Source organism: Ambystoma mexicanum, chromosome 5p, assembly GCF_040938575.1.
Source record: "Ambystoma mexicanum isolate Mex_15411 chromosome 5p, UKY_AmexF1_1, whole genome shotgun sequence".
Taxonomy (NCBI): Eukaryota; Metazoa; Chordata; class Amphibia; order Caudata; family Ambystomatidae; genus Ambystoma; species Ambystoma mexicanum.
The window spans coordinates 327,023,417-327,095,505 of NC_090930.1; positions in this window are offsets into that span (position 1 = coordinate 327,023,417).

Sequence of the window (72,089 nt, forward strand, 5' to 3'; positions counted from 1 at the left end):
GCCTGCGGTAGCGGCCATGCCGTTATGGTCAAGTTGCTAAACCCACAGGAAGAGCACTTTTTGGGTGGCTTATAACTTTGCTCCCCTTGGATGAATACTCACGCAAAAAAGTATATGGCCCACTCTGAATTTGTTTGCAAAGTTTGGTGAAGTTTGGTCAAGAGGGGGCAAAGTTATAGGAGGGTCCCAAAATGTATTTTTTCCCTTAAACTGAATGGAGAAACATTTTTGCTCACGCCTACAGCCCAAACTGCTGGACAGATTTTCACCAAATTTGGGGCAGGAGCGGCATCTTGGTCCTGAAAGTGTGCTTTTGTAAATTTGGTGAAAATCCGTCCAGTAGTTTCTTCTAAAACTACCAAAAAGTGGGTCTCAAAAAATTTGTGATATCAATGTCCGCCCCGCGGACACACTTCCCTGTTCGCTCTGCGGACCGTACACCAATTGGCTTAGAAGACAACGTGGTGTCCACGGACATCGGATGTGCCCATTGATTGGATGGTGAAAAGCGTGAAGTTCCATCTTCACCTGCACACAAAGCTCTTGAGAAGATTGTGTTTGATAAAACTCAATCAAGAGATCTGAAGGGACTCACAGAATTCTGTCACACAGGAGATTTGGAGAAGTTCCACAATATGGCCCTCATTACAACACCGGCGGTAATCAATGGCGCTATTAGCACCATGGTTGCTGCTGGTATTGTAACGAGTCCGCCAATGGTAAATGGGGAAATACCGCCCCATTCCAAGGTTGGCGGGGCGGTAATTCCCCATTTACCATTGGCCCTTCCCCATTCCCATTTTTGCCCCATAGGGCTCAATGGGACTGGGGAAGGCGGTAATTACGGTACCGCAACTTGCGGTACCGTAATTAGCTCGGAAGTCCCATTGCGGGTCCCTACTTTAACGGCTGGTCCAGACCAGCCGTTAAGGTCGGGAGCCGCAAAGGGACCTTGTAATCAGGCGTTAAGGGTTCAACGGCGCCGACACCTTTTACGGCGCCATTAAACCCTTAACGCCTATGTGTCTAAAGTACCGGCCCAAGAGATTGCATTTCGGTATATAGGGTATGGAATCTCGCACACTACTTGCGTTATTAGCGCATAACGAGAACATAGGCAGACAACAATCTAGTGATGCTTCGATACGAAATGGCCTTTGGAAAAAGAACCAAAAAGTGGGTGTCAAGCTAATATACCAGGAAATGTAATTCGATTTCGTGAAAGATCTGATTTTGACTGTGTTGGACTTGCATACTCATGGAATCATTCATGGTTTGGTTCCTAGGACACATACATTGCCACAAAACATTGCAAACATGCCCTCTCCACTGAAAGCAGAACTAATGGAACAGTCTGCATCCCGATACAAATGATTTTCAGCTATTTGTATGTTCAACAATTTTGATCATTGTACATGACCAATGGAAAACATATGTAACTTGAATTTCAAAGCTATCAAAAGTATAAATTGTCCAAATAAAGTGTTCAAAAAATGTCTTTCCAGATTTACCTTGTTTGTCAATTTCTTTTGCATGAGGTGCGCGTTTGAGCACTCCAGATTAGGTGTATGGAAGATGGTTCTGAGCTGGTGCAGGGGTTGGGTCTGAAGGCACAAGATCCCCAAAATACAAAATGCTGACAGGTGGATTATGAATTCCGAGTGTTTTCATAAAATGCGTAAGTCTCTGGAAATTTCACGGCGGTATTGCTGTATGCAAGCAAATAATTTGTTTGTTTTTCCTAAATATTCCTAATGTTACAGTGGTGCAGCAGGAATCGATGCTGTGGGACTCAAGGTCAATGCCTTGAGCTACCTACTCCTTCACATCCTGCCGAGCTAATTTGTCACTTCCATTTACCAAAAGCAAGATAGGCATAAGCCCCTATTGTTTTTTGTCCTTGGAAATAAAGGAGGTTTCATAAGGAAAGGAAAGGAATGGGGTGAGGTATGTAAAAACGTCACACATAATAAGGGTCAGCATTAGAAAACTGGACAAAGTAACATTTCATTTCATTTTTTTGAAAAATTGTTGATCTGACCAGACACTCCGCATTATGCCAAGAGAATGGAAATGCTGAGTATTATGTAAGTTTTACTGTAGACGAATTTGTAGACAAAGGAGTCAAGGTTTCATTTTATGACCGGTATGGATGGCTGGCTAACATTGCAATGGCTTGTTGGTTTTGCCAATTGGTGAGGAGACCCAGAAACAACTGGTGTGTACTTGTATTTGTCCGATGGCACGTGGGCAGTCCAGCACTGAAATGCATGGAGTCCACATATGTGTTTGCACAGGTTCCACCAATGCCCAATTCTAGGCTAATGTTACGTTAAAATGCTGTCATAATTTCCAGATACCGATTGATGGCTTCTTCAACCGGCAGTTGATGATACACCCCAATGGTTGGATGAGCATGTCGCTGTTTTGGGATGATCACCTTGGGCCCATATGCCCTTTCGCAGTACCGGCAATAAGGAGTACCTTGACATCATTTACGGTGGTGTAGCAACAACCTGATGCCGAAGCCTTGCAAATCACAGTGCCTCCATTCAATGAATTTATACCCAAGGGAACACCGTGTGACTCACAATAAACATTTGTGTATCGAGAACAAAGAAAGAAACAAAAAATGTGGTTGAATATGGAAATTGGCAGATGTTCTCGGAGCGTTTATTGTGAAATAAAAGTACATTCTAAATTGCAGAGTATTGCGGTTTACTTTAAAGATAGTGTTTTGTATTCAGAATTGGGATGTGCTGTGCTGTGAAAGGATGTGTGTTGATATTCCGGGTTCTGCATCACTTGACGTCTGGACGTAGGTGATGATTGCCTGTGTTTGGCTACGCTGCACATTAGCGTCATGGATATAGGCAGAGAATATCGCTAGGAATGGTGATGTCAGCTTCAGGGGCGGGGACTATGCTTTAGTGCCGAAAGGGCACATGAGGTTGGGGTGATGCAGCAACGGATAAGATTAGCACAAAATGGCCACGCCCTGCTGCCTGATTTTGCATATGTAAAAGTGAGGAAAACCACGGTAAGGTGCATAGGAAAAGTTTATATGATCGATCAACGTATACTTAAACACACATGCCCGAACACTTATAATTTTGAGCAGAGTACTTCTTTAATGAAACTGCATGAAATTTTGCGATGTTATTCCCGACCGACTTCCGAATGAGTTTGTAAAGTTTGGTGGGATTCTGTGAAGAGGGAGCAAAATTAGAGGGGCCGGGGGTAGCAAAATAATGTAAAGGCTTATAAATGAGGTGCCATTTGAGGAATCTACAATTATTTGGCAAACTGATAACAGATCTATATATAAATGTTTTTGCGGGATTTTGTCATGGGTGGGCAAAATTAAGTTTGGTGGGATTTTACCAAGCGGGGGTAAAATTAGAGGGGGGTACTAAAATATTCTAAAGGCTTATAAATGTGGTGCCATTTGACAAATCTACACAAACGTTTGTAAAAAGACCATAGATCTAGATATACATGTTTTTGTAAAGTCAGAATGGATTTTGTCAAGTGGGGACTAGGTTACATGACTATTGTATGTGAATACATTTGACACTTTTGAAAAAATTAAACGTGGGTGGATTTCCAGCAAACTTGTGTAAGGAACATTGGCAAGGACCTGAAAGCATGGTTTTACAAATGTGCCGTGTTTTATTTTTTGACACAATGGGCCTCATTACGATTTTGGAGGTAGCCATGGTGCTATTAGCACCTTGGCTGCCTCCAAACTCGGGTCGGGTTCCTTGAATGAGGAATTACTGGTTCATTCCAACCTTAGAGGACCCGGTAATTCCTCATTAAAAAAAACCATCCCCATTCCCATTCGAGCCCCCATAGGGCTCAATTGGAATGGGGAAGGAGCTAATAACGGGCCCGTTAATTACAGGCCTGTTATTAGCTCCCTGATCCCTTAGTGGGACCTGCTAAGGGACCTCGGAATGCGGCGGTAAGGGGTTAACGGCACCGGCATCCTTACCAGTGGCATTAACCACTTACCGCCGCACTCATAATGACCCCCAATGTAGGTACAAAAAATAGTGATATACATTTGGTGAATGAGGTGTAGCATGTGGCCATGGGTAGTAGGCAGATTATTCGGGTCATGGAATAAGGTCATGAGCCAGACAAGCTGGCTACCAGCCATGACCACGAGGGACAACGTATGGGGTTAAAGTGGCCATGTCCACCTGGGACTGACTTTGTGGTAAAGTTATTAGCAATTGGGATAGGTCTGAAAGGGAAGAAAAATATGATTGTGGTAATATGATCATAGGATTCTCTTTTTGCCGTCTGCAGGCTGCCATGGAAAGGGAAGAGGGCCCCTGTATGGAACCCTGCATTCCCTTTCCATGGTGGCCATCTTGGAAAAGGATTTTCCTTCCTACAACGGGATGCTGCAGGCGTCCCGGTGTAGGATGGAAAATCTTTGTTTTAGCACCCCGGGTTTCCGCTTTGGGAACCTAGGGTGCTAATGGCCTTCATCCCCCATTGCAGGGGCTGGAATGGGAGGATAATGTTCCGGGGAACTCATTATCCACCCTCGCTTCGCTTGGGCTGATAACTTGGGCTGCCAGGCCGGTATCCCCCCTTCCAGTCCCTGGAACGGAGGATAAATGGCACAATATTACCATTAGCATAACACAAAATGCAAATAGAAATTTTGGAAAATCTTATTGAGTGTACTTTACTGAGAAATATAAAGTAGATAGGTAGATGGAGTCTATACGTTTTTTTTTAGCTCTATTGTTTAACTGTGAAAGGTGGTTCCTAAAGGAACATTTCTTTTATTGTTTTTGGATATATATACATTTCTTTTACCAGAGAGCTTAGAACAAAAGGTGGTGAGGGAAATGAGGGAAGAGACACGAAACACTAATATGGAGGGGCAGGTGGACATTGGGAAAATTATGCACGTGTGTTATTTCTAAGGTAGGGGGCAGTGTTTCTCATGCTCCTTGATTACAGCAGTGGTGGTGTCTGTTGGGGAGGTGGGATGGCATTAGCTGATTCCATTGTAACATAAATAGCAGTTTTGCTAAAAGTATGTACTGTGTACTAGATTGTTAATTGACGGGTAGTAATAGGTGTTGGAGCTGTGTAAGGGAGATTTTGAAGTTGAAAGTTCCTAGATCAGTAGCAAATGCAGTTCTGAACTGTCCGTGAAGTATGGATTTTATCGTGAAGTGCGGACGGGTTCTCGGACACGTCATCATGCGGCGCACCAGTGTATGGTCATTTGGCACTGTCCGGAGGTTTCACAATTAAGTCAGATGTTCGTAGATGTCTACGGATGCAAAACTAGCTGAAATTGTTCAAAAAGTGTATAGAAGTGTTAAAAATGATTCTAGAAGGTTAATGTTAAAGGACATTTGTACTGCGCACTATCACCACCGGAGTGGTCACATGGTGCTCTGGTGACTCTGAAAGAGGAAGGGGGAGCTGAGTTAGTGGGAGGAAGCTGGAAAAGTGCAAGAGAGCAGTGATATGCTGTTGGTAGCCTCAGCCGGTGGGTCTGTTGGCACGGCCTGGGGTGTTTGCGCCCTGTAGTCGTTGTGTACTGTTGTGCGTGTCTATGTTTGTTTTTTGTTTTGTTGTTGCGATGTAGTGAAGTTTGTGCGGTTTGTTGTGCTGTAGGTCTGTGGTTGCGTTTGGTTTGGAGTTTGAGAGGTGTATGCAGAAGAGGAAATTGTTAGTGGAATCGGTTAGTTGGCCTCTCTATCCTTAATTGAGGCACTGGGCTTGTGTAGTCTCCCCAGGTGATGTGTGGGGGCACCCCTGCGCCTCTGTCCTGATCTGGGCCAATTCGGTATTCAAGGTCCTTTTCACATCTGGCCCCAACCTCCACCAGCCTCCCTCACAACCCCATCTGTCCTCACTTCCCACTCATCCGGCCAGTGGACCTGCCCATGTCCAGAAGGTGGGAAATGGAAAAGTGTTAAGGTGGCAATATGTAAAATGGACAAAAAAATATTGCTATATTGGGTAAGTATGATATTAGTAAGTTGTCAGAAAATAGAATGCACTGGTAAAAACCCATGAAATTCAATGAAAAAACGTATGGTTAAGTTGCACTAATCCTCGGACCTCCTGAAGAAGGAACAGCAGAAGGCACACCTAAGAGGGTTCCCATCCCAGTAATATCAAAGGAAGAAAAACAATACTTAGACAGGAAAGCTCAATAGAAGAGGTCAACAAGGCAATTCAGGACCTCCCGAAAAATAAAGCTCCAGGACCGGACGGCTACACTGCACTATTTTATAAGACCTATAAAGATGTACTTGCCCCCATCCTCACACACCTGTTTAACAAATTTAAAGAGAAGGGGAATTTTACCCAATCAATGAATTAGGCAAAAGTCTTGGTATTTCATAAAAAGGGGAAGGATGGCATTAATCAACTTGGATGCAAAATTATACGCTAAGATACTAGCCACAAGGCTGGCACAACTCCTCCCAAAGTCGATCCATCAAGACCAATCCGGTATTGTCCCGAATAGACAAACACATGATAACATCAGAAGGGTACTACACTTAGTGGAAAAAATAGGGATTACACAATCCCCCGCAGGCATGATCGCCCTCGAAGCAGAGAAAGCGTTTGACCGAGTCGAGTGGTCGCTCCTCTTCCAAATACTGAGCAAAATGGGCATGGGCAAAGCATTCATAGATATGATCCGGGCCAATTACAACTCCCCGACGATAAGGATAGCAGTGAATGGGGACCGTCAGAAACAGTGCAAATAGAGAGAGGGACCAAACAAGGGTGCCCACTATCACCCCTGCTATATGCAATATATTTAGAAGCCCTACTGGCAAAAATTAGAGACACGCCGGAAATCAGAGGCATAGAGATGGTGGAACAGGCGCACAAAATAGTGGCATATGCGGATGACATGCTAGCGGCACTAGGAGACCCGGTAAGATCACTCCTGTTTCTTATGCACGAGATAGAAACATTTGGCTTGATTTCAGGGCTAAAAATTAACAGACAGAAATCACAAATCCTGGTACTGGCCGGGAGTAGAACAAACATCCAAGCAGTAGCAGCGGACCTACATTTGAAGGTAGCAAACACTGGGGTCAAATACCTGGGAATCACACTCACGGGAAGAATAGACGAGGTGTATGTCCATAATTATCCACAACTCCTGGAAAAAATCAAAAAGAACGTACTGAATTGGAACCCATTATCAACATCATGGTGAGGCCGGATAACGGCGGTGAAGATGACAATACTGCCAAAAATGATGTATCTATTTCAAGCCCTCCCGGTAAGAATTCCCCCCGCTTTCTTTAACTCACTCACGAAGGTGGTAACAGCATACATATGGCATAATAAAACCCCCAGGGTATCGAATGTGGTCATGACGGCACACAGAAAAGATGGGGGGTGTGCCCTCCCACTTTTTAGAAAATACTACGAAGCCGCACAGCTATGGGTATTGAAAGAATGGATACCAGAAAACGCTAAGAAAATATGGGTGTCACAGGATAGGGTGGTGACGACAACACAGAAAGAGACCTTAACAAGTGATCCAGCCCACTTTATGCCCTTATTTCAAAATCCAGAATTCCCGCCAGGAATGGAAAAGGGGGCGTTCTGGAAATTGGAAGAGGCAGGGTGTAAAATGGTTGGGGATATGTACCAAGATCAGCAGACAAAAACATTTGCGGAATTCTCGACACAGCTGAACCTGACGCCTGACGACAGATACAAATAAGAACAATTGCACCACTGGTTGAGTACACCGCACATAAAATGCACAGCGACAAGGGGTCTCACTCAGTTTGAAATATACATAATGATACACAAAGGAACACACAAGTTTGTCTCAAACACATACAAGCTCTTAAATGCACAAGTCAAAACCGTCAAGTGGCAATACATTAAAAGGTGGGAGAAAATGCTCAAATGTTCACTCCCCAGGGAAAGGTGGGAATATGTATGGGGTGCTATACCGAAGCTGACAAGAGCCATTCAAACTAGAGAAATGTAGATGTAAATGTTGATGCAAAGGCATTATAAGCCAGAAAGACTACATACAATGTATAGTAACTCCCCAGATAGGTGCTGGAGGGAATGTGGAGGAGGGGGGTGTGAACTGGCAACATATCTGATGGCACTGCCCTAAACTACATCAATTATGGAAAGATGTAAAAACCCAAATGCAGAAAATGTTCCTAGGGCCAGCGAGTCTAGGGGAAGAAGTATGGCTAGGGGGCCTATGGAACCCCCGGGACAAACAGCTCAATGTGACACAGAAAAGGAACTTTATGGGCCTATTGATAGGGGCATGGATGAAAATAACTCATAAATGGAAACAGAAAAGCCCACCAATCGCAGTGGATTGGACAAGAAGAGTATGGACATACTTAGCCATGGAGTTTATAACTAACAATATTCAAGGGGAACATCAAAAATTTAGAATGGACTGGGGTATGGCTCTGGAGTATCTGCAAACAGACTATAAAGAGCAATGGCGCACACATAAATAAGAATACTGGACCTTTTCAGTTGAAGTAGAAATAAAGACTTCCCAAAGAGTTTGACTATAGATGAAGATCTTTCTGTGGGGGGAGGGGGGTGGAGGGCTAAGTTTAATGTTGTTAACGAAGTAATAATTGTGATATTGAAAATCAATAAAAACATGATTAAAAAAAGTTGCACTAATCAAGACCTATGAAATTCAATGAAAAAAGGTTAAGGGGATGTTATGGCTAAGTTGCAGCAATGAAAACCTATGAAAATCAATGAAAAAATGTTGTTAAAGGGACGTTATGGTTAAGTTGCGCTATTAAAAACCTATGAAATTCAACAAAAAAACTTATGGTTAAGTTGCACTAATGAAAACCTATGAAATTCAATAAATGAACATTGTTAAGGGGACGTTATGGTTAAGTTACACTAATAAAAACCTATGAAATTCCATGAAAAAACTTTGTTAAGGGGACCTTATGGTTAAGTTGCAGTAATAAAAACCTATGGAATTCAATGAAAACATTTTGTGTAGGGGACATTATGGTTAAGTTGCACTAATAAAAACCTATGAAATTCAATGATAGAACATTGTTAAGGGACATTATGGTTAAGTTGCAGTAATAAAAACCTATGAAATTCAATGAAAAAACTTTGTTAGGGGGATGTTATGGTTAAGTTGCACTAATAAACACCTATGAAATTCCATGAAAAAACTTTGTTAAGGGGACGTTATGGTTAAGGTGCACTAATCAAAACCTATGAAATTCAATGAAAAAACGTTGTTAAGGGGACATTAAGGTTAAGTTGCAGTAATAAAAACCTATGAAATTCAATGAAAAAACTTGGTTAAAGGGACATTATGGTTAAGTTGCGCTACAAAAAACCTATGAAATTCAGTGAAGAAACTTTGCTAAAGGGACATTATGGTTAGAAGTAAAAGTGAAAAACTCCTGAAATTCGTCAGTTATGGTAGGCTAAGCAACCATAACCACGCCACCACCCTGCACTGCTAAGAACAACACCCACGACTTCAAAGATGACATCACAAATATGATTGATGACATCACTGATGACATCACATGTCTAGCCTCTTCTTTTTTGTTCACTGACATATCTAGGCCAGGTAAGTTTATTCACTGACAGTAAAAAACGTAAAATTCAAAAAGTATTACATTTGTAGACGTTGCTATTCTCACATGTTCTTAAAATACTTTTCTTAGAATTCAATCGCATCTTATGATGCACGTACATAGGGGAAGAAGAAGGCCTGAAACACAGCAATCATTTCCATGCGTAAAGATACTCATGTTGGTTATACACAGTCGCTCATGATACTGCCTCTTGTTTACTTACTTTACTCTCCCTGTATAAGCCCCATATTTGTATACATTGTGGTAGTACAAGCATGTAGTAAGTGATGCATTATTACCTACTTAATATATGTTTCACAGCATGCAAAAGTGCGATACAGAAGCATTCACCGTTTTACTATCACACATTGGAAAATTAGAAATATTTACATTTCTATGGTGTATGCTGCAGCCAATGCCTATGTTTCTGTTTTAGTAGGTTCCTGTACTAGAAACAACACTGCAATGCAATGATCTTTGGAGCAATATATTGCATAATCAAGTATGTAGTTCATCACACATCTCCAGATGACCCTGACACTTTTTTTGTCAACATTACTTACACAACCCCTTCTAGGGTCTTCCTATCAAAATTAAATGCACATATGATGTCATCAGTGATGTCATCAATCATATTTGTGTTGTCATCTTTGAATTCCTGGGTGTTATTCTTAGCAGTGCACAGTGGTGGCGCGAGTTATGGTTGCTTAGCTTACCATAACTGGCGAATTTCAGGGGTTTTTCGGTTTTACTTGTAACCATAACGTCCCTTTAACAATATTTTTTCACTGAATTTTATAGGTTTTTAGTAGCGCAACTTAACCATAACGTCCCTTTTAACAACATTTTTTCATTGAATTACATGGACGCGGTAGCGTCCATGTAGTTATGGTTAAGTTGGTGTTTCCATAGGAAGAGCACTTTTTGGGTGGCTTATAACTTCGCTCCCTCTGGACGAATCCTCACCAAACTTTGTAAAAAAAAGTATATGGCCCACTCTGAATTTTTTTGCAAAGTTTGGAGAGGTTTGGTCCAGGGGGGGCAAAGTTATAGGGGGGGTCCCAAAACTTTTGTTTTTTCCTATAGACATAATGGGAAAAAAAATTGCGCACGGCTACAGCCCGAACCGCTGGACGGATTTACACCAAATTTGCGGCAGGAGCGGCGGCTTGGTCCAGAAAGCTTGCTTTTGCAAATTTGGTGTAAATCCGTCCAGTAGTTATTTTAAAAATGACCAAAATGTAAGGCAAAAAAATTAGTGATATCTGTGTTCGCTTCGCGGACGGACTTCCCTGTTCGCTCCGCGGACAGCACCCTGATTGGCCCATGGGCTTGCGTCATGTCCGCAGACATGCGACGTGTTCGCTGATTGGGCGGTGTGGTGCGTGATGCGCGTCAGATTTTCTGTCGCGCCCGCCATCTTGCATTTGCTGCCGACCTCGGACAGCGCGGTGAAACTTGAATTAAAAATTGTATTTAGTGGCGTGTGTTGGTGTGTAAGAGTGTTTGGGGAGGGTATGGGAGTATGAGATAGGTTCAATGTTGTATTTTTTTTATGTGCTAGACGCTTTTGTTGTGTTCGATTTGTCTGCGGACAACACGGCTGTTCTGGAATGTTCGTAAATAAACAGAATGGATTCGGTGTCAAGTTGAAAGTGTTCTAAGAACACTTGTGGGGTCTTGGAATGTTAGCAGGGGGTGTCCTGAAGACGTTGTGTGTATTGTTCGTTGGCAAGCTGAAAGTGTTCTAAGAACACTTGCGGTGTTTACGTACACAAAGAAAATGGGGGTGTCTTGAGGACGCTGTCCGTATTGTCCTCTGGCAAGTTGAATGTGTTCTAGGACCTTCCTTGTGTCCGCGGACATTAAAATGGTTGCAATGCTTGAATCTATGGGTGTGATATGCTGCGGTGGTTGTGGCCAGGGTATAGAATGTTGGGTGCATGGCCATTTGGCCATGTACCCAACACTCTATGGCCTGGCCACAACCACCGCTGCATATCACAGTCATATGCCATGCACCCAAGTGTCTATGCCCTGGCTAGAAGTATCGTAGCATATCACAGTCATATGTCATGCACCCAAGAGTCTATGCCCTGGCCACAAGTATAGCAGCATATCAGACTCATAGTGGCTAAGAACACTCGTGGGGTGTTGGAATGCTCACAGGGGGTGTCCTGGAGACGTTGTCTGTATTGTTCGTTGGCAAGCTGAAAGTGTTCTAAGAACAGTCGCAGTGTGCTGAAATGTTCATACACAAAGAAAATGGGGGTGTCCTGAGGACGCTGTCTGTATTGTCCTCTGGCAAGTTGAATGTGTTCTAGGACCTTCCATGTGTCCGCGGACATTAAAATGGTTGCAATGCTTGAATCTATGGGTGTGACATAGTCATATGCCATGCACCCAAGAGTCTATGCCCTGGCCAGAAGCTCTGCAGCATATCACAGTCATATGCCATGCACCTAAGAGTGTATGCCCTGGCCAGAAGCACCGCAGCATATCACACTCAGAGTGGCTTATAACTTTGGGTCAAAAACAAATTTATAAGGAACAATGTTATAAGCCAGTATGGGTGTGATATGCTGCAATGGTTGTATTTATGATGTTATACTTACTATTTGGTTTAGTAACGGGAGTCCATGTTTTTCTTGTTCATTTCTGTGATAAAAGAAAATAGCATGTTAGTATTAGTATTTTATAAAGAGTTATTACATTGTACAATCAACATTTTTCTTTTTTTTTTACCCTCATAGTTAGTCGATGACAAACGAGAGTACTGTGCAATTTGCTCAGTTTCTGTGTTTGTTGCTAAAATCATTGGGTCTGTGGGAGAAAAAAAAATCCATGTTGGATTAAAAAAAAACCTTTTTCTGTTGTGCTACAGTTTATTTGTTTGTTTGTTTTCAGTGTTTACTTGTTGTTTCTGGCTAATGCTTTATACATTGGATTGTTCCAGTTTTTGGGAGCAGTAAGATATTAGGTATTTGTTTGGATATTGTACAGTTTTGGAGCAGTTAGATACCAGTAGGCGTATTCTAACTGTTTATTTTTTGATACAATTTCGTGGTATTGATTTATCTGTTTGAATATTTCTAAATTTTGGGACAGTTAGATACCAAATGGCGTATTCTAACTGTCTATTTTTTGATTTATTTGAGTAGTCCTAATTTATCTGTTTAGTTGTAGTAGCATCTTTGGGCAGTTGGATAGCTTTTGGAATATTGTGACAGTTTATATTTTTTTACTACAAGTGTACTTGAGGTTTAAGTACAGTTTAGTTATCAAATTTTGGTTTTAAGAACATTAAATAAGTGTTTGTAAGATTTGCTGGTAATCTCTGCTTTAGAGTAATGGTACTATCATTACATTCAAACCATCCACATTTCTTTTTTATATATGTAGTGTAGTGTCCTGAGTTGGTTGTGGCTCCTGCGTGGTAGATGATACCTATTATTGTGAAGGTTTTCCTACCAAGTGATATTTGACCATGTGTGAATCCAGTCAGCTTACAGTTGTTTTTGGTACCATCTGCATTGTAACGTAGAAGAATTAGTATTACGTATTTACCATGTGTTTGTATTACTAACGTGGAGCGATTATCTGAATTGCAGGTGGAACATAATCTACCGTGGTTTGCATTTTATACAAGTTGCTGAAATGGAATGGATTCACAATTAGGTATTGATATATACACAAAGCACTCATTGGGGATTTGTTCTTGTGTCACATTATTGCAGAGAGTGCATGTATGTTTCCACATGTATGAAATCTGGAAGATTTCATTTATAGGTATGTTTTTGTTTTCCAGTACTTGTAGTAAGTACATTAGAAATTCTTGTGGATCTTCCTATGAGTTTATAGTGAATTTCACCATTCCAGCATAGTAGTCCAATTGTTGTCTTATTCCATAAACACTATACGTGTTGTCAGGATTATTTGCTGCATTTCTGTGAAGTACTAACATTTGCAAACACAATGGGTCTGCACTGTTTAAGTAAATGTTCTCAACAATTGGTGGTAATTGAAATAGAATATTCATTGCTACATTTGCATAGCAATTTACACCAACTATATTTGAGAGTTTGAATGGACCATGTAGTTCTGTATCTGACTGCTTTTTTTGGAGTTTGTCTTCCTTCTTTGAAGAAGTACCTGGTTTACTTTCCCTAATTGATTCTTTTTTGATGGTGGTACTTGATGAAGTTTTAGCTTCTTTTACTATTTTTGGAGGATTTGCAGTGACATCCTGTTGCATTTCTGTTTGATTTAGTTTTATTTTAAAACATTTTCCTTTTTGTGGAACAGGATATGTTTGTAGATGGGGGGTGTATAGTGAACAAAGTCTATTGTATTCTAAAATGCAAGGAATATCAGCGTTTATTTTACTTGCATCAAAGTTGATTAGAAATAGACCGTCAAGTGTACGTAAGCGTGATAGTGCTACGTAGCTCATGCCTTCTTTAAAGACTGTGTTACCAATGTCTATCATTGCTTTGTCTAAGGTAAGACCTTGTGATTTGTGAATGGTGTCTGCGTATGCAAGAGTTAGAGAAAATTGTTCTCTGCGTACATACATGTCTTTGAAGAGAAGGAATCGAGCTGTTGAGCGTCCTATTCTTTTAACTTCTGAAAGTTTGTCAAAGAGAATATTGACAAACTGAATTTTGTTGTCACGTGGGTATGTTTGAAAGCCAACAACTGTACCCAGTGCTCCATTAACTAGTCCTTGTTCTACGTCAAGGTTAAGTTTCAGCATTACTCTGCAGTTTAAGGATAATTTTAATATCTTTTCCAAGCCTGCTGTGTTTCAGATTGATTTTTCTATACTGTTTAGTCTTGCTGTGGCTTGGTCACACATGGGTAGTGTCATTCCATGTACATCTAGTTTGTCTGTGGCGCTAATTTCCATTATTGGTTGCATTTCTTTACTTAACATGATTTCATTGAATTTGAAACAGCTTGCAAGAGTTGGCATTAAGGCCATACAATTGACATTGTTGTGGGCTAATTGTTCCATAACATCTGTAGCACATGTATTATCACCATAAAGTGCAAGAATGTGCCGGGTTTTCAATATTGCTTCTGCTTCTCTAGAAAGTATACCAACTCTGATACTTTTTAAGATGTTGGCATAAGTGAGATCTGCAGATTGGCGCATGTTTTATGTTAATTCTCTGTATTGGAAATGTTGCCAAAGGTTGACATTTCCAATGCTGCCAACAGTTTTACGACAGAGTTTGTGTCCTAATGTTTTAAAAATAGTCTCACCTTTTACAGGTGTCAATTGAAGAAGATCTCCGAAAACAATAATGTGTTTTCCTGCAAAGAGCTCTTCATAGTTTGTTTTGAGTACTTCCTGTAATCTGAGGTGAATCAAAGCCAACATTAGGTTGGACACCATGCTCACTTCATCTATTAGTAGCATTTTCATTTGTTTTAATACTCTGCGTAGTTCCATTGCAGATTCTGCAGAAAGTTTGTAGTAATCTAATTTGTTTTGGTGTTCTACTGGCAGGAGTAGTACACGGTGTAAAGTGACACCACCTATGTTGTAGGCAGCTAAACCTGTGGGGGCAGTGACAATAGCTGACAGTTTGTTGTTTGTGAATTGTATAAGGAACTTACTGATGATTTTGATTAGGAATGTTTTGCCAGAACCAGCTTCACCACTGACATACAATAGTATAGGTTTGTAATTTTGACAGGTGCATTCTTTGTTTTCATGTTGTACACCATGTGCAATTTCTTTCGTTACTTCTTGAAAAATGCTACGTTGTTCATTGTTTAGCTTTGATTCTAGTATAGTTAAGTCTTCTTTATCTTCATACTGACACATGGTGTTTTGTACTTCTATCATAGCTATTTCTGCCTCATTTGTGATTAGTGGGTCTCCCAGTGGTTCTTGGCTTCCTGTGACAGATGGTTGACTACTTTCAGGAGTGTGCTTATCTAGTTGGGCCTGGAGTTCTTCTTCGTGTTGCTGTTCATTGTGCAACATTGTTTTGAACTGTGCAAAGTTTACATCAGTTATACTGCTTTCATTTGCTTTGAAAACGTCTTCATATGAGTCATAGTTATCTAGTATTTCGTCTTCTTTTCTCCATGGTTTAAAGAGTTGTAGCAGGGACATGTAATATACTTTTTTATGTTGAGGAGTCTTTAATGACAATTTGATATGATTAATTAAATTTGGTTTGGTGAGTTTTACTAAGCTGCCTTAACAGTTTGTCACTTTGTATTTACGGTTTTGTTCATCAGGTTTTATATTATTTTTGTATGTGTAGTTTTGGGCTATGTGGTATAGACTCATGGATTCCAAAGTGGTACTCCTGTTTGGGTAGTATGTGTCCAATAAATTGTTTTTTAAAATGTCTTGGCTGTTGGGATCATGTTTGGCTATTGTTTCTATATCTTCGTATGATTTTAGAACTCTTTTTCTAGATTTAGCTGGACCAAGACTTAGCCATACTATATTTGCAGATTTACCATACAATGCAGTACCAGTTAAGCGATCAGCTGCTTCATAGGATCCACATTCTCTATGGGACAGCATTTTTATGCCCAAGCTGTATAATTTCTGAGAAACTGTTTTATCTGATGACAGGTCATTCCAGAGGTCTTGGAGCTCTGTCTTTTCTGATTTGGTTAAGAATGCTCTGACATATCGTGCAACTGCAGTAGAATTGTCTGCAATGTACTGCAAGTCTATATTTGCATTCCATAAGTAGGCAATGATTGCATTGTAATCATTGATATATTTTTCTTCTTCTTTTCTTTTTATGCAATATGTATTTTTAGGTGACTTACCTTTAACACTATGTCTAACTGAAGACATGAGGTTGTTCACTTGACCTGTATTTGTGACTAGTCTAGGGAAACCAAATCGGCATTTGGTGTAGTATTTCCCTTTGTTTTTGTATTTGCAACGACAATATTTGCCACATTTGTGTCTTTGGAATTGTAAAATTTTTGCATGAAGATCACTATTTGTGGATTCTGTTGGAATTTCACAAGTGACATATTTTTCAATAAACTGTAAAACAGTGGCATCACTGTCTTGACCAAATTTAGGTATAACAAGGGGGTTGTCCTTCCCTCTATGACTCTGAGAGGTGTACAGGGAGAATTCAGTGTACACTGGTAGTTTAGACCCTAATGGGAACACATGTCATTTTGGGCAACCATTAAGAAAAGCAACATGCTTGCAGGTGCTAAACACATGACTCAAAAAGTATATGTAAAACAAATTTTTAATTTTCCATTTAGCTTTCTATTATAAGCTTTTTTAAAATTTTTAGTGCAGAAAATTCAAGTTATTTCTTTTCATAACAGTCCATGATGTCCATTCATGAAATGACATACATAGTTGAAAATTCACTATATAAAAAAGAAACTGTACTCAGTGACATGAGATGTGGGTCCATCATTTTTGCATATGACCAACAGCTTGAAAATCAAAGCATCCCATGTCATTGGGAATGGAGAACACACTGTGAGAATGTAAGATGAGGAGACGGTTGAATCTAGGTCTCCTGTGCCCGGCTAAAGTCTGACCTTATATTCGACCAAATTTAGGAGCATCTTTAATCCATAAAAGCATGTGGAGATGTGGTGCTCCTCTGGCTTGGTATTCTTTTCTCCAAAAGAATTGTTGCACTTCCCCAAGGGGAGGAATAGTTTTGTTACAAATAAAATGTGGCATAGCAATGAAGCGATGGTGAAAATATTGTGAAACATTAACAGGATCCTGTGAACAAAGTTCTCCAGGTGTTAGTATATCTATGTTTGTTTTGTTTTCGTTTGATATGCGTAGGAAAGCATGTAAATCTACCCATGCATATTCTGCGCAACTTAATGTAAGAAACCAAGTGGGTGGGCCAAGGTTTCTGATCATACAACGTACATCTCCATGACGTCAAAACCAGTACTCTTTAGTACCACGCATATTTGCTTATAGATTTGTAAGATTTGCTTGTAAAACCTCATCTTTTTGTTGAACTTTTTGTAATAATTGTGTAGGTGTCATATTTTGAAAGTGTGATCCTGATTTTAATATGTGTGCAACTCCGTAACATAAAGTTGCTAGTTCACTTTCAAAGAGTAGGTGGAATATGTATTCCACATTTTGTTGAAATCTGGGATCTTCAGAATACATTCGTAATGAACGATATTCTGATGCTGATATTTGAATAGGTCTATCATCGTATCTTCCTCCTTTGCCAGTAGGAAAGAGTAGAGGAAAAGCATGTGCTTCTATACTTTTTTCCCATATGCTGATTGGTGATCCTTTTGTTTGACGCTTTTGGTACGTTTCCAGTGCATCTTCTATGGTGTCATTAGAGTGCAATGGATGAATTGTATAATGGTCTAAAGTGTTTGATATTGTAGCTGGATCTCGGAGCTCAAATTGACCAGCTTCTTGTGTCTGTTCAATTATTTCACTTGTATCTTGCAAGTTTTCTTCAATATTAACTTCTTTGTAATATTCATTGTTCTCTTTAAGATATTGTTGGGCTTCTCTAACTTTATGTAAATCTACCAGTTGTTGCCAAATTTTTCTGTCTTTTGTAGGTACTCCATTTACCAAGATAATTAAAGATTGCTGCATTGGACGTTGCACTCCGAGAGTGTGCACATTTTCTTTTAGATCTAATGGTAAATACACTACTTTTCCACGAATACCTTTCGCTAATTAAGAGGGAGGTTATTTCGCAGTTTTTGGTTGAAGACGTATTATTGCTTGAAATGGGTGCACTGTTTGAATGATGATGCTCTCATATAAATTACGTTGTTGAAGGGGTTTTGGTAGTGGATACAATTCCAAGTTATTTGTGATAGCACGTGAAGGAGTTTGGCTGTTGTCAAGTTTTGTAGTGCAGTAAGAGCAAAGTATTATGGGGTCAGTTATTTCGTATTTGTTTTCTGCTATAAGGTAGAGAGCTAATTCAAACAATTTAGAATCTTCATTGTCTTCTATTTTGTATGATAGGTCTATAGTTTGTGTGCTACTTTTATATAAAGTTCTGCGGCAACATACACACACGTGGTTCGGTACTTCAGCTGAAGTACTTTCAAATTTTAGTATTTCTTTTTTGTATGTCTGTAGTGAAAGGTTGCCATGTGCATAATTGTTACGAAGTTGGTTGACAGCTAATTCATCTTGTAAGTGGGTTTCACTTCCAAAATATTTTGTCTGGATATAGTCGATTTCTTCTAGGAGGTCTTTTGCTGTACCATGTAGAAGAATGTTATTTAAATTGGCTAGTACTAAAGCAAGACCTTTAGCATAGTACAGTTTATAAACTAGATTTCTTATACTTGCATGATGTGTTGATATCCTTTTGATATCATGGAAGGGTGTTTTGCAAGTAGGTCCTGTAATGCAGGCCAAGGAATGTCCTTGTAGTCCTGTGTACTTGCGTATTGGACAAGCATCCATATTTTGCAATAGTTTAAATTTGATTTTGTCTTTGCTTTTCACATATTGATTGAGGAATTGGCGTAAAGACTTGAACATTTTTTTGGGAACGTTACACATTGACGTGCATGGCCATTTGTACACTAGATGTTCTGATTCAGTTGAATGGAGGGGTCAATCTACGTTTTCAGGGCATATTTTTGTAAGGAGTTCTTCTTGTTCCATTATGGTATTATTAACTTTTTCATAACCTCGACCACTGCTATGTATGGCAATTGTATTTGTTTGCTTTTGTTTGTAGGCTTCTTCATTAAAGTATGGTTCTGTGGTTGTAGTGTGACTCGATTCACCTCCACAGATATTTAAGAAGTTATTTCTGATGACATTTTGTTTATTGAGAAGTCTATTTTGTAATTTAGTTATTAGTTTTGTTAGTGGTTTCATTCTGTTTAACACTAAAATAAATAACTTTGCTTTGAGAAGAAGTGCACTGTCTATTAACGCTTCTAAGATTTCTTTCCTATGATAGGTTTGAAGTCTTGAACCTGGTTTCTCTCCTGTTTTCATAAGATTTTGAAGGGCTTTGTGACGGAACATTTTGGCTAAAATACTTTTCTTGGTATGCTTACTTTGTACTATATCAAGATTTATAGAAGAAGTTTTATTTGTAGTGATAGTTGATTTTCTGTTAATTGTTTTTTGGGTTGTTTTACTTTTTGATAGAGGAGGGAAAGTTTTTGTACTAGAAACTTCTTCTGATTCACTACATGACTGTATTAACTGTTGTGTTTCAACTTTTTTTTACAAATTCTGCTATAGATGAATGTTTATGTTGGAGACTTTTCTTTTCATTTGCTCTACTTCTGCGTCCCTTTCTACAGAGTTGCTTTTTGGTAGGCATTCTTTAGGGTCTGTTGAAAAAAATACACAAGGTATGGGTTGGGGTGTTCTGCAATGAATGTGTGGTGTGTGCATGAGTCTTTGAGTAAGGTGATAAAGATGTATGTAATGGTGTGTGATTGTGCATTGGGAAGTACAACTAGTAGGGATGGCTATTCTTGAATTAATGTGTTACTAAACTGGGGTTCAGATGACAGAAAAAAGTAAGCTAGTGGTGTGGAGAAGTATAAATAGTATATCTAAAGCTATACAATTAAAACAATTGTTTTTTCTACAACATCTAAATTCTAGCGGCTGAATTGGGTAATTTGTGTGTCGAAAAATAGGAATTTGTGGGCCATTCTGCCAGTAAATCACTATTTAAGACGGGGGGATTTTTGGTCAAAATGGTGCAGAATCTCTATTTTTAGGCACAGAAATAGCATAAATTAAGCTTACAGTGTGAGTAATAATTCAAATATTATGGTAACATTCTACTTACTTTTATTCTAAAATGAGCAGTTTGCTTCTTAGTTGTTCTTTGTAGTTCCAATTCGGCTGCTTCTTTTCAGGAGAATGGTCTTCAGTGCAATTGTAAAAGAAAGAAATTAGTAATTTGGTTTGTATATAGCATTCTTTTTAATTTAGACATAGATTTCTTTAAATTGAAATGCTCAGCGCCTTCCTTAAAACCATTAAAACTATTTTATGACTAACTGTAGGAAAGAAAATATCTTCACTATGGCTTGTTAAATTCATAATGTACCACTGTATACCACTATTCCTGCAACTAAGCTTTTCCACGTAATAGTGAGTCCGTGTCGTAGCCTGCTTTTCCACGTAATAGTGAGTGAATGTCATAGCCTGCTTGTCCTATATATATATAAGTAATTATATAAACTAAAAAAAGTAAAACCAAATATGTGTTTGTACAAATATTATTCTTTGAGATTTGATCATAGAGTGTGCATGTAATTTTGTTTGATTATATGTAGTCTATATATTTTATTTGAAAAATATTAGTTTAACATTATTTGCGTGTGTGTGTGTACGAAGAAATTAAACGGTATAAAGGTTTGTAAGTCACAGTTCATTTTAGGATAATGAAAAAATGATCGTAGATTCATTTTACAGATTATACAAGGTAAAAGTCGGTTAGAAAATGTGTTCATGTACTGTATAGAAAATATGCATACCTGTAGTTTATGTTCATGCATATGGATATGGATGAAGCTGCAAGTAGAAATCTTGGAGATTTGTCTAGTATTTCTCGTAGATCGTGGTTGCCAATGGTATGAGACTTCACCGCACATTTGCAGTGCTGATCTATGATGATGCAGTTACATGTAGAGGTCATGGATTTGATTGGTGGATGGTCATGTGATTTCTTAGCTACATCCAATGAGGGAATGGCACAGAGAGTGAAGTGGAAATGGTAAAAGGGCTGTCCATGTTACTATACGTTCGCGGACATGGTGGTAGTTCCAGGACACTGCGTATTACATCCGGGGAATTTGGGGTGGGGAGGCATGCAAATGAGATTGAATGTAGCAAGGGATTGGTCAGTAAAGTTTAGTGAGTGTGTTGTGCTAGGAGAGGTTTTCTCTGATATTCTTTTTGGTGAGAGAAGAACAGATAGCTATGGCTGTGTGTTTCAAAAAACAGATTGTGTGGATTTTGGGAGACTCGTGGATACATTGGTTGAAGGTGCATGCAGAAAGCTGTGGATTATCTATAGCTTTTGGATTCCCACATGTGGAAGTGCACTGGCATGGAGTGCGTGGAATGAAGTGGTTGGACTTGCTACCTCTCTGTGCAACTTTGAAGATAGAGGAACATCCAGACATAATTGTAATTCATTGTGGAGGGAACAGTTTAGGACATGTGTCTGGAATTTCTTTGCAATTTTCAATGAAAGAAGGACTTCAGAAGATAATGGATATGTTTCCAAACTCCAAAGTAATTTTTTCACGGATTGCGCAGAGACAAATGTGGCTTCATTCTTTCTCATGTGGTCCACATATGGAGAAAGCAAGGAGTAATGTCAATAAGGCTGTTTGTGCTTTCCTAAGAGATTTTGGCATGTTCTCTTTTCACAATGAAAATATTATGTTTCGTAGTACATACTTTTTTCGCAGAGATGGAGTCCATCTTACTTATGCTGGCAATCAGATTTTTCTGAGAAATGTACAAAATGCATTGCGACCTTTTTTTTTAGAAATGCAGCATCTATTTTGAAGTAGGTGTTAAGTATTTATAATTTCTGACATACAAACACCTCCAAAGGCTCTTTTCAGAGCCACCACTTCCTCCCACAGAAAAAAGCAATGTTTACAATAGGGCAGCACCCCATTTTTTTTTATTTTCGCCAACTGTCCGCGGACTTTCGAGAAATAGAAAGGGCCCTGCATTCTTTATTGTTACTTCTATTTTTTAACTGTGAAAGGCAGCTCTGAAAAGAGCCTTATTTTTTTTTGATTTTTGTTATTTTGTATTTTTTGTTTTTTTACACACGACACACTAGGAGAGGAGGGGAAAGGAGGGTAAAGGGGGGGCATCAACCACAGGGATAAGAAAGGGCGAGCTGAGACCACAACTGTGACCCTCGAAAGGTAAGGGTCATCAGAATTCTGTATGGCCTGTGAGGCAGCTTCAGGAAGACGCTGTCCCACAGAGGTGTTCGTTGTGGTGACAGGATCAGAAACGTAGGATGAAGTAGAGGCAATCAACTTACTACGCTCTTCGCAAGGTACAACCTTGCGAATGGCCCCAGTGTGGAATGAGTTCAGGTGTCGCTTCATGGTTGTAGTCCCAAAGCTATACGAACCATGCCTCCCATGACTGAGTACCATTTTGCACTCGTTGCAGGTGACACGGTTCGCACGAGCCTTAGGACCATTCCCATGAACGGTAAACAACCGCCACACCGAAGAATCACGCCGCGGGTGGCTAGCAGGGATTTCCTCTACCTCATCCTCGTCATCCTCTTCTTCCTCCTCTGTATCCTCACTCCTGTTCCCCTCTTCTTCAGACCCTTGGGGAAATGGTGGTGGTGGAGGGGGTAGGGGTGGTGTTGAGGCAGATGTAGCACCATGTGGTAATAGTCGAGCCATGGATGTCATAGGCTTGGAGATGGAAATCTCAAAATCTGCAAAGTATGCAGCAAAATGCAGTGTGCTCTGTGGAATAGTCAGAAACACAATGAGAATGCGCTCTAGGGCGTGGTCTTATGTAGGGGTGCTTGTGGGCGGGTCGCGGATATGTGCCATCCGCAAGACAGATCGAACATCAAAAAAGGTTAAAAAAGTCACAAAACTATGTGGAAAGTTAGGATTAGTATGTGGGATTTGTGGTATGGTGATTTTTTAATGAGAAATATTGTGGATTACTTGGAAATGTACTTTTAAACTGTTCGGGGACACGAACAGTGTCCGCATTTAGAGCACGAGTTGAGCGTGGGCGCGGTCACATGATTGTTTTGTGAGCATGTTCGCTAAGGTAGCGGCCGTCCGCAGGACACCCAATGTACGGACATTGTTTTGCGCATGCGTGTTGATATTATACGGACAGTGTTCGGGTCCTGAACTAATTAAAAGTGCGTCACATGTAAAATGAACAGTTACGGACAGCCGTTTGTTCTTAGCACAGTTTAATTTATTTGCTAACAATACGGACAGACATAGCGTTTCAAGCACACCTCCATTTTCGTTTATTTACGAACAATTCAGGACCCCACGAGTGTTCTTAGAACAGTTTCTGCTTGCTAGCAAACACTACGAACAGGCATAGTGTTCTTAAGGACACCTCCATTTTTGTTTATTTACGAACATTTCAGGACACTCCGAGTGTTCTTAGAACATTTTCAACTTGCATGAGAACATTACGGACAGATGTAGTGTCCTCATGACAGTTACATTTTCGTTTCTTTACGAACATTTCCGAACAACCGCGCTGTCCGTGGACACCTAAATTGGTTTCATCACAAAGAACTCAAAGTAATTACAACAGAATATAAGAAAAGTAACTTTATTTCATATATATATATACAATTATGACTGGGAAGGTGCGGCAGAAACGGAAACAAAAACAGGAGAATTAGGGATTTCTAGATAACTGGGATCAGGTGAAGAAGGGAAGGATAGCTCATCGAAACGCTTTGATCCATAGACAGGGTTTGGGGTTAACTGAGTGGGATAGGGTGAGGGGGGACAAGTGCAGGTTGGACAATGGTGTGCTGTTGGTGGTTTGACATGATTTTCCACAAAGTTTTTCAAATCCATAAAATTTTGCATAAGGTCGTCCATTTTTTGATTAATCTGTTGTAGAGTGATATCCTCTGATTGTTGTTGTGAGATGCTTGGAATATTTGTATGGTCTGTAATAAAAAAAAATGGATATGTTAAATGTGTACAAAATAATATTTATTAATTGGTTTATATAGTAAAGTGTGTACCATTAGGTGGACTATCTTCTAACATTTCCTCTCATGGGAAATGCTCCTCTAGCCAGTCGAGAGTACTACACATTTCTGTGAGAAAACAAAAAAGTAATATGTTTTTTTTTTCTAATATAGAAAGTTTATAAATATATGAGTAAAAAGAAGTGCACTTACTATGTCTGGTGAGATATGTAATCAGTAGTCTATACGTCTGGTCTTGCTGTTGGTGTGGAGCGTCTGTGAGGTAATTATGATTGAAGCCACTTTATCTTCTTTTGGTATATTCCATTTTAAAACATATTGTATTTAAATGAATGGTTAGTGTGTTACATATATGGATTACATTTTTTTAAGTATTAGTACATATACTTTGTATGTGTGCTGTTTTGTGAATTTGGTAAATGTCCCTATGTTATGATATAACTATTACACATACCCCCCCAGAGTTTTTAGGTGGTGGTACTGTTGTCAGAAAATGTCTGCGGACCGTCAAATTCAGTAGAAAGGGTTCAGTATCTTCCATATTATATGTACATAAAGTCAAAGTTATTATTGTTAAGTGCTACTAAAAAACTATGAAATTCAGTAAAAAAAACTTTGTTACAGGGACGTTATGGTGATGTCATCTTTGATGTCCTGGGTTGCAGTGAACGGTGGTGGCGCGAGTTATGGGTGCTTAGCTTACCATAACTGTCGAATTTCAAGGGTTTTTCGGTTTTACTTGGAACCATAACGTCCCTTTGACAAAGTTTTTTCACTGAATATATGTATAAACAAACATGAAATTTCACATTTTCGTCTGAGTAGCAAACATAATATGCATGAAAGTATAAAATAGTGTTCTGAGTGTGCTACCTATATGGTCATTGATATATACTCTTTACAGTGATATTTCTCCACCATATTGAATTCTGTCATGTGACCTTAGGGTGTGACAGAAAGTTGTGCTTTTTGGCTCATTAATTAGTGAAAAATGTACTGAAATAAAAAAATGAATGGTTATCCAATAGTATTGTTGATTGTTATCGAGCTACAGCAGTTGGAGATGAAACAGCTAAAAATCAGAGAACATGCCATGGCACGGAGTGTTTTTCAATGGGAACAAATATGGTTAAGCTTATTAGGGCTGTCCTTCCTGAGTAATTAAAATCTGTTTTTCTTATACCATGCATATGTTTTTTTCAGTCATGGCATTCCTAAAGTCCCTAGTTACTTTGTCAAACAACATTGTAATGTTCTGGCTGGTATTAAGGCATATCTGGAGCCTGCTTTGAAATCAGTGCCTGTAGGATTATCTAATGATATGTCTAGTAGTTGCGCTAGTTCAGATATTTGAACATCTGTACCTGTTTCTGAAATTGATAATGAATTGGACGTCTTAATATCTTGATTGGTATAATTTGTTAGGTCTACCTTCGGTATTGGGGTTCTTTCAACCATATCCTTATCATGAAAACATTTATTGGGATTTAGCTTCCTAGTACATTTAAATAGGTCTTGGTAAACCCACATGGGATTTGAGTTCTTTTTGTGCAAAACATATGCCTTTGTTAAGTACTTTGCTATCAGTACCAGTCAATGATACCTTTGAGTGGTTACTAACAGGATATAAATGTAATATTTGTTTACTGTTTCTTTCTGACGCAACCTGGATCTGTTTATTATACCCTGTTATTTTTCTCTTGTGCTAAGGGGGTCCCCTTTTCTCTTCTAACTATGACTCTATTGTTGAAATATTGTGCTGTCTTGTTTTTCCGAAGGTTACAATTTTTGTGACTGATCCTATTGTCCCTTTTGTAAGATTTGACTCAGCTAAAAAATCCTTTTTGATGATCATGATGGGTGTTGAATTGTCATTACCAGTTTGATTTTCCTCTCTGTGCTAACTGATGATATTGTAGGAGTGTGTTTGAGAGGAATCATAGATTTGTGTGTTGGACCACCTTATTTAGGCTGGCACGTATAAACTCGGCCATCTCTATAGTTTCTTTCATCGCTAGTCTTTTTTTGATTTTTTAAATTTAATTTCATCTTGCTGTCACTTTTCAGACACTGCACATTCTATTTTATTAACATTGTCTCTCCCTACTTCTCATATTTCTGTTTTGACTGTGTTTTTCTGAGTTCCTAATGATTTTAGAACTTTATTTGCATGTTCAATGGCCACTAACATTATATTTAGGGGTGCTTGATTTATGATAAATCTCTATGCCTGAATTTATTTCTATGCCTGAGTCCTAGGACTGGACTGCACAGCTCGCCTTATTTACCATACTGCCTGTCAATGACTAAAATAGTCTACAATTTTCCTTATGCAATTTTCAATAAAAATGTTCTCAAAATCTGCCTTGAGATGACTCTTTTAAATCATATAAAGATAACAAACCACCCCACCTCGTAACCGTTTCCTTTTTCCCCAAATAGTTTTGTTTCACGTTAGCCAAACATAGCAGCTCCACCCCAAGATATTCCAACCATGCCAAGAAATCACAGAAGCAAGGAGAAAGAAGCAATGGAACCCACCTTTGCAACTCATCAGATCAGCCCACTGAAACCTCAGAGGCAATGCAGTGCTAGAACTCTAAAGACCACTAACAACATATACATATTCATATATCTCATTAAACACCCACCCAAGATAGACTATTTTGAACAGACGCCCATACCACAGATGGAAACAGTACATGGGGAAAAAGGTCACTATGTTACCACAACAAACCGGGTCGCAAGGAACCCATCTACTAACAAATGGGAAACAAGGCCACAGCAACAAGGCACTCCATTTAGCACACTTTTCATCGCAAGACAACAAGCAACAGTGGTAACCACCTCCTGAGGATGTGAGGCAGAGGAGCCTGACCCCAGGTAGAACCTACTGACCATTTTCTAATGTGAGCTTCATCAAGAGACCTGAGAAGTCACTGAAAACAATAACATATAGCCCACCCACAGTCCGGACACCACCTAGAACAACAAGGAAATGGTTGGAACCAGATGTTTTAGATCAACACTTGTTTAATCACCAAACATGCCTCTGACATGAAATCTACTCTTCGATGACCAAACAGAGATACTTTTCATCACATACACCTGGCTCTCTGATGATCAATCATCAGTTATTCATAAAAGTAAAGAGCCAGGCTATAACATAAAAATGCACACATTGTACTAATAGGAGAAAGGGAGGGATAGCACGTGTCCACAGAGAATTCTTCAAAGTGTCAAAACCTACCATGGACAACATTCCAGACTGTTAATCAATCACACCTACCTGCTCAATGTCCAAGACATCATCACCAAGCTTCCTTTTCATATACAGTCTACTATCTTACAGCCTGAACTTCGCTGACAAATATACAGATGAAGTCTCAAACCTACCAGGGGATCACCAATACGTAATATTACTGGCAGATTTAAATATTTGCCTTGAACAAGAGAATAATCCTGCCACAAGCTTACATACACCCGAACTTGCCACTTAACACCTTAGAAAAATGGCAAGAGTCTCATCAACAAATCTGATCATACATTTAAGGGCACTTTCTGTCAAGGGCACACATCACAGTCTACTCCCCAGTTGACCTTCCTTGAGGAGATCACATATTTCTCTCATTTAAAATCAAATGTGCTGCTACTCGCTTATCCACCCAAAAGATGAACTGCATTAATTAGACCCTGGAATTATATAGAATCTAACATCCTAATAAAGAGATTTGAAGTGAACAAACCCAGCATTGCTGTAATCCACAAATTACACCAGCAAAAAGCAAATCTACACAACTGATTAAACTCTGTCTTGGACTGCGTAGAACCCAAGACAATGCATGTAAAAGCATGCAAAAGAAAATATTTGAAAAATGGTTCAATGCACAATTAAACCACGTAAAAAAGTAAAACTGAAAATTGGAAAACGTCCAGAGAAAACCAACCTGTTGGAGGTGGCGTGTGACCGGCGTGTGACCCCCGGAGCCCCCTGTGCACACAATCACACGCACACACAGTCACCCAAGGACAGACGTGGGACGCGTGTTGCTGGTACGGGGTCCCGGATACAACTGGCGACCGGGACCTTATTTATTGAACAACGCATGCGCGAGCCATATCGAGGCTCGCGCTTGCTCACATAACTTGTGTATTACGCACCATCCCTCCTTTTCCCCGAACAACAAACATGTGCAAACCATAACCACAGCAAGCACAACGTCGGTGTACCGGAACAGTTCTCAACATCTTACGAGACCGGGTCCATGATGAAGTCCTGGAACCTCGATGGGCGTTGTCACCCCTCCTGGCTCGGGTACCGTCTCTCATCCCCTCAAGGGAGCCTCGGTGTTCCCAAGGACTCTGAAGGTCCTTCGTCCACCGGCGGTGTCACCAGTCGTGGCTCTGTGGCAGAAGACTCCGGAGGTGTCCCTGGCGTGTCTTCTGGTGGGCTGGCCTCTATGCGCTTGAAGTAGGACACGTTCCTGGTGATTGTGCCCCCCCAGTTGGCCGCCGTGACCATGAACCCTTTAACATGGGTAACTCCTAATGGCTGGGCCTCATACGTGAGGGACAGCTTCGCTTCCGGCCGCCTGTTCCAGACCAGTACAGTGTCCCCCACTTCGATCGTCTTGTCCTGCATGTTCCGGGGGGTACTTTCCTTTTCGTTCTGGGTCACCCCTCGACCTCTGGCAACAGCCCTCTAGGGCATCGCTTAAACAGGGCCTCGGCCGGCACAACCCCTGTGGACTGATGGGGTGTTGTCCGATACTCACGGAGGAACTCAAAAAGGTTCTAACGCAGTTCCCCTCCCCCATACAACGAAATGCGGAAGATCTTGTTAAGTGTTCGCATGAAGCGCTCAGCTTTGCCGTTCGCCCTTGGCCAGAGCAGGGAGACTTTCCGAAGTTTGATAAATCTCTCCTCACAGTACCTGGCGAACTGTTACTCTTGAAAGGGCGGGCCATTGTCCGAGCATATTTCTTTGGGAAAACCATGGGTGGCGAACATCTTCTCCAGCGCCAAGATGGTGTGGCCGCTGGCCGTGGACTCTACCAGCTCGACATCTGGATAGCGTGACCACTGGTCCACGACTACCAAAAAGTACATGCCTTGCCCCGTGGAGCCAAAATCGGCCACCTGGCACAGAATACACGTGCGCACAAATTCGTCCACCCTTTGTTCTAGGTCCGGGAACCACACCTTCAGTCTTAGGCGTGCCTTGGTGTCCCTTGTGCGCGAGGTGGAGTACCTTGGTCACCAAAGTTCACGGGATGACGATCTGGTGACCCTGCAGCAGAAGGCCATCCTCAGTCACAGAGAGCTCATGGCGCACCCTCCACAGGGCCAAATTCAACCTTTCATTCTTCCAAAGACGATAAATGGCCACCACACACCAGGGGAGATAAGCAGCGCTCAGAGGTCTTAGGGTAGGAACGATTTTCGGTCCCATACCGCCTACTACTTCTCGAGTAGAGAGCACCCACTCGGCATCAATGGAGATGCTACGAATTCCGCGAATGTTATTAGTTGTCTACTGACTGTTGTCCTGGTTACGTGGTTAATCATATACCTCCTGATGAATGTTCCATAATAATTGTAGGAACTGAAACATGTCGAGCTAATACTCTGTATTTCTCACCAGAGTTATTAATTGTTTGTCTTAACTAAATCTAACCAGTGTAGGGTATGGTACACTATTTGTTAAAATGTACCTACAGACATTGAATGTGTCTACAGTTTGATACATTGTAAATCAGCTAAATTTTAGCCTGTCACGTAACGCCTGTTTGTTTTTCTGTTACTCTGTTTATGAATTGTATGTATTGTGGACCACATTATTTAATCACTTTTTAGACTCTGAACCTATTAAATTTGATGTTTATCTCTTTTTAATAACGACTGGTCCTTGTGTGGTCTCCTGATTCTGGGAGTCCTGTAAATGTGTGGCATCTACACTTTAGCTCTGTCTTCACCATAACTACGCACCCTCCACAGTGCCTGAAGGTCCTTCTGAGCTCCAGCCTCCCGTCAGGCGTTATTGGCGAGCACTTCCCTCCATTCGCTGCTCTCCATCGCCTCCATAATTACCAGGAATATTTAATCCTCTCTGGAAGCGCTTGCAATTTCCTGTCGTACCAGGGCCACTGGCAGGGCTGCCTCCACCACATTACGCACCATCTCGATACAGTCCACTACTGCAGTGTCATGGGGTCGCCCGGCTCCTGGATGTCTGGACAAGTAGTCCGCCGGGTTGTGGGTCCCCGGGCGATACTGCAATTTGACGCCGTGCTCCATAAGCGACAGCATCCACCACTCGATGCGTGGAGGTGGCTTGGAGGAGGCGCCTGCCATGATCGCGATGAGTGGATTGTGGTCAGCGACCACCACAACTGGCTTGCCAAGAAAGTATATGCTGAAGTGCTTGCAGCCCCACAGAATGGCCAGGGCCTCCCGCTCAATCTGGGAGTATCGTTTCTCCGTTTCCATAAGCGCCTTGCTGGCATATGCTATTGGGCGCTTGAGTCCCTGTGAGTCTGCCTGCATCAGCACCGCCCCTAGGCCAATTGGGCTGGCATCCACTACTATCTCCACTCCTTGTCCGGGCTAAAGTATGCCATGGTCTCCTGACCCACCAGGGCGTTCTTGATCTCTGGGAAGGCTCTCTGCTCCTTGGGAATCCAGGCCCACGCAACGTCATTCCTCGTCAGGGCTCCGACAGCAAAGCCAGGTCACGAATGAAGTGTTCGCAGTAGTTCACCATACTGAGGAAACTTCTTATCTCGGCTGGTGACCCCGTGGGGGGCGCCTCACGAATGTCTCTCACCTTCTCTGGGTCAGGCGAGATGCCCCCAGCGTGCAATATGAACCCGAAGAACTCTATCTGGTCCTTCAGAAACCCACACTTCTTCCGGTGTAACATCAGCCCCAGACTTTGGAGTCTTTCCAACACTCTTTCCAGCCTCTTCAAGTGTTCGGATTCCGACTAGGCAAAGACCAGAATGTCATCAGACATTTTAATGACACCTTTGAGTCCTGCCAGGGCTCCATTGATGACGTTCTGGAACACCTCCGCCGCTGACAAGACACCAAAACTAAGGGCCTCATTACGATCTCAGCGGTAGCCATGCCGCTATTGGCGGCATGGCTGCCGCCAAAATCGCTTCCGGTCCTTCGGAGGGCCCGGTAATTCCTCCTTCTAGGAACCCGGACCCAGACCTTCCCCATTGCCATTTCAGCCCCCATAGGGCTGAATGGGAATGGGCGAGGGAGCAAACAACGGGCAGATTACGAGCGGCCCGTTGTTTGCTCCCTCCTCCCCTCACGGGACCCGCTCTGCACATCTGGTGAAACTAGACGTGCAGAACGGGTCCCACGAGGGGACCTCGTAATCAGGCGGGACGGGGTTGACGGCACCGGCACCTTTACCGGCGCCGTTAACCCCATCCTGCATGGGTTATAATGAGGCCCTAAGTCTTTTAAATTGATATAGCCCCTCGTGGGCTGTGAAGGTGGTAATGTATCTCGACTCCAGATGGAGTTCTAGCTGATGGTACCCCGACTTCAGATCGAGCTTAGAGAAAACCTTCACCCCCTGGAGCTCGCCCACAATGTCATCCAGCATAGGCCTCTTGATGCAGCGTTAGGCAGTCTCATGTCCACACAGATGCGGAAAGCCTCTGGTTGCTTGGGCTTTGGTGCCACCACTATGGGGGAGACCCACAGAGTTGGACCCTCCACTCTCTCGATGATGTCCATGTCCACGAGAGACTGGAGCTCCCTCTCTACCTGGGCCCTCAGATGAAAAGGAATTCTGTGGTGCTTGAGAGCTGTCGGTCGCACTGATCCATCAATGTGGAGTCTAATGGGGTCTCCTTTCAGCTTGTCGACACCCTGAAAGATATTTTCGAATCGATGCAGCAGGCGATCAATGTCTGTGTGGTAAACTGCCAGCATGAAATGCACAATGTCAAGGGCTTCGGAAGTGGCACAGGAGTGCAGGCTTCCATGGGTCACAAAGAAACTGGCCTTGATTCTGTTTGGCCCATGTGACATGGGAGCCACAAGGACCCCTTTGATGGGCAGGGGCGAGTCCCCGCCAAAGGAGTATATCCGAGATTTTGACTCCTCCAGCTTGGGGGGCCCGGGTAGAGCCTAATAGTGTTCAGCCGCTAGGACGCAGACCGTCACCCCCAGGTCAATCACGACAGGGATGGGCACCTCACCAATGTTCATGGTGCATGTTGGCTGCCTGCACTGCTTTGCCCCCGTGGCAATGCTGGAAATGAAAAAGATCTCTTCTTCATCTTCCTCCTCCTCGGCAATGTCCAAGTCTTGCATCCCTTGCTCTATCATGGACACGTTCCTCACCCGACTGGGGTTCCCCACTACTGCTCTTGCTGGTCCCCTGGATGCTGCCACTGGGGTCGTGGCCCTGCACACTCTTGCGTAGTGCTCTGGCGTGCCGCACCTTCCACAGACTCTGGTTTTTGCGGGGCACTCTCCCACGTGTGGCAAGTCGTATCCACAGTACGGGCAGGACTGTGGATTACCAGGTGCTGAGGTACTGTCCACTCTCTTGGGGCCCCACCGTGACCTCCCTGGGGCAGAGCGCCCAATGGCAAAAGCTTCCTCACATTTCCCCGGATGCGCCGCAGCGTCCATTTTGGCACCTTTCGACTCAGCAAGTTCATAGGCCCTTCCAGTATCCAGGATTTGTGCCAGTGTTAGGCCCGGTTCCCTGAGCACTTGCCTTTGCAACTTCCCAGAGCTGCACCCTTGTATCAGTTGGTTCCTCACCATTTCCTCCTCATTCACCCACCTGCAGGTGCTAGCTAGGCGCCTCAATCTTGCACAGAATTGGTCCTTCGATTCCTCTCCTTGCTGTTTCTCGGTACACATCACGAATCTGTCGAAATCGACATTCACCATGGGGAAGAAGTGATCCTGAAGGGCCTGTTTCACTGCATCATAGGTGACCACCTACAGGGTAAGGGAGTCAAAAATCCGATGGACCTCTGTGCCAGTTGAATATACTAACGTGGCCACTTTCGCATCATCAGCCATCCCGCCTGAGGCCCTGAAAAACATTTCCAGCTTCTTCACCCACAGTAGCCACTTCAGCCCCAGTTTGGATGGCGGGCCCGAGGTGTCAAATTCGGGCATGGGTGCCAGAGTGCTATGCATCCTCCATGGGACTGGCATGGGTGCCCCCTCTTCTCCATCCTCTTCACCCATGGTGTCAGTTTGGGCTGTACTCCACTAACCTTTCTTAGGCAAAGGCAGGTGCCCGCTGTCAGAAAACCCTGGCAGGTGATGTGGTGGGCCAGCAGCTGCAGTGGATGGTTCCTTGGGAATCCCCCAAGTCGAATGTCCAGGGCCCCTTTTGCACTCTGGGTCCTGAAATGTCCAAAAATTAGTTCACGAGCTGTGAATCACGTCCGACGCACAAGCACACATGTGGGCCGCAACCGCCGTGATTTGTGTGTGCTCAAAATGGCCACCGGCCATCTGCGTAGGTCCGTGACCGCATGGGGAGAGACACTCTCTCCGACAACCAGCCGGAGCAATGTCGCAATCTCTGCCTCGTCGGATCCTTGTCACCAATGTTGGAGGTGGCGTGTGACCCCCGGAGCCCCCCGTACACACAATCACATGCACACGCAGTCACCCAAGGACAGACGCAGGACGCGTGTTGCTGGTACGGGGTCCCAGCTGCAACTGGCGACCGGGATCTCATTTATTCAACAACGCATGCGCGAGCCATAACGAGGCTCGCGCATGCTAACATAACTTACGTACTACGCGACACAACCTACAAGCAGACAGGTCTGTCTACCATCAGTAGCTATGTTTTGACAGGCCAGATACCATCAGATCCAAAAAGACACACTACTCAGATTTGGAAGTAGCACAACAAAGATAAAAAGACACGTTTAAGAGCATTCAAGAATCTTAAGATCTAACAGCTTGTATTACAACCACAACCATGACTCAAGAACTGAGGTACCAGATTTATGGGCATTTCGGAGTGAAGATCAGAGAAATCCAACACTGCCTTTCCAAAGAACCAACTTGCAAGCAAACATGATTGCTTACCACCAGCAGTTATGTTTTGACAGGCTCAAACTCATCAAATCCAAAAAGGCACACTACTCCTCACATTTGAAAGTAGCAAAACAAGGCCAAAAATAAATGTTTAAGAGCATCCAAGAATCCAAAGATCCAACAGCCTGTAAGACAACCACCACTGACTCAAGAACCAGGGAACCATATTGATGGGCATTTCAGAGTGAAGATCGTACAAATACAGGAGCACTTGGACTTTGCTCACACTGCCTGACCAAAGAACCAATTCCCACAGCACTAAGCACCACTTCTCTGACTTTTGTCCACCTCTTCTTCAAATAGGACCTGCTGTCAATTATGAATTCATGCAACCCAGCGGGACCCCCCAGAAGATTCATGTTCCCCCAACATATGAAAAACGATCAGGAAAAATCGTAAACGCGTGTTAGGTATTAGGACATTGGTTTTAGTGTTCTGTACTTTTGGGGATTGAAGATGTATTTTAGCAAAGTAATGGGGCCATACTGACTGGAACAAAGATTGAAAGCAATGTATGGGCCTCTCTAGCCGACTGAGAATGCTTCAAGCTACATGCATCAGCTGCTGCATTAAAATGTTTGAAGCTTTTTAAGCAGACCACAGAGGCTAGCAGCCCACGCAATGTTCACAGTGTGAACGTCTATTCAGCTTGCATTTTCTTTAAATTGGGCCGGCTCTTTATTGGGTCAATCAAAAAGCCATACCCATAACACTAAAATGCCGTCGCCAACCATCAAAAGGCAACACTATCATCTGTGCCAATGCTTGTTTTATCTTGACAGAAGATCGTGAAAAATAGATAGCCCGGGTGTTTCTGACATACCCTCAAATTAACCCAATCATGACCAAATGGCATTAAAGCACATTAATGAGCAACTAGTATGTCGTGCATGGCATGATGATAAATAGTGACATCAGAAAGAGAAGCCTAAAAGAAGAGAAACATTTCGCACAGGCATGCATCTAGTTGAACGATATTTATTCGACACGAGCTGGTTTTTATTTTGTCATCATTATCCGTCGCCTTACATTTAATGACATTGGGCCTCATTACGACCCTGGCGGTAAGTGAAAAACGATGGCGGTAAATGGTTACCGCCATCGTTTTCCGCCAGGTCCGATCATGACTCCTGACCGTAAACTACGATGCCAATAGCGGCATCGTAGTTAACGCTGCCGCTAACTGCGCTAAGGGTGCGCGCACGCGACCGCCCACACCGTACTTAGCGCCATGGCGGAAAGGTACGCAAATGCCGACCCAAGCGGACATGCACCTAACGCCATCACCGAGGCCGCTAAGTACCTTACCGCCATGGTGCAAATAACGCCATCGCGAACCAACCGTAAAGGGCCAATTCAAGTGAATGCAGCTGCCACAGGTGCACAGAAACAGCACAGGTGAAGGCAATACAGACTCAGGGGAGTACAAAAAGAGCACACCCCACCCCTACCCACACCCAGTCACACTCCACAATGATGCCAATACGACTAGCAATGTTGGGGCTGGAGGACCTGATAGCAATGCATGTGCTACTACAACAGCAACAACAACAACAACAGGCAGCACAGAGGAGACGCAGGAGGAGAAGGAGGGCAAGGCAGGCCCAGCAAGCCCCACCAGCACAGCCAGTGCCACCACGCAGGCAGCCCCCAATCCCACGCATCAGAGCCAATCCAAACAACCTCACTGCTGAGCAGATCCACACCCTGTACCGTTTGGACCGGGACACCATCACCGCCATCGTAGACATGACACACGACGACATCGTCAGCATGATAGAAAGTCCAACCGCCATCCCCCCCCTACTGAAGGTAGTGGCTGTACTCCACTTCCTGGCCACAGGCACCTACCAGCACACAGTGGGGCACCTGCATGGCATTTCACAACCATTATTCTCACGAACACTCATCCAAGTGCTCGATGCCCTCCTCAAGCACACAGACGACCACATCTCATTACCACGGACTGCCCAGGAGATTGCAAACACCAAAGTGGGTTTCCATGCACTAGCCAGCATACCCGGTTGCATTGGTGCCATCGACTGCACCCATGTGGAATTGGTGGTTCCACGTGCCATGGAGGTACCGTACCGCAACCGGAAACAGTTCCACTCTATCAACGTGCAAATGGTCTGTGACTCCAACAAGATCATCACACATTGTTGTGCCCGATTCCCCGGATCAACCCATGATTCCATGGTCCTGAGGAACTCCACAATACCACGCTACATGGAGCGACATGCAGGCCCAAGATCCTGGCTACTCGGTGAGTGCAATGTCATGGAAGTGGGCATGGGAATGACGTACCAGTGCATACTCCACCTGGCAGAAAGGGGGGGGGGGATGATGCATACTCCACCTGGCAGAAAGGGGGGGGGGGGATGATGCATACTCCACCTGGCAGAAAGGGGGGGGGATGATGCATACTCCACCTGGCAGAAAGGGGGGGGGGATGATGCATACTCCACCTGGCAGAAAGGGGGGGGGGATGATGCATACTCCACCTGGCAGAAAGGGGGGGGGGATGATGCATACTCCACCTGGCAGAAAGGGGGGGGGGGATGATGCATACTCCACCTGGCAGAAAGGGGGGGGGATGATGCATACTCCACCTGGCAGAAAGGGGGGGGGGATGATGCATACTCCACCTGGCAGAAAGGGGGGGGGATGATGCATACTCCACCTGGCTGTGAGTAACACAGAGAACGGATACAGAGGAAGGGCACTCACAATGCACAAAACCCCTCTGCATACATAGGGTGATGGCATGCAAAACAGGCCATGGCAGCAATGAGCATATACTGGTTGCATAGTGTGAATCAATTAGTGCATGTAGAAGTGAGCCAAGGTAACAGTTCCATGCCAGCCATGGTGGAACATCATGTTCCTGATCAGACAACATGACTGACACATACATTCTCGCCTACATACAGGTGATGCAGCCTATCCCCTGAAGAGGTGGCTCCTCACGCCAGTCCGGAACCCGCAGAACCAGCACGAGGAGGACTTCAACCGTGCACATACACGTACTCGTGTGGTCATAGAGCAGACATTTGGCCTCCTGAAGGCACGGTTCCGAAGCCTCAGCAGGTCTGGTGGGGCACTCCTGTATGGCCATGAGAAGGTGGCAAAGATCGTCATGGCATGTGTCATGCTGCACAATATGTGCGTCAGACGGAATGTGCCCCTGCCCCCTGACGCAGAACTGCAACCACCTGACGATGAGGATGAGGAGGGTGCAGATGGGGCGCCACCACATGGAGGAGGCGATGCACAGGAGGGGCGTGCCATGCGCCAAAGTATCATCGACCACTGCTTCTAGCACACACGGCTGGTGTTTATCGCATGGAGACTGCACTTGGGGCACTGTGTGTCTCTGGGACATGCACACTGTGGACTGTACACCAATAAAGCACACATACGCAATGAAAATGTCCACACATTTCTTTTTTTGAAAGAAAAAAGTGTATTGGAACTATGAACTGTCGTGTCACACCCCCTCCCACCTCCCCCCTGCACACCCCAACACACCCCCTCCCACCTCCCACCTCCCCCCTGCACACCCCAACACACCCCCTCCCACCTCCCACCTCCCCCCTGCACACCCCAACACACCCCCTCCCACCTCCCACCTCCCCCCTGCACACCCCAACACACCCCATGTAGCTGTCAACAGATGCCTGTGACAGTGTCCACAGGCCGTCACAAGCCCCCTCTCCCGGCCCCCGGGGCACCCCTGGCTGTGGAGCGCAGGTTGCGTCCGGAACGGCGCACGGGGCTGCTCTGCGCAGAACTGGCAGTGGAGGATGTCCCTGGCTGCCCCTGTGCATGCAGCTCCTGTACTGTGTGGGTGAGGTCAGTGACTGCACGACGCAAGCCCGCAAGTTCGGCACAGATGTCCCTGGACATGGCCTGCATGGCATCCCTCAGGGTGGCAGTGCTCTGCGCCACTTCCGCCCTTAGTGTCTCCGTGGCCTGTTCAATGCTAAACCTAGCCCCCACACATTCCGCGGCATGCTCATCCAGCATTGCGGACAGTTGATGCTGCCGTTGAGTGATGTCCTCGAGGGACGGCTGGCCGTGCTGGCCCATGGCCAGTGCAGGTGGAGTGATGGAGGGGCTGGTCCCCTCCTGTGGAGTGTGGACAGGGCATGGGGTGGAAGGCCACTCCTCTGCCTCAGTGTGCTCCTGTGTGTCGCCCTCATGGGGGCTGGCGTCTGAGAAACAGGGGGAATGTAGTTGGTCAGTGGGGCTTCTGACCTCCTGCTCCATGTCCGAGTCAGAACATGCAGCTGTTGCAGCTGTCTCCCCGATGTTGCTGCTGGCCGCTGACCCCCTGCCTTCTGTGGCAGGCAATGTCGGTGGAGGTGGAGCAGCTGCTGCTGGCCTGCTGCCAACAGGGGTGCTTGCCGGTGGGACCTCCGGTATGCCTGCAGTGGGACCTGCTTGTCGTGGGGTCTGCCTCACTGCAGCTGAGGTTGAGGGTGCAGGGAGGTTGTTGTTGGACTTCGCTCTCTTCGGCGCAGGGGTGTCCTGGTCCTCTGGGTGTGATTCTGTGCCTGTGGTGGAGCAAAGGTGGGAGGGCGTTATTGATGGGTCTACGGACTTTTGAATGACAATGGTTGACATTATTTTGGCCAGTGGATGAGGCAGATTTCAGGCAGTGCCATGCAGGTTGTCTCCTTTTAGTGTGGTATGTGGATGCAGGTATGCGGGTGCCAGCAGTGTATACAGGGTGGTGCTCGCATGTGGCTATGGGCAGTATTGATTTGTGTTGCATTTACACTCTAGGGCAACCTTGTGCTACACATGATTGGACTGCTGTGACTATGGCATGTCTTGTATGAGGCACCTACCTTCATCGCCTGATGTCGGGGCTCCCCTTTCCATCCCTCCAACGCCTTCGATGGATTCCTTGCCGATGGTGGTAGCACAGATCTTCTCCCACGGTTGGAGTTTCAGGGGGGATTCCGACCCTCCACCGGTTCCCTGGGCAAGGTTGCGGTTTGCCGAGATGACGGCTCTGACCCGTATGCGCAGGTCATCCCAGCGCTTCCGGCACTGCTGTGGGGTGCGGGGTACGGTCCCCACCGCGCTGACGCGCTCAGCCACCAGGGCCCAGATGGCCTTCTTCTTCCCGATTGCTGTCCTGGTCATTTCAGGGGAGAAAACAACACCTGCGTTGTCCTGCAGGGTCTCCGCTAGCATGCAGAGTTCCTCCCGGCTGAATCGCTCCTGGCGCTGGCGGTCACATGCCTTTTTCACGGATTTTGGCATTTTCGGGAACTTGGATGGGTGGGTGTTTGGTTGGGACAGGTGTCAGGGTTGGGTCTGGTGTTGTTTGGTAGGATGGCGATGGATTGTGTTTTTAAAGATGGCCGACGGGCTGCTTCCCGTTCCGGCGCGATGACGCTATTTCCGGTTTGGCCTTTTACGGCCGCCGCTAATTACGGTGGCCGTAAATTACGGTGGCCGCTACTTACGCTGGCGGGAGGGCACCTTGCTCGCTTAGCGATGCCGGTAGGGGCCTTTTCCGCCATGGCGTTAATTGCATTACCGCCATGGCGTAATGCTCGTGCGCGATGGGTCGTGATGTGGCGCTCTTTACGCCATCGTCCCACGGCGTAAACGCTCATTACGCCATGGCGGTAATGACGGCCGATTACCGCCAGGGTCGTAATGAGGCCCAATGTATCTTAGTAGAATAAACAGGTTAATATTCAGTGTCTAGGCACTGAATAAAGGATAATCAGTGTCCTCAAATACATATGTTTTCCGGATCTAGTTTTGCGCCTCACGTGACATTTTATTCCCGCATGTGGAATACCATTTGCTTCTCGTGCAGTTCAGCGAGTGATAACGCTCCGGAGGCAGCTGATATTGTGCCTAGCGCTCAGATGGAGGGCACGCGTCTCGTTGCCGGTGATGTAGTGAGAAGGCACAGCAATCATGGGCACGGTAAAACCAAGCATCTGCCAATCTCCTTCTGGCAGGTTTGAGACGCAGAAAAGGTAATATTTAAACAGAACGCGCAAACTATTACAGAAATGCTGTGAAAAATGAAGCATTTGATTGCATTCCTGTAGCAGATGCTCTGAAATCCCTGAGTGATTATTATTGCTGCTGTGCGTGGTTCTGCATGAAAGGACTTACCTGCACAGCTTGTGGGTCTATTATGTGAATTCTATTTCCGAAGGAACAATGGAGTAGAAAAATCAAATACATCTCATTCGTCACTTCTTTGTCTGTTAGTCACAATGGATGGAATTCTAATCATGCCGTGTTTATTTATATACATATGCATTTTGCAACTGTTATATTTTCCCTCAGCTGACGTCTTTTGAGGAATCTCAGAGTAAACCCAATCGTTAGGTTTTAAAATAGTGTTAACTTCCAACAATGTTAACTTAATACAAATATATTCCCAAACTTGTATACATTAAGCTTTATAGACCTAGCCCCGGTACTGTATTTAGGGCCCAGAAGACTGACTTAATGTCCACAGCGCAATGAGACCATTTAATGAGATTTATGGCCCCATAACTCCAGGTAGAGCGGAAGGGTACCGTCTATATAAAGTTATTATGTTCCTGTCCAAAATGCTATGTAACCTAGCCAGTGTGCTGCACTCCACGTGCAGATTGACTTGCTCCTTACATTTAAAAATCAACAAAGTCCTTTGAACCAGAACCTAATAGCTTTAGAGCTATGTTCCTGTCCAAAAACCTATGTTTAATATTAATAAAATTGTGGGATGGGGGGCAATAGGCCTGGGGTGGTTGCAAGGAAGTCGATGGGTTGCCAGCAAACACGTATCAACATGTAGCAGGGTGTTTTCTTCGGACTGTGGACCACCAAACAAACAGAGTTGCAGTCCATGGGGGAAGAGACAAGGCCGGACTGCATCTACCATAAATATACTGCCTGCTCATTCCACCTTGAAGCCGCAGGGTGCTGGTGACACTGCACCTCTCCCCCTCCATCGGGAAACTTGACGCAGCTCCACACTCCATCTGGAAGGAAGGTAAGCCCTAGGGTCTAATTCCAAACAATTTTGCGATCAAGTGCGATTTTTCAAACTTTCATCAGATTTGACTTTAATATTGTGCTCGAGAAGCGTTGTCTGCTGCCCATTGCAAAGAATGCTTTTATCTTTGCCTCATGCCAGCCCCTACCTGGAGTCTGCTGTGTTTGTGCCTTGATTGTCTTTGTCTCCTGGCCATTCCATGATGGCTGTCCGCATTGCATGCTCCTGAGTGCCTGCGCCCTGGATCCTGCTGCTGCCCTTGATTGGCTGGGGCTCTGGTGTTATTGGCCTATGGGAGAGCCAGCAGGCGTGGCCGGTCCTCCACACAAGGCCCACTCGTAAGGCCCCTGCCTGCTCCCTGTTCGCTGCCCGGACGCTCGCAGGTATCATACTGTTTCCCTGTTGCAAGTATGCCTGAATGTGCCCATCTAATATGACTCTTTGCATCTTTGTGTTATAGCCACCCTGCAACATGGGGTAGGCTCCTTGAAGGTACCCATCTATTATGACTCTTTGCATCTTTGTGTTGTAGCCGCCCTGCAACATGGCGTTAGGCTCCTTGAATGTGCCCATCTAATATGACTGTTTACATCTTTGTGTTGTAGCCGCCCGGCAACATGGGGTAAGGCTCCTTGAATCTGCCCATCTAATATGACTCTTTGCCTCTTTGTGTTGTAGCTGCCCTGCAACATGAGGCTAGGCTCTACAAATGTGACCACTTGATCTCTTTTTGCTCTTTTGCCTGTGATGTAATTACCTACTGTACTGCTCTCCATGGTGTAATTACCTCATGCGCTTTCTGCTCTGTAACCATAAGCACTGTAACCAATCTCTTAAGTGTAAGCGCCTATATACCTCTGTGTTTGGTGTGCTATATAAATGAATAAATAAAATAAAATAAATAAATGCTCCTGGTGTAATTAAAAATGTCTTAACCAAATGTGCCTTTATCCACTTGTTTTCTAAGCAGTATGTTTGTCTGTTACTTGCACCAAATTCCTGCTAAAAAAAAAAAAACACTGGCAAAGCCAACAATGGTGGATTGTGTGTAGGTGTTAGTTATGCATTTTCCAGACTCTGATATCATATGTCAAGTTTCTTGAACCATTTCCCAGCTGTTACCATTTTATGGCCAGGTAGTACCATTATTTCAGTGTTTGGCAAATGACTCCCCATGCCTACACGAAAGGCAAAATTGTTAGCTTTGTCAATGCTTGTTTAATTTGCATTCATTGTAGAATTAAGCTGATTTCTTTATCTGAAATAGTTGGATGCACATTTCTTGGTAACCGTACTCCAGCCCAAAAGATGCTATAGCCGCCCTCCTTGCATATATTAGTGTTGCGATCCCGCTGATGACACCAATGTATGACAAGGAAGCACATTTCCCAGTGATGGGCTTTGAAGGGCTTTCTTTGCCTACTTGAGGGGTGCAGATGCAATTAGGACAGCAGTGGTTCAAACCGCTGCTATTCCACTTGAAAAAATGCATCACAAGGTCAGTATTGACCCTTTCATTCCCTGCCCCTGTTTCAAAGAGGTGCAGGAGGATGTTTTTCTTTTCTTCACATTTTAAAAGCACATCCTGTTTCTGGATATGGAATACACTTTAAAATGCACAGAAATGCCTCCAGATTTGCACAAAAATGCAAAGTGGGTAGGTGAGGGCATTATAATGTACATATTCAAATGACCTTTGAGGATGGCACACTTTTTTTGGTGCAAATGATGAGATACTGTAGCGCACCACGTCATTTGCGCCCCAAAAAGTTTTGAGAATCGACCTCATAGCACCCAATTTACAAAGCGTATTGGCAGGTGCAAATGACATTGTACTAACAGAAATGTGCAGTTTGCACATGTGAAAACCTGGGGTAATTGAGAAATAAATGCCTAAAAGAAAATATGCAAGCCAATGCCTACACTACGTGTGTGCTGATTGCACTGAATGGTTGGAATCAAATGGACGTCCAATGACCCCCTATTTGTCTGAGCAGTATGGGAGTGCCTGGGTAAGTGATCACAGACGCACATGATGATGAATGAAGAAAAAGAAGCAAATCACTTTCTGCTTTTTCCATCAATGGAGGCATGTGACACACACTCTAAAGAATATGTTTATACTCCCAAATATCACATTTCCTAGCATAAGGAATGAATGAATGGATACGTTAATACATGATTAAACTGATGAGTTAAAATGTTATCACTTTCTTTTTTTACCAGACGTTTTGTGTAAGCAGAACGAAACATTCGCTTTTAATACAGCTCTACAAATAAATTAAGCAACAATAAAATTGTAAATGCGAAAGCAATACAGTGTGTGTGAAAAGGATCAAGTGCTTGTCCATGCCAAATGGAGTGTGGAGGCCACCCCCTGGGAATGGAGGCCAAGCCAACGCTTACTTTAGTGCACAGTACGCAGGGACACATGGTTGTGGTTAAAAGAAAATGCTGAAAACTTCTTTCCATCTTTGCTGGAGATTATGTCGCTACCTGTTTTCTCTTTCTGCCTCCTCAACTTAATTCAATCACATTGCAGCCAGTTTGCAGCCTACTTATTTAGATGGAGTTAGCACCCCTTCCCTAAATACCCTCTCTTTAATGGGGGACTGGAAAATCAATCTCTAGGCTTCTTCCTATACACGCCATCCAAGCATTGTCACTCGATTGATCTGTGGTAGCTAGCATTCTCTTTGCTGCACATCTCAGTGGGACTGTGTGTGCTATTTCCATGATAACCTGAGACTCACAGCCGAGGGTAAGTGGAAATGCTTCAAACACTTGTTTGGTTTTCCCTACAGTTTTTATGTCAACTGCCAATTATCTATTTTCAGCTATGGTAACATCCAGCTACTGAAAGGTGGTGAACTGTTCAAGCATTTTGTTGCACAATGTAGACATAATTTGGACCTTCCTACTACTCCTTGGATCAAAAACCAGGGCTCAAGCCGAGGGTACACGCGGGGGGACGGAGTCCCCCCACTTTATTCAGAGGGTGGACTCAGTCCCCCCAGCTAAAATGAAAAACACTGAATGTGCTCTTTGAATTTAAGCCAAACTCTGGGATCAAACCGCAGTAGTCGGGTTTGTAGGCCGGACACTTCAGCACTGCACTATGTAACCTGATGAAGAATAACAAACAACTAAAGGTGAAATGTCCCATTTTGGTACTGCAAGTCCCATGGAAAACATTTATATTGGTTCTTGGGGTTTAAAACATGCACACACTATTAGAATAAAATATCCTGTCTTGGTTGTGTGTATTGATTTTATGAAAGGCAAATGCCATTCTTCCTGTGCAATTTGGGTGGTTATGCAAAACCAATTTAATGAAATGTGCATATTTTACCTTGTTATGATAATTTCTGGCTACGTCACATCCCATTCGTTTGTTGATGAGCCCCCCACTTTAATTTTTAGGACTTGACCCCTGTCAAAAACTATACATATATTCAAGGAAAAAACGTTAGTTGCAGGGATGTTAAGGTGAGAACTTAACGCAACAAAACCCCTGAAATTCAGCTAAAGCCACCTTAACTTCACGCCCCCTGTTGCGCAGCCTATGACCACAATGATGACATCACAGATCACATCACTTTTTGAAATAAAAATATAGGAACAGTAAAACATTATTATTTTTTTAAATAGAGGAGCACAGCTCCCAACCACTTTGACCACTGCTTAAACAGAGCTATGGGGAATGCAGCACTTGTCAGTCCTGAGAATTCCTACTAACTCACTCTGCTCCATGCATCTGCTTTGCCTAGAGGTCTTTTTTTTTTACTATGACTCTTAAAAAAGCAAAAAGGGTGCATTGAGCTGTGTGGTGAAAACCACCATTGATAAATGGAGGAATACAGAAGGGATGCATTCCAAAGATTAATGAAATTAGCAGGTTCCTCTGCCAATTCAGTTCTGGCTTCTTTTGAAAACTCTTTGGCATTGAAGGAACAAGACATGGCCTCACATTTGAATGTAATAATAGTTAATAATAATAATACTAACAGTGTGTTATACTATATAGCATTTCATGTGCAATTCCTCCAGCTTTTTAGTGCTGTAATAATTCATGTCGCTGTTATTATCCGCTCATATTAGTGCTCAAGGTAGCGACCTTACGATGGAAGGCCACAGCATCCTCCTCCTCCCGAGGCAAATGAATGTTTTGCGATTGGGCTATCCTTCTTGATGCACCAAAAGTTCCACATTTAAACACAGAACAAATCTGTCATTGACTAAATGCAAAATATAGTTGTAAAAGTATGGATGCTGCTAATATCTGCAGCGTTGACTGCTTGACGGGAGCGCGACAATGCACCTGAGCTCTCAGGCTTTAATTGGGGTAGTGAGTGACCTTGTGGACTTGCTTCTCCATTTTCAACTTCCTGTTGAAATGCATTAGACTGGATGAATATTTTAACACCAATATAATAATATCATATGTGTTTCATGTTAAATATGTGTTCAATTCTTCAACAACGGTTTAATACATGTCCCATCCTGTTTTATAATGTTACAGTAAATAAATATTTTTCACTTTTAATCCATATTACAAAATGGAAGTGCCTGCAGGTTCATGCCATGCTAAGTCGACCTCTCATGCCAAACACCCTTGCTCTGAGAGGTCCCCGCGCCCAACTGGCTGTGTCTAACTGTGCGCGCCCAACCGGGACCTTCAGCCAAACGGTTACACCATAACGGCGTGCACCTAACTGGCCACGCCAAAATGTCCTGTCCCAAGCTCCAAGACCCTTATGGCGGGTCTCTTGGTGACTGTTGTAATACATTGCACAACCCCAACTAACCACATTTATGGAGCATGGAAACGGGCAAAAAAATGACCGGCTGCAAGAATAACATATTTGCAGGTACTTTCTGCACCCATAGTAAAAATCAAAAGCGGGCACCCATGAATATTATGCAGAGTACTGCTTAGGTTCAAAGTGAGTAAGGGGCTGGCCCCCTCAGGCCATGTTGCTGTAAGTGGTCTTATAACTTTGCTTCACTTATTAGACACCATGGCCTGAGGGGGCAGGCCTTCTCCTCACTTTGAAGATAAGCATGGTCAGTCCGCATTACTGCATCACTGTGAGACACGAGTCACCAGTGATTTTTCACCCCCAATGTCACTGTAACTGCCAGAATGCAATTCAGCAAAAGTCCCACAAATGGTATTCAAGTTCAAAACTTTCATGGAATGACAGTAGCATGGTTTAAAAATAAATAGTGTCCGGTTGAACAGACAGGGAGCACTGTCTAAAGAAATCCCCGCTCACAGAGGAGTTAAACAAGGCTGCCCTCTAGCCCCTGCTCTGTTCGTGGCTTTCCTGGGGGACTGCAAAGACTCGGAAGCCCAGGTCCGAAGCTTCCCGCCGAAGTTTGGCAACAGTTCCCTTTCACGCCTTCTCTACGCGGATGACCTGATTCTGTTTGATCAAACCCCGATCGGCCTCCAGCGGCAGCTGGACAATCTGGAAGCCTACATGACCATCAACAATCTTCAGATCAATCAGACGAAAACGAAAATCATGATCCTCTCCAGATCGGGCCGCTCCAAGAAAAAAACTCGACCCTGGTCAGTGTGTAAAACCAACATTGAAGTGGTCTCGCACTTCAAATATCTAGGAGTGATTTTCGATGGCTCCTCGCAGGAACTCACAATGCAACAACGTCTGTGGTCTAAAACTAAACAACTTACATCTCAACTAAGAGCGATTGACAGAAAGTATGGCAAATTCTCGCTAGTGCCGGCCATTAATTTCTACAAAGGTAAAATGGTACCGACCCTGACCTATGGCATGGACGCCATGTTCACTGTTCCGTCCACACTGTGGCGGTCTCTGGAAGCCTACATTTGGAAATCGCTCCTAGGCCTACCCTCCGCCATTCCAATCGAAGCCATCAGACGAGACCTGGGCCTCTTATCACTAAGTGCCTCCGTCAGTGGGTCCTCATTGGCCCTCTTCAGGAAGATTCTTATTAAGGACGGCCTGCCAATTTCCAACATCATCGGCCAAGAACTCGAGTCATCGAACTGTAAGGCTGTCCAAAATTGGACTCACCTTCAGAAAACCAAACTGGAAGACTTGCACTGTACATTAAACGACCTGATCTCAAACCCGCAAAGAGTCAGTGAAAAACTGAAACTACAAGACTGGATTAATACTTCTGACAAAGCGGCGGCAACCAAGTTCCTTAATCATCTTCCACCGACTTACAATAAATTGAAACTTCCCATGGCGTACTGTCTGAGATTCCCGGACAAAAAGCTTCGCTCTATATTTCTAAGAGCGCGCTTAAATCTGCTCCATACGCGGGAAATCTTAGCGATGAGAAGGTTGGCGACCAACACCACATGCAGACTGTGCAAACTTCCGGACTGTACTGAGACCGTTCGCCACCTTCTCCTAAACTGCCCCGCTTTAACTCAAGTTCGTACAGCCTTTCTATCTCCCCTATGGCTCGACTCGGTACTGATCGATGAGCAAACATGGTGGTACCGTTTGATATCTGGTGAAAAATCCCGCTGGGCTGCTGCGACGGCCAAAATAATGGAAGCTGCCTTCAACAAAATCAACGCTGCAACCTAGGCGCTCCCCTGGCCATTCACTTCCAGTGGCAAGGCTCCCAGCATCTGATGTCCGTGTCACAGAAAACCTTTGAGACCACTACTGCACTCGACACGCTGAGATTTTGACCCCAAATCTCAAGATGCTCCCTTATTCTTAGGTCGCATCCTTGTAAAAATCTTTCTCTTTGATTATATACAAGTAATAAAAAATAAATAAATAAATAAATAAATAAAGCAGATGCGGGGGTTATGAGATATTTAAAACAAAAATAAAACACAGCATTCGGGTTGGGTCTGTGGGCTGTCTTCCATCCATGCAGTAACCTGGACCCGCCCTGCTTAGTTTCAATGGGAGGAAGGATCCAGCCCCCTTAGCTATATTTCTCTAAGTGGTCTTGTAAGGTGGGCTCATTTGTTAAGCAAAATGGCCTTAGGGGGCTGACCTTTTCCTCCCTTTGAAGCTAAGCAGGGTTTGTCGCAGTGTCGCAGTGACTCTGGGGATGGGAAACCCTCTGTTGCTGTAAATATATATATATTTTTTTAATGATTGACTGGGAGACTACAAATACAAGACTACAATTCGTCAAAAGGAAAAAACAAAACTTTCAAGGACTGACAGTAGCCCAGATTAAAAAAATAAAAACATGTGGGTGCACATTCGGTCGGTCATCCATGCAGTAACTGGGACTAACCCTACTTAGCTTCAAAGCAAAGAAAGGGCTGGCCCATTTCTCTAAGTGGTCTTATAACTTTGGTTTGTTTATCAGGCAACATAGCCTAAGAAGGCTGGCCCTTTCTGAAGCTAAGCAGGTTTTGTCCTGGTTACTGCATGGATGACCGACTGAATGTGCACCCACATGTTTTTATTTTTTTAATCTGGGCTACTGTCAGTCCTTGAAAGTTTTGCACTCAGAGACCATTTTTTTCCTTTTGACGAATTGTAGTCTTGTTGGATTGCCATCCAACCTGGATGGCAATCGCGTCATTGGCCATGGCCAGTGATTTGTCACGTGTCCAACATATAAGGAGTAAGGGCCCTCTTTTTTGATATGGGTGGCCTATGTCATGAGAGTATACAACAGTTTATGAAACAAAAGGACATAGGCTAGCCCACCTGTTTGGCTCTGGCCGATAGTATTTATAGCACAATATAACCAATCATAGTATTTGATCTGTACATAAATGTGAGAGCACCAAGTTTGTATTTGCTTATTTAACACTTTTTATTATCTTTTTTAGCATAAAAAAGGGCCTAATGCAGTCGTTAAACATATCTGATCATTCATGACCCCATCTTGTATGGGAGTGCTATACAATTGATATTATATTAAACATTCATATAATACACAATTTGCAGTTGGATTTTTGCACAGTGGGGGTTAGTACAGTATGTGAATTAGAATGTGGTTATTATAACCAAAACATCTGTCTAGTCGACACTTGTGGTGTTTCTGGCATGAAAATGATTGTATTCTAATGCTGTCTTCAGGACTGTAGAAGTGGACTGGGTGGTGTCACTGGTGAACCCCGTAGGTGGATAATCTAAAAGTAAGGAATAAAATAACGTCAATGGTGTCTCTCAACAGGATTTACTAAGTCCCTGTAGTGTGTGCTATAAATGAATCCTACCTGCGCCTTTGATTTCAGTGTCACAGGTGATGAGAAATGTTGCAGGGTTTCTCTCTCAAAGTGCCTCCTGTGCTCCTCTGGTAGTTTTTTGCCCTGTATAGTTAGGTACGGGTATCTCGCTGGTTATGCTGCAAGTTAATAAAAGAAAAACTGTCATGTATTGTTTGCAGTTGCTTTTAAATAAAGAATGACAGGTGTGGCCGGCTGTATTTTTTAGCCAGGCGGCCATTTAGTGCAAGTTAATTTGCACTGTCTACTTTGATGACCCTCCATAGGTTGTGTGTCACCTTCTGGGGTGTTTTTGCTAAGACCCCGGTGTCCTTGCTAGGTATCATGGCTAGCAAGGCCATAAGATTGTATGGAGCCGCTTGGTTGCGTTGTGGTAACTGTGCATATCCACTGGAATACCTATGTGGCGCACGGTACCCGGTGTGTAGCTATCTCGAGGCCAATTACAAAAATCATAAACATACCAGCTGCTTTGCTGGTGGAAGGTGCTGACTAGGGGAGGTTGTCTCAATGGCAGCAGAACTAGCAAAAGAGAATCGCTAGTGTGCTGTGTCTTACCTTTGTTTGCTTCCTGCGTTTGTGTGCTGTCTCCACGATAATGTGATGTGGGAGACGCATGCGCGCTTCCTTTAAGTAGTCGCATCTAGTGTTGCTTCGCAACCGAGTGTTGCTGTGCGCATGCTTCTGGTGTTCCGTCACTCCACAGAGGAAAAGCCAACCGATCCAACAACAACAGGATTAAAACCAAAATCCAGTTTCCCCCCTACTACCTCCATGGTTTGCCCTGAGAGACTCACTTTTGAAAACAAGATACTCAGAGAAATGGAGACCATCTTGCAAACCAAAAACAACTACAGAGACAACCTCACCCAGACAGAAAGAAAAGCCTTGTGAAGCCTAGAAAACTATGACCTGTTCCTAGTGAAACCAGCCGACAAAGGAGGCAGCATAGTCCTCTTGGGAAAAGAACTATATGAAGAAGAAATTCTCAAACAACTGAGTGACATCCGCTTTTACAGAAAAACTAGACTATAACCCCACTACACGCATTTCAGAGGAAATCAAAAGTCTTATGCTCTTCACCACCACACAAGGGTGGATCGATGAAGACGAGAAAGCCTTCCTCATTAAAGAACACCCAGTCATACCAGCATTCTACTGCATCCCCAAGATGCACAAAAACGCAGTCAAACCACCGGGACCACCAATATTGTCTGCAATTGGGTCACTATTGGAGCCATTATCCATATATACCAATGTGTTTCTCCGACCCTTTGTCAGAAAGATGAAATCTTTCATCCAAGACACCACAGCCATGATACACCATCTCAATAATATCAAGACATCCCAACAAGACATACTGGTCACTTCGACGTGGAAGCCCTATACAAAGCATACCACAAAAAAGATGCATTGATATACTCAAAGGATATCTAGACACAAGAGCAGATGTGTCCACTCCTACATCCTTCATTCAAGAATGTATTCGGCTGCCATTAAAAGAAAACTACTTTATATACCAGGGAAAATTCTACCAACAAACAAGGGGCACAAGCATGGGGTCAACATTTGCACCGGACATCGCAAATTTATATATGGACAAGTTGGAAAACGACTTTATTTACAATGACAATAACATCTACAAAAACCAACTAGTCGGATGGGTAAGATACATCAATGATATTTTCACCATCTCGAGAGGAACAATTGTAGAACTTCAAGAGTTCCACACATGGCTCAATAGCGTAGTTGAATGCATCAAATTTACACTGCATCATGATATCACCAACATAGCATATTTGGACCTCAAGATACTCAGAGAAGAAGACGGTAACATCACAACTACACTATACCGAAAACCTACAGAAAAGAACACCTTGTTAAAGTTCACCAGCTTCCACCCACAAGCTCTAAAGGAAAACTTACCGTTTGGACAGTTTCTCAGGATACGGAGAAACTGCACCACATTACTAGAATATGACCATCATGGCAAATATCTAGAGAACCGGCTGAAAGTCATAGGATATCCAACATCAATTATCAGGAAGGCAGGCAAAACAGTGAGGAATACCAATAGAACAGATTGCCTGACAAAAGGTGTGAGAGAAGCACACAAAGAAAAAATGACTTGTGTAACCACATTTTCACCAATCAGTAAAGCTATAAGGAAAACCATTCTAACTCATTGGAATCTGCTACAAACAGATACCTTTACACCAGAGACTCCAAGATTTGCGTTTAAAAGAAGCAAAATCCTTAAAGACTACCTAGTACATACCTACCCCGCCGAGAAACCCAAAAGACCAGACTAAACCACACTATGGAACCTCCCACCGCAGTAGGACACTGCTGCTGTGGAAAATGCTCAGTGTGCGACCTTACACAAGACCAAAAAGAAGTCAATCTCATTGGAACTATCTGGAAGTACAAAACCTTTTCCAACTGCCTCACAAAATGGAGCATTTACATGATCAAATGTCCATGCAACTTAATGTACATGGGCAAGAGTAAGCGAGAAGTGAGGCAAAGGATATGTGAGCATAGGTTGTGCCTCAAAAACATGATTGAGGATAAACCAATGGTGTCACATTTCACAAAAGCAAAACACAAACAGAACTTAGATGGTGTATTATCCAAACCATTAATGCCAAAGCTAGAGGGGGAGACATGGATTTGGAACTAAGGAAATTGGAGCAAAAATGGATACACCGCCTAGACACAGTGAAAAATGGGCTAAATGTTTGTATTGAATGGAACCTGTTTTTCTAAAAAATAAACAATGGTATCTGTTTTCCTAAAAACACGCAATTTATAAATTGTGCGATGTGGTACAAAATTCAGAGGCTAACTATGTATGAAATTGACCATACTACGTACAAAGAGAGTAATATGGCACACATGTCAGAAGCCAGATGTGCACAACACCTGTATAACCAATGCATCACTGACTTCGTTCGAATATAGGTTTTCATAAAGACACCACCACGACAAATCATGTGCCTATGATAGATAGATCTCACATCTATCTACCCCACTCTGGTGTAGAAACATGAATGGTCACTATACACCTCCACAGGCTAGAGAGGCCTCATTAACAAGTATCATCTCATGCTTTCGGGTCCTCACATTTAGTGGGCAACCCGTGCCCACCAGTTCATGACGTAGCCTACACAACACGGTTCGCAGACAGGCGGGCCTCTACATCAGCACACTAACATCAGGAGCGTGCGCACGGCAAACACATCAGGACACTAACACCGGAAGCATGCGCACAGCAACACTAGGTTGTGAAGCAACACTAGACGCGACTACTTAAAGGAAGCGCGCATGCGTCTCGTGCATCACATTATCGCGGAGACAGCACACAAATGCAGGAAGCAAACGAAGGTCAGACACTGCACACTAGCGATTCTCTTTTGCTAGTTCTGCTGCCATTGAGACAACCTCCCCTAGTCAGCACCTTCCACCAGCAACACAGCTGGTATGTTTATAATTTTTGTAATTGGCCTCGAGATAGCTACACACCGGGTACCGTGCGCCACACAGGTATTCAAGTGGATATGCACAGTTCCCACAACACAACCAAGCGGCTCCATACAATCGTATGGCCTTGCTAGTCATGATACCTAGCAATGACACCGAGGTCTTAGCAAAAACACCCCAGAAGGTGACACGCAACCTATGGACGGTCATCAAAGTAGACAGTGCAAATTAACTTGCACTAAAATGGCCGCCTGGCTAAAAAATACAGCTGGCCACACCTGTCATTCTTTATTTAAAAGCAACTGCAAACAATACATGACAGTTTTTCTTTTATTAACTTGCAGCATAACCAGCGAGATACCCGTACCTAACTATACAGGGCAAAAAACTACCAGACGAGCACAGGAGGCACTGAGAGAGAAACGCTGCAACATTTCTCATCACCTGTGACACTGAAATCAAAGGCGCAGGTAGGATTCTTTTATAGCACACACTACAGGGACTTAGTAAATCCTGTTGAGAGACACCATTGACGTTATTTTATTCCTTACTTTTAGATGATCCTCCTATGGGTTACACCAGTGACACCACCCAGTCCACTTCTACAGTCCTGAAGACGGCATTAGAATACAATCACTTTCATGCCAGAAACACCACAAGTGTCGACTAGACAGATGTTTTGGTTATAATAACCACATTCTAAGGCACATACTGTACTAACCCCCACCGTGCAAAAATCTGACTGCAAATTGTGTATTATATGAATGTTTAATATAATATCAATTGTATAGCACTCCCATACAAGATGGGTTCGAGAATGATCATATATGCTTAACGGCCACATTAGGCCCTTTTGTATGCTAAAAAAAATAATACAATGTGTTAAATAAGCAAATACAAACTTGGTGCTCTCAGATTTATGTACAGATCAAATACTATGATCGGATATATTGTGCTATAAGTACTACCGGAAAGTGATTTTTCACTCCTCACTACAGCGGTAACAATATTCTGAAACAAAACTGTAACCACAAGTATTGAATTACACAGAACCTCGGCTAACTGGTCCTCAGCAAATGTGTACTCTGATTTGGTCACTGGGGACCATTGCATGGATGAAGCCTATGCCCCAGCTGGGGTCATGGTGGAGCCTTATGCCATAGGCAATTGAATGATGATTTCCATCTCCAGCATGTGATGCTGATAACGACAGACATAAGTATGTGCTGCAAAAAATATGTTTCTTAAAGGAAGTTCAGATCATAATAATCAAATAATCATAAAAATCATCATAATCATAAATCATAACAATCATAATCATAAAAATCATAATAATCAAATAATCATAAAAATCAAATAATCAAATAATCAAATAAAATATGTTTCTTTAAGGAGGTTCATATCATGCGATGCTGATAACGACAGACATAAGTATGTGCTGCAAAAAATATGTTTCTTAAAGGAGGTTTATAGTTCTTTCATATATATGAAGAGGAAGTATTTATTAATAACTTATATATGAAACAATTATGAACATATATGAAACATATGTTCATATGTGATCATATGTTTCATATATGTTTATTTATGAACATATATGTTCATATATAAACATACATGAAACATTTTCACTTATGAAAAACTATTACGCTGACAGAAAAACCTTTGTTGAAGGGATGTTATGGTTAAGATGCATTCCACCCTAGTAGTTACCCAGTGGCGTCCCACCTTAGCATACCTTGGCATTTCCCTCCTGCGTTGTCATGAGCGTTTGACCATCCATACTACCCGTTCTATGTATGCACTTCCCTCAGTGCACAATATTTTCTTATAAGTAAGAGAAATGTAGATGTAAATGATTTGTAAAAGATTGTTAAGTGGCAGTTGGTGTGTGGAAGCTTAATATGGCCATAGGGTTATATGTATTGAATTGAATTGATATTTTATTTTCTATCGCGCTCGTACACAAGTGTTTCAGAGTGCGACAAGGCAAGAGAGGGGAACAAGGGAGAACAAAACAATGATCTTACTAGGTCCAGTGACATTGAGAACGTGCAAGCGCATGGGATGTACAGTTTTTAGAAGTGATTGGTGGATGGATGTGTGACTGTTTGAAAGGAGGAATTGAGGGAGTGTTACAAATATAAATTAAAAAAGGCTGCCCTGTGTGATGATGTGCATTTGCCATCTGGGTATCTTAATTATCCATGGCGTGGAAAGTGGACTGTGGAAACCGTGGAAAGTTATAAAGATCCATTGATTATGGTCACTATTGTATGCTAGATGCTAGAGAAAAGTATTTGGAGCAGGAAATTGTTTCTGTTGTTTTATAATGTTCTCTAATATACAATTGTACATTAGCACTGTGGGTGGGGAGGCCAGCCAACCAGGTGGGTAGGAATGTGGGCTTGAACCACTGGAACAAGCCTGCGTTCCAAGCCGCCAAGGGTCGGTTGTCCCTGCCGCCATCTTCCTCCCCACCCTCCGTGCCATTTTTTTCACACCTCACCTCCTCTACGTTCTTTTCATTCGCTCCTTCTCTTGCCTCCCACAGGCCTCCATAGAAAGGGAAGAGGGGCTCCATACAGAGCTCTGCCTTCCCTTTCCATGGTGGACATCTTGGAAAAACATTTTCCTTTCTACAGCAGGACACCATGCACGTCCCGCTGTAGGAAGGAAAAACATTTTTTTTAGCACTCCGGGTTACCGCTTCAGCAATCCGGCATGCTAATGGCCTTCATCCCCCGTTGCAAGGGCTGGAACGGGGGATAGCGCTCCGGAGCCCTTGTTACCTGCCTTCACTTTGCATGGGCCATAATTTGGCTGTTAGGGCTTTATCTCCCGTTCCAGCCCCTGCAATGGGGGATAAACATTATATTATTCCCATTTGCATAATACAAAATGCTAATGGAAATCCTGGAAAATCTTATTGAGTCTATTTACTTTACTGAGAAATGTAAAGTAGATGGAGTCTATAAGATTATTTTTTTAGTTCTATTTTTTTACGGTGAAAGGTGGTTCCTTAAGGACCTTTTTTTGCAGGAGAGGTCAGAAAGTAAGGCGGGGAGGGAAATGACGGAGGAGTCGCCTACCGGTAATATGGAGGGGCAGGTGGACAAGGGAAGATGTTGCAAGTGTGTTACATCTAAGGTAGGGGACAGTGTTTCTCATTCTCCTTGATTACAGCTTACAAAGCACTTTGAAATTGCTCCTCCTGCACAGTGTTGTGTTGCAGGATATATAGAGTACTGTTGTCTTCAGAAGATATGGATCAACACCCTCTTATATTGCTTGCAAAGTAGCTGGTGGGATTATGTGTCCAACCGAAGGCGGCTGTGTGATACAGTATTGGTTGAGGAAAATGAGGTACAGGAAGACAGCCTAGTGCTTCCTAGGAAAGGAACACCATTCTGAGAGCATTACGGTGGTTGGATTTGGTGTGGCAGCGCATGAAGGTGGTAACGTAGGAATACTGTCCAGGAGTACAAAATTGCACTCAGTGCATTTCACTTTGGCAGCTATATCCTTTGGTACATTGCCAACAGTGGTAAAGAACCGCCACACCCAAGATTCTTTCTGTCTGCTAGAGATAGGCACTTCCTCTACCTCATCTTATTGGTTGTCTTTTAAAGTACTGCTGTTGTTTTCTTGTGTAGGTCCTCCAGCTGGTGGTGGTGGTGACTCTTGGGGAGGAGGGATGGCAATAGCTGATGCATTTTTTAAGATAAATAGCATGTTTGCTAATATTCTTCTTATTATGTGCTCTGTGCTAGATTGCTAATGGATAATGAGTACGAATAGGTGTAGGAGGTGTGCAACGTTACATTTTGAGCTTGAAAGTTGCTATATCAGCAGAACAAGCAGTTCCGAACTGTTCGCGAAGCACAGACCCATTCACGAACTGCACCCACATTCACGAACACGGCATCATGCTGCATGCGTACGTGATCACATGACACTGTCTGGAAAGTCTGCGATGACGTCAGATGTTCCCGAACATCGACAGATGCAAAAACAGTGGAACAAAGTGTACAGATGTGTTAAAAATGATACTAGAAGGTGGAAAATGGTAGAGTTTTAAGGTGAAACTTTGTAAATTGGACACTAATTTTGCTATAATGGGGTAAGTATAATATTAGTAAGTTGTAGAAAATTAGGGTGCACTTGTAAACATCCATGAAATTCATTCATTGTTTTACTCTCCAAAATTACCAGATTAGAAATATTATACTTGTATGGTGCATGCTGCAGCCATTGCCTATGTGTGTGTATGATTAGGTTCCTGTATTAACAACACTCCAATATAATGTTTTGTTTAGATGAGTACATTCTTTAATAATTAGCTAGTTCAGAATAGGTCTCTCGATCACTCCTAACATCTTCTTACCAACATTATAAACACAACCCCTTGTAGAGACTTTTCATTCAAATTAATGTCATATGTGATGTCATCAGTGATGACTTCAATGACATTTGTGATGTAGTTTTTGATGTCCTGGATGTTAGTCTTAGGTGGTGGTGCGAGTTACGGTTGCTTAGCTTGCCATAACTGGCTAATTTCTGAGGTTTTCCAGTTTTACTTGTAACCATAACATCCGTTTAACCAAGTATTTTCATTGATTTTCATAGGTTTTATTTGTGCAACTTAATCATAATGTCCCTTCAACAATGTTTTTTCAGTGATATTACATAGCCTGCAGTTATGGTTAAGTTGCTCAACCCATAAGAAAAGCACTTTTTAGATGGCTTATAACTTTGCCACCCCTCTATGAATCCTCACAAACTTTGCAAAGAAAATATATGGCCCCGTCAGATTGATCCTGTAAAGTTTGGTGAAATGTGTCAAGGGGGATAAAAGTTAGAGGTGGGGTCCCAAAATATGTGGTTTTTGCCATAAAAGCAATAAAAAAAATATTTTGCTCAAGCCTACAGCCCAAACCGCTGGATGGATTTTTACCAAATTTGCGGCAGAAGCGGCGGCTTTGTTCTGAAAGCGTGCTTTTGTAAATTTGGTGTAAATCCATCAAGTGGTTTTTTAAAAACAGCCAAAAAGTAGGTACAAAAAATTTGTGATATCTGGGTTCGGTCCGCAGACTCACTTCCCTGTTCGATCCGCGGACAGGCCTCCGATTGGTTCAGGGGGTGCTGTGATGTCCACAGACATTGCTCGTGCCCGCTGATTGGGCAATACAAAACCTGCGGTGCGTCAGATTTTTGGAAACGGCCACTTTGTTGAATCCGCGGATGGCTGTAACTGACCGTGGATGGATCGGTGGGGAAAAAGTCTGGAAAACACATTGGCCCTCATTACGACCCTGGCGGAGATCGCGGTGCAATATGCACCATGGAGCACGGCGGAAAGCTGCCGATACCGCCATGGGGGTTGGCGGATTTACCGCCCCATTCCGACCTTGGCGGGGCGGTAAATCCCCATTCCCCATTTTACCCTTCCCCATTCCCATTTTTGCCCCATAGGGTATAATGGGAGTGGGGAAGGCGTTAATTACGCCACCGTAAAATACGGTCCCGTAGCGCCATGGATTTCTCCGCCGGGAAAAACCAGGCGGAAAACGGCTCCATGGCGCTACGGGAACTCGTAGTAGGGCGGACGGGTCCGCCGCGAATACCGCTGGCGTAAACCCACTCCGCCAGGGTCGTAATGAGGGCCATTGTGGTTCATTTGGTGATGGAAAGAGGGGCTGGGAAGGGTGTGGGAGTCATAAAAGATGATACGGGGTGTTGTTATAGGTTGAAAAAGGTTGGGCAGGTGCTGTAGCTGCCCGCGCACACTTCGGTAGTTCGCGGACAGCGTGGTGAGTGAACGGCTTGGAAAAGACATTTGGGGTTATTTCATGGCTGGAAGAGGAGATAGAAATGGTAGGGAAGTGGAATGAAGGTAACGTGGAGGGTTTGGAAATGTCGCCATCAATTTCGGTGTCCGGGAACATTATTTAGATTGCGTAGGGGTGAGTTTTATTAGTTGACCGTGTATGACACATACTTGTTATACAGTTAATTGTGTTGTGGTCAGTGGCCAGATTCTGGGGGGCATGGCCACAGGTCATGCCCCGCAGAATATGTACACTGGGCAGAATAATCACAGTAGTAATGTAGTGGGAGCACAAAGTGTTTGTAATATGGAGGAATTATGTAATTGAACTGTATACGGTACTTATGATTGTAGTACAATTGAGGATAGTGCTCAGAGAATATGTAGTTGATTAAGATTGCTGTGGCTACATAGTGTTGTAGTGTCATGAAGCTGCAATTTATGGGTTCTTTTTTGTGAGAAAAAACAGTACAATTGGTTAAGCATGATAGTTCAAAAGCTGTAGTGTTGTACAGTTTTCAATATGCATCTTCTTTTTTAGACCCTCATGAACAGTACATTCTAAGTACTATTTCTGGTACAACATTAGTGTATGAAACACTGCTGTTGCTTTGCCATTGTATAATCATTGGGTAAAAAAATCTGCACTGGATAACAAAAAAAATCTGATTACAGTTACGTGAGTGTAAAGGTGGTAGTATGCTTGTTTGAAGTATGTTGTATTTAAGGGAATAGTTACATACCTGTTGGTGTATTCTAACTGCATTAGAGGTTAGAAGATGTTTTGTTATATAAGAATTGAGAAGGCATATTTGAAGTGCTTTGCAATGAAGGGTGTTTTTGAAGTAGTTAGATACCTGTTGGCGTATTCTACCTAGAATGACTTTCAAACGTGTTCTTGCAGTATTATTGATGTAGTTAGATACCTGATGGCTTAGTCTAATTGTTTAATTGTGCTATCTCCCCACCCTCCTCTAGTCCCCCGTTTTGTTCCATTGTGCTCCCCACACCCCTCTGGTCCCCTGTTTTGTTCTGTTGTGCCCCCACCAATCCCTGGTCCCCAGTGATGTTCCATTGTGCCCCCACACCCTCTGGTCCCCTGTGATATTCCAATGTGCCCCCACCGGTCCCCCATGATGTTCTGTTGTACCCCCCACCCATCTCTGGTCCCTGGTGATTTTCCGTTGTGCCTTCCACCCATATCTGGTCCCCTGGTTTGTACTGTTGAGCCCCCACCCCTTCTGGTCCCCCGTGATGCTCTGTTGTCCCCCCTTGCCCCTCTGGTCCCCTGTTTTGTTCTGTTGTGCCCCCCACCCATCCCTGGTCCCCAGTGAGGTTCTGTTGTGCTCCCCACATCCTTTGGTCCCCTGTGATGTGCCAACGTGCCCCCACCGGTCCCCCGTGATGTTCTGTTGTACACCCCACCCATCTCTGGCCCCCCATGATGTTCTGTTGTGCCCCCCCTCTTGTACCCTGTGATGATCCATTGTGCCCCCACCCACCTCTGTTCCCCCATTTGTTCTGTTGAGCCCCCACCCCTTCTGGTCCCATGTGATGTTCTGTTGTGCCCCCCCTGTGCCTCTCTGGTCCCCTGTTTTGTTCTGTTGTGCCCCCCCCACCCATCCCTGGTCCCCAGAGAGGTTCCATTGTGCCCCCACATCCTTTGGTCCCCTGTGATGTTCCAACATGCCCCCACCGGTCCCCCGTGATGTTCTGTTGTACACCCCACCCATCTCTGGCCCCCCATGATGTTCTGTTGTGCCCCCCCTCTTGTACCCTGTGATGATCCGTTGTGCCCCCACCCACCTCTGTTCCCCCATTTGTTCTGTTGTGCCCCCCACACATCCCTGGTCCCCAGAGAGGTTCCATTGGGCCCCCCACACCCTCTGGTCCCCTGTGATGTTCCAATGTGCCCCCCACCGGTCTCCCGTGATGTTCTGTTGTACACCCCACCCATCTCTGGTCCCCCATGATGCTCTGTTCTGCCCCAACCCATCTCTGGGCCTCTGTGTTGTTCCGTTGTGCCCCCACCTCCATCTGGTCACCTGTGATGTTCTGTTGTGCCCCCCACCCACATCTGTCCCCCATTTGTTCTATTGTGCCCCTCACCCCCCCTCTGGTCCCCTGTGAAGGTCTGTTGTACCCCCACCCATCTCTGGTCCCTGTGATGTTCCGTAGTGCCCTCACCCATATCTGGTCCCCTGTTTAGTTCTGTTGAGCCCCCACCCCTTCTGGTCCCCTGTGATGTTCTATTGTGCCCCCCCATGCCCCTCTGATCCCCTGTTTTGTTCTGTTGTGCGCCCCAGCCATCCCTGGTCCCCAGTGATGTTCTGTTGTGCCCCCCACACCCTCTGGTCCCCTGTGATGTTCCAATGTGCCCCCCAACGGTCCCATGTGATGTTCTGTTGTACCCCCACCCATCTCTGGTCCCCCATGATGTTCTGTTGTGCCCCCCCTCTTGTACCCTGTGATGATCCATTGTGCCCCTACCCCCTTCTGGTCCCTCGTGATGCTCTGTTTTGTCCCCACCCATCTCTGGTCCCCTGTGTTGTTCCATTGTGCCCCCCACCCCCTCTAGTCCCCTGTGATGTTCTGTTGTGCCCTCCACCCACCTCTGTTACCCCATTTGTTCTATTGTGCCCCTCACCCCCTTCTGGTCCCCAGTGATGTTCCATTGTGCCCCCCACCCCTCTCTGGTACCCTGTGATGTTCCGTTGTGCCCCCCTTCTTGCATACAGGTGTTGTCTGTTTTGCTTGATTCTTCTACCCTGCATCCCCCTTCCCCCTTCAGCCCTCTCCTTCCCCCCTACATCTTACCTCTGCAGAAGTTTGTCCAGATACATTCTGGCTTCACCATCATCCCCTGCATCTTGTAGTCATGGTGGCCCTGAATCTTACTGTTCCCACCTTCATCTTCAATCCTGACTTGCATTTGCTGTTCTCTTGCAACATTGTGTGTTACAACTGACTTCTGCAATTGCATTCGCTCTCCCGTCTTTCTTTGCTACTCTTTTTCACTGTTTACTCTCTGTTCTCTTCCCCTCTCCTTTCTTCCTTTCCTATCTCCTCCCCTCCTCCCGTTACTTTCTTCTATGCACTTACTCTATCAGAATTTTCCTTGGACCTAGTATGATTGCAACCTTGTTTGTTCTCCTCCCCTCCCCTTACTTGTTCCCCCACTCCAGCACTATATGAAATGTTGTCAGGCCTAGTATGATAGTCGCTTGTTTTGTTCCTCCCCTCCTTTTCTAAACCCCTCCCCCTATCCTTTTTTTAATCTCCGCCTCTACCAGAAATGTCATCAGGCCTAGTGTGGCAGTCGCCTGTCTGTTTCCATTTCCTTCCCACTCTCCCCCTCCCTTCCTTATCTATGTGTTAGCTCTTGCACTATCTGAAATTCGGCCAGGCTGAGTACGATAGTTAATTTCACATTCTTATTGTTCATGGCCTTTAAGAATGTCACTGTGTTTTCCCTTGTTCCCTCCCTTGCCTCGAAGCGCTTTGAAACACATCGTGTATAGGCGCTATATAAATGAACTATCATATCATATCATGTCATATCATAGTTTAGTGACTACATTTGGTTTGAAGGAATATTAAGTAGGTATTTGTTAAATGTGTTGCTAACCTATGTTTTGGAGTAACAGAGGTATCCATTGAAACCAACCACTTTCTTTTTTCACATATGCAGTGCAGTGCCCTGAAGAAGTTGCTGCACCAGCCTGGTATATTATACCTACCGTTGTGAAGGTTTTCTTTCCAAGAGATATTTGGCTGCATGTGAAGCCTGTAAGCTTACAGTAATCTTTGGTACCATTTGCATTGTACCTTAGAAGCATTAGTATGACATATTGGCTACGTTAATTTATTTGTTTGGTGGAACAATTGTCTGAATTGCAAAAAGGGCATAATATGCCATGACCTGCATTCTGCAGAAGCTGGTCAAATAGAATAGATTCACAATTTGGTATGGATACATATAGAAATTGTTCATTAGGGATGTGGTATTATGAAACATGGTTGCGGAGAATACATGTATACTTCCACGTGTATGAAATCTGTAAGATTTCATTCATAGGGATGTTTTTGGTTTCCATTACTTGTAGTAAGTACATTAAGAATTCTTGTGGATATACTTGTGTGTATATGTTACATTTACATTTTACCATTCATGCACAGTATTTGTTGCCTTATACCTGAAACACTATAGGTGCTGTCAGGATTATTTGTGGCATTTCTTTAAAGGGAGAGCATTTGCAAACACAACTGGTCTGAGATGTTTAAGTAAATGTTGTGAACAATTGGTGGCAATTGAAAGAGAAGGTTCATTGTCACATTAGCATAACAATTTACTACAGTTGGGTTTCTGAATTTAAATGGACCAGAGAGTTCTGTTTGTGGATCATTAGATGGTCCTGCAGATATTTCTGGAGAAGAGGCATTTGTTGCAGGAGTTGAATATTGTTTTATTTAGTGGTATTGTTGGGAAATCTGCTATAGATTATGTTTCTATTATTTCTCTTTTAAAAGCTTTCTTTTTTTAGGCATATAGTGCCCATAGCCTGTTGTATACTAGGATGCAAGGCATGTCAGCATTGACATTGTTTGCATCAAAGTTAACTAGGAATAGACCATTGAGTGTATGCATAGGTGAATGTGCTATGTAACTGATACCTTCTTTAAAGACTGTGCTGCCAATGTCAATCAATGCTTGATCTAGGGTTAGACCTGGTGATGTGTGATAGTGACAGCATATGCAAGTGACAAAGAAAATTGCCCTCTGCGTAAGTACATGTCTTTGAAAATAAGGAAATGTCCTATTGTTCGGCCAATTGTTTTAATTTCTGCCAGTTTGTCAAAGTGGATATTGACAAACTGAATGTTGTTTTCATGCAGATATGTTTGGAAGCCAACAACTGTACCAATTGCTCCAATGATTAAGCCCTGTTCGACGTCAAGATCGTGTTTTAAAAAGTTAATGAATTCTCCAATCCTACTGTGTTGGAGATACATTTTTCTAAGATATTTAGTCATGCTGTTGCTTGTTGACACATAGGAAGTGTCATGTCATGTACATCTAGTTTTTCTGTGGAGCTCATGTGCAGTATAGGTTGGGTTTCTTTTTTCAACGTTGTCTCATTGACTACAGCTTGCAAGGGTTGGAATTAAGGACATACAATTTAGATTTTGGTGAGTTAATTGTTCAATGACATCAGAAGCAAATGTGTTTTGCCCATACAGCTCATGGACTAGTCTGCAATTTAAGATGGATTTTTGTCAAGACTTGAATGTCCTGCAGAATATTAGACCTCCGTCTCTAAGTACCGAACAGAAAGGTAAAGTAACTTTCTGTTCAATCTTTAGGGCCACAGGTGGTAGGTACAAGAACGCAGGTCACCCCAACAGCTGAAAAGGAATGATGCAGGTAAGGTAAACAAACAGTCACAAGATAGAATTGTAAATAACAGGGAAGCAGGATTTCGAAACCTTACCTAAGTGTTGGGGAACACTATTCCAAATAGGGGGGTTGGAGGTATGGCAAAGGAGAACACTCCCCCCTGAAGGCATCAGTGTACCCTCAGTGAAAGCAGCGGCAGGTGGTGGCAGGCACTCTCACTGGAACCCCCTGTGTAAAGGCAACTGGAATAGTTCACTTGGCGGATATACGGTCAGTTCCAGGCTGAGGCAGTGAACTAAGAGGTATCCGGATATAACGTGATCCAAAATCGAAGTCCGTAAAGCAAGCCGAGGTCAAGAAGTCCGGGAGCAGTCTGAGCAACAACATATCAAGGGAAATCCAAAAGCAGTCCAAAAATCTGTATCCGAGGTCGAGGTAACAGTTTCGAAAGTAATTGAGAGTCCAAACGCCAGAAAACACAGCTGTGAAGCAAAGGAAGGGGTGACCTTCACTGCTTTAAGGTGGTTGCCATGGAAATCCGGTCACGTGATCGGGAGCCCCGTGTCATGTGACGTGGATTGAAGCGTGTTGTCATGGCAACACTGCTCCTTTTCGAGCGCGATGACAAGCGCCAAGGAAGTTGCCAATAGAGGAATGGGTGCAATCGGTTGCCAGGACCCTGAGGCCGCTGGAATGCCCTGGAACCTTGGTGAACCACCCCCTGCTGCTGTGAAGGCACGGGACATGAACTGCAGGTGGGTATGTTTAATGATACTGGTGGTGCATTCTGGGCATTGTAGTGATGTGGGTGAGTGTTGGGAGACATAATGCTGCAGACCTGATTGCATGACAGAGCCCCTCCCCAAAGGCCCACGACCACATGGGCTGGATGGATTCTCCCGATGAGACGAGAATAGGGGCATGGACATCAGAAGCAGGAATTCAGGACTTGTCCTTGGGACCGTAACCCAACCAAGCCACCAGGTACTGCAGCCAACCCCTGAAAAACAGGAACCCACAATCCTATAAACCTTGTACTCGTCAGAGGCATGTACAGACAGAGCAGTGGGGGCCAGCACAGCACGGGTGGGAGCAGGACAGGGCTTTAAACAAGAAGAGAGAAAGACCGGGTGGATACACAAAGTAGAGGGCACAGAAAGATGATAAGCCACCGGGTTCAACACTTTGGTAACCCTTTACGGCCCCACAAAGCAGGGAAGGAGTTTTTTCGGCAACCCGGAATGGGGAGATGACGACTGGACAGCCAGACCCTATCACCGGGCACATAGATTGGGGCAGGGGTACACTTCTTGACAGCAGAAGCCTTCACAGCAGCCTGAGCTTCTCGGAGATTAATCATGGTCAGGGCATGTACCAGGGATAAGTCATGCATACAATCAGAAGCAGCAGCAGTACCTGACGGGAAGATATCAGGAAAAGGCAGGGTACGGGGGTGCTGACCATAAAGGGAGTAGAACGGAGAAAACCCAGTGGATGAATGTGGTGCATTATTGTATGAAAACTCAGCCAGATGTAAAATTTGATTCCAGGTTTGTTGGTGCTGTAGAGACAGACAACGTAAATATTGCTCCATTGCCTGGTTCACCCACTCGGTTTGTCCGTCCGTTTCGGGGTGATAGGCAGATGAGAAACGGACATCCATGCCGGGCAATTTGGTGAGGGCTTGCCAAAACCGAGACGTGAACTGCGATCCCCTATCTGAAATCAGGATGGATGGGAGACCAAATAAACAAAAAACAGATTTGAAGAACAACCCTGCCAGTGTTGGAGCATTAGGAATGCCTGAACATGGGACAAAATGTGCCATTTTAGTATAGGAATCCACGACCACCCACACTGTATTGAAGCCTTGTACCCGGGCAGGTCGGTAAGGAAATTCATTGTAACTGTGTGCCAAGGTCTATGAGGGATGGACATGGATTGTAGTAACCCTAGGGGGTGTCCTTTCCTGTTTTTACACTGAATGCACATGTAACATGCACTCACGTAGTTGTTAACATCCCTTCTCATAGTGGGCCACCAACACCAACGTTTTAACAATAATAAAGTGCGGTTTTGTCCCGGGTGTCCATTGATCGGAGCGTCATGAGACCACTCTAAGGCTTGGTTACGTGTATCAGGAGTGGGCAATACAAGTTTGCCTTGTACAAAAGGGAGGCCTTCGTGATATATCGGATCCCAATCCGCCAACTGATCTGGATGTTGAGACACCCATTGACATACAGACGACAGAAGAGGTGATGGGGGTGTACAAACGCATATAACATGACCCATTACTAGCAAAGAATCAGAGAAAACAGGAAGAGATACCCCCCCTGGTGAGCGTGACAAACGTCAATCCGGACCTGTGCTTTATCACAAAGTCATAAGCTGCAAAGAACAAGTGCCAAAACACCTGCCGGCTGTTGACACATTTTAGGGATGCCAGGTCTTGCAAGTTGTGGTGGTCAATGTATACTGTGGTTGGATATTTGGCCCCCAGTAGGTGATGTCTCCAAGTTTGGAATGCATCTTTGATGGCTAACAGTTCTTTCTCTGTGACAGTGCAATGTGTTTCGGTAGTAGTAAACTTGCGGGAATGGTAAGCGACCAGATGCAAACCACCAGAGGACACACAACTTTGCGCCAGTACCGCACCCAAGGCAAATGATGAGGCATTTGCTTCCACTACAAATGGAAGTTCCGGGTTAGGGTGTTGGAGGACAGGAGCAGTGGTGAAAGCAGATTTCAGGGTATTAAATGCTGTCTGTTGTTCAGACGTCCAGAGAAAAGGGTTCCGTGGGCTGGTAAGGGCGGTAAGAGGTGCCACAATAGAGGAGAAACCAGAGATAAACCATTGATAGTAATTAGAAAACCCAAGGAATGATTGAAGGGATTTCAGGTCTTTTGGTATAGGCCAATCTAGGACCGCACGCACCTTTGAGGTATTCATGGACAACCCTCCTGATGAGATATGGAACCCTAAGAATTCAACCTCTTTTACTTGAAAAAGACACTTTTCAGGTTCAGCAAATAGGGAGTGTTTCCTAAGCCGAGCCAGGACCTCTTGCACGTGTACCACGTGTTCTTATAATGTGTGTGAATATATGAGGATATGGTCCGGATAGACTATGACAAAGACATCCAGGATGTCACTAAATACCTCATTCATGAAGCGCTGAAAAGTGGCGGGTGTGTTACAAAGCCCAAAAGGCATGACCTTATATTCATAAAGACCATATCTGGTACAGAAAGCGGTCTTCCACTCATCACCTTTGCGCACTCGAACTAGGTTATACGTCCCTCTTAGGTCCAATTTGGTAAATATGGAAGCATGCGTTAACCGGTCGAGGAGCGGAGTGATGAGAGGAATAGGATCACGGTTCTTTACAGCGATGTTGTTCAGATGTCGGTAATCTACACAGGGACGTAGATCGCCTTCCTTTTTTGGGATGAAAAATATGGGACTGCAAGCGAGTGAGATGAATGGGTGGATATGTCCCAAGTGTAGGGCTTTCTGGATATATTCTTTAAGTGCCTAGTCCACTGTCACGGATAAGGAATATACACGTCCCTTAGGTATCACTGACTCAGGAATAAGATCAATCAGACAATCGTAGGACCTGTGAGGAGGAAGAGCGTCTGCGCATCCTTTATCAAAGACTTACAGAAAGTCATGGGATTCTTCCGGGATACCGACTGCAACAGCACCAACCATGTGTGTTGGGTGATTCATATCGCTGAGTTCTGGTTCATTCAAATATAGATGGGTGATAGCGCCCAAGGCTTCGGAGGGTATGTCGTTGTGAGCTTGGGATATCAGACATTCAGTTTGACGGTATGAGGACTCGGAGAAGACCCGGCTATTTGACCAATCTATGACAGGATTATGTGTCTTAAACTGTGGTATACCCAATATTAGACCAAACTGAGGTGCCGTTATTAAGTCAAAAGTAATAGTCTCTTTATGTGTGTCTTGTATGATTAGGGTGAGAGGTACCGTTTACTGTTGAATAGGCTCTGAAACCAGAAAGGTACCTTCCACTGCTTGTACTCTGGGAGCAGACTGAGCAACATCAAGGGAAATCCAAAAGCAGTCCAAAAATCTGTATCCAAGGTAGAGGTAACAGTTTCAAAAGTAATCGAGAGTCCAAACGCCAGAAAACACAGCTGTGAAGAAAAGGAAGGTGTGATCTTCACTGCTTTAAGGTGGTTGCCATGGAAATCCGGTCACATGATCGGGAGCCCCTTGTCACGTGACGTGGATCGAAGCGTGGTGTCATGGCAACACTGATCCTTTTCGAGCGCAATGACAAACGCCAAGGGAGTTGCCAATAGAGGAATGGACGCAGTAGTCGGTTGCCAGGACCCTGAGGCCGCTGGAATGCCCTGCAGCGTGTGTTTAATGATACTGGTGGTGCATTCTGGGCATTGTAGTGCTGTGACCACAAAAGTGATGGGTGGAAGGTTTCGAATGAATCTGAACCACTGGCAATTGCCCTGGGCAACCTTCCACACCACCGTTTTTTAGCCCGTCTGTGCCATGGCAAAAGGGGTCCAGCCATGTGCAAATCAGTCAGCTGCCGCCACCAATGGTAGCAGCCCAGCCAGAACTTCTAGGCCAGGTCCCCTCTGCACAGAAAACTAAGCAACTCCAGACATGTTTCAGCCTTGTTGGACCTCCTCAGTGAGGGTCCCGAGTCTGCCGGGCCTAGAGACCCAAGCTACTCCTCACTGATGATGCCCAACAAGGCTGAAACATGTCTGGGGATGCTTATGTCTCGTGCAGAAGGGATGTGACCTAGCAGTTCGGGCTGGACTGCCTCTTTTGGGGTGGCACCAAGCCTGATTTGCATATGGTTTTCCCCTTCTGTAATGGCTTGGCAGGCTGAAAAACGATGATCTGGAGGGTTGCTCAGAGCTTTGCCCGTGATTGTGATTAATTCAAAACCTTCCAGTCATCACCTTTCTGTTTTGCCAAAGTCACCCCGAGTGGGAGGTTTATGCCCAGACGTGGGTCCCGAGACTGCCGGGCCTAGAGACCCAAGCTACTCCTCACTGATGATGCCCAACAAGGCTGAAACATGTCTGGGCATGCTTGTGGTCTCGTGCAGAAGGGATGTGACCTAGCAGTTCGGGCTGGACTGCCCCTTTTGGGGTAGCACCAAGTCTGATTTGTATATGGTTTTTCCTCTTCTGTAATAGCATGGCAGGCAGAAAAACAATGGTCTGGAGGATTGCCCAGAGCTTTGCCCATGGTTATGATTGATTCAAAGCCTTCCAGTCATCACCTTTCTGTTTTGCCAAAGTCACCCCGAGTGGGACGGGTGTGCCCAGACGTGGGTCCCGAGTCTCCCGGACCTAGAGACCCAAGCTACAACTCACTGATGACGCCCAACAAGGCTGAAACATGTCTGGGGATGCGTGTGGTCTCGTGCAGAAGGGATGTGACCTAGCAGTTCGGGCTGGACTGCCCCTTTTGGGGTAGCACCAAGCCTGATTTGCATATGGTTTTTATCCTTCTGTAATGACTTGGCAGGCTGAAAAACGATGGTCTGGAGGGTTGCCCAGAGCTTTGCCCGTGGTTATGATTAATTCAAAGCCTTCCAGTCATCACCTTTCTGTTTTGCCAAAGTCACCCCGAGTGGGACGGGTATGCCCAGACGTGGGTCCTGAGTCTGCCAGGCCTAGAGACCCAAGCTACTCCACACTGATGACGCCCAACAAGGCTGAAACATGTCTGGGGATGCTTGTGGTCTTGTGCAGAAGGGATGTGACCTAGCAGTTCGGGCTGGACTGCCCCTTTTGGGGTAGCACCAAGCCTGATTTGCATATGGTTTTCCCCTCCAGTAATGCCTTGGCAGGCTGAAAAACGATGGCCTGAAGGGTGGCCCAGAGCTTTGCCCATGGTTATGATTAATTCAAACCTTCCAGTTACCACTTTTCTGTTTTGCCATTGTAGTGCTGTGGGCTTAAGTGTTGGGAGACATAATGCTGCGGACGTGGATGCATGACAGTTTTGCACCTCTAGTAAGCAGCCCAGTTCTAATGACTTTTAAAATGTTAGCATATGTGAGGTCTGCATACTGGCGCATGGTTTAAGTTAGTTCTCTGTAGTGAAAATGTTGCCAGAGATTTACATTTCCAATGCTGCTGAGTGTATTATGGCATTCTTTGTGTCCTAATGTGTTGAAGATAGGTTGCCCTTTCACTGGCGTTAACTGTAGGAGGTCTCAGAAAACAATGGCCCTCATTCCGAGTAGGGCGGTAAGTATAGGCGATTACCGGCATGGCGTAACGAGCGTTTCCGTGCTGGCACAAGACAGTAAAAATCGGCCTATTCCGACTCCGCGTGCACGCGCTTTGCGCCATGCCGGTAACGCACCTCAGTGCCATGCCATAAAAGAGCCCCAAAAGCCCTTACCGGCAACAAGCGCACCGTACATAACACTACCGACATAGAGAAATTAGCGGTAACCGTAAATGGCGGTCTCCGCTATTTACGTTCACCGTTAAAAAACGGAACCAGAAAAAACTTCTTCGCACAGGAACGGGAAGGAGCACGGCGGCCATCCTTAAAATCACAATCCATTGCCATCCTCTCCATACAGGACCGGGAGCCATACAGTGATCAGAGAAAAAGGCATTGGAGACCAGCATCATGCCCAAAGCATTAAAAAAGGGTGTCCCCTATCACCCCTACCCCCCAGCAGTGCAGGGGCAGCCTCCACCAGGCCCCCACTCATGTCCCCTATCACCCCCACCCCCCAGCCACCAGGGGCAGCCTCCACCAGGCCCCCACTTATGTCTCCCAGCACCCCCACCCCCCAGCAGTGCAGGGGCAGCCTCCACCAGGCCCCCACTCATGTCTCCCACCACCCCCACCCCCCAGCCACCAGGGGCAGCCTCCACCAGGCCTCCACTCATGTCCCCTATCACCCCAACCCCCTAGCAGTGCAGGGGCAGACTCCATCAGGCCTCCACTCATGTCTCCCACCACCCCCACCCCTCAGCAGTGCGGGGGCAGCCTCCACCAGGCCCCCACTCATGTCTCCCACCACCCCCACCCCCCAGCCACCAGGGGCATCCTCCACCAGGCCCCCACTCATGTCCCCTATCACCCCCACCGCCCAGCAGTGCAGGGGCAGCCTCCACCAGGCCCCCACTCATGTCCAACTCATGTCTCCCTGCACCCCCACCCCCCAGCCACCAGGGGCAGCCTCCACCAGGCCCCCACTCATGCCCCCTATCACCCCCAACCCCAGCAGTGCAGGGGCAGCCTCCACCAGGCCCCCACTCATGTCCAACTCATGTCTCCCTGCAACCCCCCCCAGCCACCAGGGGCAGCCTCAACCAGGCCCCCACTCATGTCCCCCATCACCCCCAACCCCCAACCACCAGGGGTAGCCTCCACCAGGCCCCCACTCATGTCTCCCACCACCCCCACACCCCAGCAGTGCAGGGGCAGCCTCCACCAGGCCCCCACTCATGTCCCCCACCACCCCCACCGCCCAGCAGTGCAGGGGCAACCTCCACCAGGCCCCCACTCATGTCTCCCACCACCCCCACCCCCCCGCAGTGCAGGGGCAGCCTCCACCAGGCCCCCACTCATGTCTCCCACCACCCCCACCCCCCAGCAGTGCAGGGGCAGCCTCCACCAGGCCCCCACTCATGTCTCCCACCACC